The sequence below is a fragment of the Lutra lutra genome, chromosome 9, assembly GCF_902655055.1.
Source record: "Lutra lutra chromosome 9, mLutLut1.2, whole genome shotgun sequence".
NCBI classification, from domain to species: domain Eukaryota; kingdom Metazoa; phylum Chordata; class Mammalia; order Carnivora; family Mustelidae; genus Lutra; species Lutra lutra.
The window spans coordinates 117,306,259-117,374,418 of NC_062286.1; the positions used below are offsets into that span (position 1 = coordinate 117,306,259).

General features: G+C 47.0%; 3 protein-coding genes and 2 pseudogenes across 4 annotated transcripts; 4 read left to right on the forward strand and 1 right to left on the reverse strand.

Annotated features, from left to right (window-relative positions):
- Positions 1-17,501: 17,501 nt before the first annotated feature.
- LOC125109198 (small ubiquitin-related modifier 2-like) lies at positions 17,502-17,785 on the forward strand (annotated as a pseudogene).
- A 3,153-nt stretch (positions 17,786-20,938) lies between these two features.
- DEFB123 (defensin beta 123) lies at positions 20,939-28,504 on the forward strand. Its single transcript, XM_047746539.1, has 2 exons — positions 20,939-21,197; positions 28,256-28,504. Exons 1-2 carry the CDS (start codon positions 21,140-21,142, stop codon positions 28,399-28,401), a joined length of 204 nt encoding a protein of 67 aa, XP_047602495.1. The 5' UTR covers positions 20,939-21,139; the 3' UTR covers positions 28,402-28,504.
- A 3,637-nt stretch (positions 28,505-32,141) lies between these two features.
- Positions 32,142-32,240, forward strand: LOC125110159 (uncharacterized; annotated as a pseudogene).
- Positions 32,241-36,798: 4,558 nt separating this feature from the next.
- DEFB124 (defensin beta 124) lies at positions 36,799-40,917 on the reverse strand. Its single transcript, XM_047747235.1, has 2 exons — positions 40,860-40,917; positions 36,799-36,981 (listed from the first exon to the last, which is right to left on the reverse strand). The coding sequence occupies exons 1-2, from the start codon at positions 40,915-40,917 to the stop codon at positions 36,836-36,838; spliced, it is 204 nt and encodes a 67-aa protein (XP_047603191.1). The 3' UTR covers positions 36,799-36,835.
- A 1,446-nt stretch (positions 40,918-42,363) lies between these two features.
- On the forward strand, positions 42,364-51,427 carry REM1 (RRAD and GEM like GTPase 1). 2 transcript variants are annotated; one of them, XM_047746411.1, is made up of 6 exons: positions 42,369-42,466; positions 43,008-43,145; positions 43,491-43,869; positions 44,959-45,041; positions 49,336-49,537; positions 50,791-51,427. In XM_047746411.1, the coding sequence occupies exons 3-6, from the start codon at positions 43,530-43,532 to the stop codon at positions 51,060-51,062; spliced, it is 897 nt and encodes a 298-aa protein (XP_047602367.1). In that variant the 5' UTR covers positions 42,369-42,466; positions 43,008-43,145; positions 43,491-43,529; the 3' UTR covers positions 51,063-51,427. The 2 variants fall into 2 exon arrangements, with proteins under 2 accessions (XP_047602368.1, XP_047602367.1); XM_047746412.1 differs by lacking the exon at positions 43,008-43,145 and having other exon boundaries at positions 42,364-42,466.
- The last annotated feature ends 16,733 nt before the right edge of the window (positions 51,428-68,160 follow it).

Consider the following 68,160-nt stretch of genomic DNA (forward strand, 5'->3'; position numbering starts at 1 on the left):
CCCAGACCTTCTGATTCTGAATCCAGTGTTCTTCCTTTGACGTTTTCAGTAATACTTAGACCCTGAGACTGGACGTTTCAGCAGAGGGTTGTGCTGCAGATGACGGAGGTGAGCCGTAACTCTAAGACCAGTTTCAGGGCTCTCATAGGAAGGGACTGGAGAGTGAGTAGATGATGCCCAACAGAAACCTCCAATTCAGAATAATCAAGTCCTTTTTGATTAGTCAGATAAGCAGCAAGGGTGGGGAATACTCGAGGCCACAACTCAAATCGTGGGGCTGGTGATGGGAAATCCTCCTTGTTTCAGTTCAGGATCAGTCCCGGAAAAGGACTAGCCCACAATTCAATATCCCGTGACCCCAACTGGGAGGAAAGGAAACAGATGGAGCTGGAACCCACATGTGGGTAGAACCTCAGGTCTTCTCAGGGGAGGGTTGCAGCCTTTTGTGTGAAAGTAGAAAAAAAGAAGCAACCTGTGTCCCAGGACCCTAAAGCTACCACTAAAGTGTCTGGTATGATAACCACTACCCACGCGTAGCTATCGAAATGGAAGTAGAAATTAGATGTGATTAGATTCCGTTCCCCAGTTACCCTTAGCCACGTCTCTTTTCCTTTGTCTTTGTCTTTCATGTGCTCATGGAGCTTAATGCCTTGTCAGGGGAAAAGATATTAATAAAAATCATATAATGTGTATTTATGGCGTGATTTAAAAAACAAAGGGTCTGCATCTGTATTATTGTCCCCTGCTGACTTTATAGGTGTATACGCACCTTTAGAAAACATATAGTATGGGCTGATGTTTTGTTTTCCATGTCAGAGGATGTCTTTCTTTTTTCATCCCACAATATGTCTTGCAGAGTTAGGTGGGTTCACATCATCTTTTTTGAGTGAGACATCGTCGTCATTAGCACGAATACGTCATTTCCCTCTGATGGACGTTTAGAATGCTTTGGGGCTTTGCTTTTGCATTGCAAACAAGGATGCAACAGGTCTCTCTGTGTCCTTACTCACTAGCCACATTTCAAATGCTCAATAGTCACACGTGGCTCGTGGTTACCATATTGGACAACACAGAGATGAGACATTCCATCCTTGCAGAGAGTTCTATTGGCAGTGCTGGTCTAGAAAACAAGAATCAAATGGATAGAATGGACATTCCTCATTTATATCATCTGGGATGAGTTGTGGGCCAGCAGGCTAGGAGCGATGTGAAAAACAGACTGTTAACCACCTACGGGTCCACCCCGTTCTCCCCAACCTGCACACACACCTTCCTCTGTTATTGATTTGTAAGTATAATGAGGCCGAAATGCCAGGCACAAATGGTACAGCCAAGAATGATTTAATAGAACTGTGGGCTCTCATGATGTTGGACTCAGTGTTGGGCAAGAGGGGTCAGACTACAGAGGTCACCCCAGGCTTCCAGGTGTGCTTAAGAATCAAGTTTTGACAGGTACATGCTTGAGATTTACACACTTAGCTTCATCCGTGCATAATATATGGAATACTTCATTCTGTTCACACGTTGTTCTGCACCTTCCCAACTTATCCCAGCAATACATGGCTGAAATTAAAAAGGAAGGAGAGGACAAAACAAAACAAAACAAAAGGAGAGGGCAGGGTCAGTCTTGAAATAAAGCAGAGGGCTGGGGAAGGGGGAGGTCAAAGCCCAGCAGAGATGACAGTAGCGAGAGAAATAGGACATATATGGGGAATAAGCCCTTACAAGGCATCCTCCAGATTTAGGAGAGATGATGGGCCATTATCCTTTCTTCTCCCATTTGTGCCCTGAGTCACAATTCCAAAGGCCCCCAAATATGGTGGCCTGGGACCTATGAGGCAACTTCTCCTCCCTGACCAGCTCCTTTGGGGGAAACAGGCAGTCCCCCTCTCTACAAGTTTTCATCTACCCCATAGTATAGTGTAACCGGGTGCCCCATATCAGCTCCCTTTCCCCTTTGCTGTCAGTACCCTCTCTGACCATATCAACAAAATGGGATAGGAATCTGAAATATGCTCATCTGCACATCTCTCTGCACATCTTCTAGGGCACCTGTAAAATTCCCAAGAATGTCATACTCCCTTCTCCACAACATCCTGGGCCATTCTGCTGGTCTTAACCAGCCAAGACAATGAGGAACAGCTGCTCTGTGGAACCTACAAGCTAAAGTAGCCCAGATAAATTGATATTGTCTGAGAATGGAATTGGAATCCTCAATCAGAGGGACACTTGGGTGGCTCAGTCAGTTAAGTGTCTGCCTTGGGCTCAGGTCGTGATCCCAGAGTCCTGGGATTGAGTCCTACATTGGGCTCCTTGCTTAGTGGGGAGCCTGCTTCTCTCTCCCCCTGCTGCTCTCCCTGCTTGTGCTTTCTCTCTCTCTCTCTCTCTGACAAATAAATAAAATCTTTAAAAAAGAATCCTCAATCAGAAATTTAGGAACCATTTTCATGGAGGCAACAATAGATCAAAATTCAAATCCCTCCCAAGTGTTTTTGGAAAAGTACCCATTTTACTATATTCCACACCCAAATCTCTGTCTTGCACATATCCTCTGCCCCCATCATCATGTTCCACTTTTCCAGAGCAAGCCAGAGATCAGAGAGATCAAGTAATGGCACTGGCAAGATCAGTTTGTACCAGACAACTCAAATTTTTCCTTGGCTGCAGAGATCATCCAAAGCCCTCCACGGAGCCTGCTATTCTCCTAGCCCAGGCTGCAAGAGCCCCCAGAATTCCCTGAACATGACCCACTGCCCCTTGGGAGAGATCCTGTTTACCTTGGCGACCCGGACCAGGAGCAGGGTAACAGTCAAAACCAGGAGAATGAGTTTCATGAACGCTGGGAGCTCAGGGGGAGATTGGGAGGCTTGGAGGCTCCTGGGCTGGCAAGACAGGCAGAGATCTCCATTCTGGGCAGTCCAGACTGGTATTTATTGCCCTCAAGGAGCATGGCAGACCCATGATCAGTGAACCAGAAAGGGAACAGTCATTTCAGATTGGACAGATGGGCAAGTAGTCATCCACACTGGTGGACTGGGTCCTGAATACACCACCTTGTCTACTCTTTCGGAGGAAGCCAGGACGTTAACAAAAAGAGGACACAGCCTTGTCTCTAGGGAGGTTTATAATGCAACTGGGGAGCCAAGTAGGGGGAAAATGTTTTTACTATTATTTCATGTCTGGTAAAAGAAAAGAGAGAGAGCAATGAGACAGATAAGGAGTGATACTTCTGTGTTCCTTGGGTTCCCTCCAACAATGAGGACGCCCTATGATGTCCCATATGTTGACGGTTCGTTTAAAGGATAGTAAGGGAAGGGCAGAAGCAGAGGGAAACACGTACTGGCCCCATGGCCATCACCTCTGGAAACTCACTCACTGGCCTTTGGGAACGCGATGAGCAGGAAAGCCACAGACCTTACTTTTAACAGTGTGTGTTTGAGAAGAACTGATAGCATCTTCCCGGGCACCAAAGGAAGGGCCAATTTGCTCCCGTGGTCCAAAGACAATAAGAGATGCACAGAACAGAGCTACGCCGGCCAGAACAATCCCGCCGAAGTTCAGTTATCTGCTGGCATGCGAGCAATAACAAAGCCTTTCTGGAGTAAGGCCCTGAGTTTGCGAGTGGAAGGAGCTCAGATACCTAAGGCTGTAGATGGATCAGAGAAGAGCCAAATGCTTTTTAGCACAACAATAGAAAGATCTATCATTTCCAAATGAGCAGAAACAGGGGCACACCAACAGGGGGACTATCTCCTTTCTGCTCTGGAACAAGACTGTTGTCTCCAAGAAAAGTGCGTGCTCTAGGCCTGGGGTCATCAGACCTGGGTCATCACCCAACCTGTTTTGGAGTTGGCAAGCCTCTTGGTCTCTGTCGCTATACTCAGCTCTGCCTTGGTGGCACAAAAGCCACCAGCGTGTGTGAGCAAATGGCAGTCCTTTCAATCCAACTTTATTTCTAGACACTAAAATTTGAATTTCATGTAATTTTTACACATCCCTAAATATTATTCTTTTCATTTTTTTCAACCATTCAAAAATGTAAAAACCAGTCTTAGCTCACAGGCTATACAAAATCAGGCAGCAGGCCGGATGTAGCCTGCAAACATTAGAAAGCTGAATACTGGCCAAAAAATGTCCGGGAAATGAGAAGAGAGGAATCTTCACGGACTGCTGGTGGGGTAAGGATCAGAGGCAGAATGACTATGAAGCTCATGAAGGTTCAGGACCCCTCTCTTGCTTGGACTCGTGTGAGTGCCGAGAATTCTAGAACATTCTAGCTAGGAAGAGGAAACAAGGTTGCAACCAGGAAACTTTAGTAAGTAAGCGTTTCAGACTCACTATCTTAAAAGGTCCCAGTAATCTGTTAGAAGTTCTCATTCTCAATACATATCCACTTTTGGACCTAATTTTGAATTTGTAATTTTATGGGCTTCTTGAAGAGAATCCCAAAATTCTAAAAGTAGCGGGACCCACAAAACCTAGCTCCTACCCTGAGATGGAAGCAGCCATTCGAGGAAGGATCTAATGATGTGTAGTCCAATTATGTGTAAGCATTTGTTGTGATCCAGAAATTCTAAGCCTGGGGACATGTTCCAGAGAAATCCCATACTTTCCCCAAGGGAATATGCTGAGGGCTATCATAAGCTGAGAATGAGGTGCACACAAATAAATATGGTTGAGTGTTGAAAACCTGTGCTCACTATAATGGTATCACCACTTTGGCAGTCAGTTTGATGGAGATTTTATTTTGTTTTATTTTGTTTTGTTTTTTTAAGATTTATTTATTTTAAAGAAAGATGTGGGGAGAAGAGGCAGAGGGGGGGAGAGAGAGAGAGAGAGAATCTCAAGCAGGCTCCACATTTAGCGCAGAATCCAATGCAGGGCTCAATCCCAGGACCCTGAGATCATGACCTGAGCCGAAATCCAGAGTCAGCTGCTTAACCCACTGAGCCACCCAGGCGCCCTTGTTTTTCATTTTCGTTTTTGTTTGATGGTTTCTTATAAACACACTCCCCATACAATCCAGCAATTCCATTCCCAGGTATTTATCCAAGATAAAGAGTTATGTCGACACCAAAAAGTGTAGATAAATGTTCACAGCAGCTTTACTTGTCATAAGTAGAAACAACTTAAATATCCATCAAATAACAAAGAAATAAATGGCAGTTTATCCGCGTCATAGAACACCACTTGGCAATAAAGAAGCATTCACTGGTGCCATAGACAGTATGCAGGAATCTAAAAAGCACTGGACTAAGTGAAAGAAGCTAGACCTTAAGAGAATATACTGGGTAAATCTACTTGTATAAAACTCTAAAAGGGACAGATCTAATCTACAGTAACCAAAAAAACCCACATCAGTGGTTGCCGGGGGCTGGTGGGAGGAGGTGGACATTGACTGAGATGCGACACCGTAGAACTTTTAGGATGATAAAAATGTTCTATACACAGGTGTCAAAACATCAAAATTTATACACTTAAAATGGGTGCATTTTATTTTATGGCAATTATAGCTGAATAAAGTTGACTTCTTCAAAAACGAATGCTGATTTTAAAAGATAAGAACAGAATGAAATACATGACCTAAAACTGTAAGGACCTATTTAGCCAAAGTGCTTCCTTCCATCTGTTAAAAACCTTGTTGTTTAACCCTTAAACTGTCTCTGCTCCCCTTCCCCCAGGGGACTTACTTAAAAACAAGTCCTGGAAACCAGCCCCAGGTAACAAAGCCCAGATACAAGGGTGGGTCAGGCCAGGTGGAGACATCCGATCAGTGGGGGGATGCATACTGTCTCCCTAGCTACCAAGGAGTATGGGCCCCGCCTTTTGGGAGCCTTTTGGGCGCCAGTTCTAACCAAGGTGATAGGCTAGGTCAAATGTCTACTATAGAGTAAATTGTAATTCAATTGGTCACTTATGTGTGACCTAACATGACTGTGGAGTTTCCTCTGTGCGTTACAATCTCATTGGCCACCTGTGCATGGCCAGGCCCAACCACATGCCCTTTGCCCTTAAAAGCTAGTCTGTGAAACAGAGAAAGGTCACCCTCTCTTGTAAGAGGTATGGCCCCGAACGTTCGGTCTGATTCTTGATGCTTGGAGCAGAATAAAGCTTTGCTTGACCTTTGCTTTATATCAGTCTCACTCCTTTAATCATGGACCCATTATTGGGGGGCATATCAAAACCACTTATGTAAAATAAAAAATGCATACACTCTAAAAAGGTACATATTAAAACATTAGAGGAGTTGCCTATGCAGGACATGGCTGGGAGTTGATTGTGGGGATAAAAATCAATAAATCAGTAAAAATCAAACAAGAGAAGGGCTTCGCCTAAGACCAACAATGACAGATTTGCTGTAAATAACTCAATCGTTGCAACAGAAAACTCAAAGAAAAAAGTGCTCTTTGACGAGAAGCTTTCTTCTAAGGATTACTAGTGAGGACATCAGCCCAGTGGACTGGAGCACATTTCCTTTCCTTCCAGAAAGGGTGGCTGAAAAGAAACCCAAGGTGCCACTTGAGTTCACAAGGCTCAGGGCAAAACCAAAGACACAACTTCCTCCATTCTTGAGGAAGGAGACTGTTTCTAGAGTCGGGAAAGACTGGAGAGAGAGGTGAGTGACTCATGGGAGCCCCACTCCTGCAGAATCTTTAGTCCTGAAGGGACTCCCTTTGTACATCCAAAGAACACTTAAAGGCACAGAGCTTCTCCTACACTAAACTGTTTTGAGATCTCCTTCTCCTCCCATAAAGAACTTCATCATAACCTGACGCAGGAATGACCTGAATCCGTTATGTGCATTATTTAACACCATCAACACTGGATTTCAGCTGTAGAGGGGACTCGCATAAAAAGACCGCTTCCATCTACATTTTGCTTCATTGCAGTTTGGGGGGTGTTGAGGGAAAAGGAAGGTGGTAAAGAAAGAAGATGAGACTCCTGGCCCACGTGAGGCTTGGAGATATTCTGGCTTTCTATCGTTATGTCTATTACTTTCCAGCCCGCTGGCTTCTGGTGCTACGTGTGGTTAGGGATGGCAGTGGTCATGCTGGCACTTTTTCTTCAAGTATCTTGAAATGATGTGTGACCATCTATCACCAGGGCCAGTGTGTGGGAATTAAAAAAAAAAAAAAATGCTTTGAAACCAAAGAAATCTGGATTTAAATCCTCACTTTACCACTTACCAGCCATGTGACTTTTTTTTAAAGTTTTTATTTAAATTCCGTTAGTGAACATACAGTGTAATATTAGTTTCAGATGTATAGTACAGTGATTCAGCACTTCCTTACAACACCCCTCGCTCATCCTGGTGAGTGTGCTCTAACCCCCATCACCTGTTTCACCCATTCCCCCCCTCCCCGCCCTGTGACCATCTGTTTGTTCTCTAGACTTAAGTCTGTTTCTCCATTTGCCTCTCTCTTTTTTTCTGCTTTGCTGCATTATTTTGTTTCTTAAATCCCACGTAGAAGTGAAATCATATGGTTTGTGTCTTTCTCTGACTTATTTGGTTTAGCATTACACTCTCTCTTTTTTTTTTTTTAAGATTTTATTTATTTATTTGACAGAGAGAGAGAGAGATCACAAGTAGGCAGAGAGGGGGAAACAGGCTCCCTGCAGAGCAATGTGGGGCTCCATCCCAGGACCCTGAGATCATGACCTGAGCCAAAGGCAGAGGCTTAATCCACTGAGCCACCCAGGCGCCCAGCATTACACTCTCTAGCCACATCTGCAAATGGCAAGATTTCATTCTTTATGGCTGAGTAATATTCATATATATATCACATATATGATATATATGTATATATATCACTATCCACGTGACTTTGAACAAACCAGTTAATGTCTTTGAACCTCAGTTTGTCGTTCCTCATACAGAGACAAGCTGCTGAGCCCAGAGGTTTGCTGTGAAGATGAGTAAGGTAATATTTGTAAAGCCCCTAGAACAGAGTAGAAGAGTCTGGCACACAGAAGAGCCCTGCTGACTGGTCACTGTCAGTATCTACCAGGAATTCTCATCTGCCTTGACTTCTTAGAGCGTTTGACGGTTGACCTCTTTCCTCCCTGCTGCTCTCCTAGCTCCTCCCTTGTCAACACCGTCAGTGTTCCAGAAAGGGGGCAAAGATTGTCAGCGATCCTGAGACCTCTCTGCCCCCTGTGCTTTTTCAAATCAAGGTTGAAAATTTCAAAACTACCTAAACTAATTTCAAGTCTAAGATCCAGAGTGTTTACCCAGAATGCAGGCTCAAGGACAGATCTGTCTTCTGGGTCTGAAGCACATACAATGTATCTTTCCTTTGGGCCTCCAAGAAAAGAGTCATCAGAGCATGCTTCCAAGGGTATCCCTGTTTCTAGCTCTCTTGGGCCTCCCAAGATGACTTCACTGACTTCTTTACTGTGGCCCAGACATTTCTAGAAGCTGCTCTTTCTCTCAATGCAAACTTTCATTTGCCTTCTTTCCCAAGAATCGACCACTGCTGTCTCCAGGTCGGGTCATGTTTCCATCCCTCCTAGAACATCTTTCTCTAACTGCCCCCACCCCACAACTTATCCCCCCTATGCAGGCCATTTTCAGTTTCCTGTGAGCTGGTGTTCGGGACACACTGGCAGAGGAATTATCTAAGGGCGTTCCTGTCCCTAAAATGCTTACAGCTTCTACAGGAAAATGGAAAGCAATCATTTTTAGATGAACTTCCAAAAACACTTTGGAAATGTTTGCTAAATGAATCAGAGCTTGATTGAGCATCTACTATGAACAAGGTACTCTGTTGAGCATCAGAAATACAAAACCGTGTAGGATATTGTCCCCTAATAGAGAACTGCAGAGTAAAGGAGGTTACGACACAGTGGTGGGGTGAAGGAGGTCCTGGGGGGGAGACTCTTGGTGGCTTAGAAGAACAAAGGTTTATTTTCCACTCGTGCTGCGTGTCCACTGCAAGCTGGCTGGAGACCCTGCTCCTCATCTTCTTACTCAGGAACCCAAACTGATGGATAGCCCCTCAATGGTTGCTGATGACCACGGCAGAGAAAAAACAGCTCTGGTGGGTCCTGAACTGCTCCTTACATGCTTGGACCTTGGAAGTAAGAGGCAGCGTGTGTAACTCCCTGGGTTACAACCGTGACATGGCCCCATCCAACCACTAGAGGGCCAAGAAGTACGATCCCACCACAGGCCTGGAGTCCGGAAAGCAGGAAATACATCATCACAGTGGTCAGGAGGAATGGCCACAAGAATAAAAACAATACAGTTGTCTGTGCTGCATCAAAGTAAAAAACAAAGAACAAACAAAAGAAAATTCCAATAGAATAGATAATGGACAACCAACAAAGTCCAGGGTGGTCAGCAAAGCTAGGTGGAGGAACTTTCTGGAGCCTTGAAGGAAGACAGGTTTCAGAGAAATTGCAGAGGGGAGGGTGTGAGAGCGTACTGAAGGTAGGGGTGTGGTGGAAACAGAGCAGTGGCAGCTGGCATGCTTGTGAGCCGTTTGGAAACTGAAAAAACACTGCATGCCTATAGCTGGGAGTTCATTCACCATAAAATGTTGCAGAATCGCATAGCCATAAGAATTTTAAAGTCTTGAATGCAAATATAAGAAACTTAGACTTGGCTCTGGGGTCCAGATCAGAAAATCGAGGGAGGCTGAGACGGTAGGGCTCTGGTCCCTCCTCCCTTCTCCCTTCCAGCTTTAACCTGAGCATCTTTCCTTTGATCTGTTTGGTGCATGGAATTCCATGCAAGTTTTTGTTTTTAAAAAGTATTCTGCTGTCTGGGGCGCCTGGGTGGCTCAGTGGGTTAAAGCCTCTGCCTTCGGCTCAGGTCATGATCCCAGGGTCTTGGGATCAAGCCCTGCATCCGGCTCTCTGCTCAGTGGGGAGCCTGCTTCCTCTTCTCTCTCTGCCTACTTGTGATCTCTGTCAAATAAATAAATAAAATCTTAAAAAAAAAAAAAAACTTTCTGCTGTCTTGGTGTCAACAATAGGGAGCCATTTTTTTTTTCATGTTTGAGCATAGATTTTTAGAATTCAGAACTAAGAGGCTGTCTCATCTGTGCTGTATCAAAAGCAAAAATTCACTCTAAACAACCCTCACCTTCTCTCTCAAAACACTTCCAGTGATGGGAAAATTAGTACATGGCAACATAGCACATTCCATCCCTGGACTCCTGTCATGTTAGGAGGTTGTTTCCACTGAACCAGAATATACCTTCCACAACATTTCCCCATCATCCCGATTTCTGCCCTTGAACAGTTACAGAGAAGGAAAGCAGAAACAGCTTCGTGTCAAATACTGCAAGACAGCTACCATGGGTCTCTTGGGTCTTTTCTTCCCCAGCTCACCATCCCAAATTTCTTCTCTCCACACTGAAAGCAGGGCAGCATGCTCTCTTCTTCTGGTGAGATCTCTCAACATACTTCTCATCCTTGGAGAGGATTAAATCCTTGGAGGATTTAATAAAGGAGATGTTTAAAGAAGGAGAAGGCCCAGTAGCTTGCTTATACAAGTCCTCCCTCCAAATGAGAATATATTCTGGGTCTGGGAGAAAACTTATGTGGTCCTTTGATTTGAACACCCACTAGTAACCAGGAACCTAAGAAAACCAAAGCGCAGGTCGGATCAGGTAGGATCCTGTCGTGGTTAAGAGCCGAGGCACTGGGAGTAGACCTAGCTGGGCAATCTCCTAGGTCTGCCTCCCTATTAAGTGTGTGATACATACATCACTTAGCCTCCTTGAAATTTTTCTGATCAATCAAATAGGTTGTTTTAGGTCCAGTTTCCCTGGAGGCCGAATCTGAAAGAGGGATTTGGGTGCACATGATTTCTTAAGGAAAAAGGAGAGTGAGGGAACAAAACAGGACAGGAGAAGGAGCTAAGGAAGGATATGATCCCAGCTGGAGAGCATCTTCAGTCTAACCTCACAGGGAACCTGCAGTGTGAATTGTACCAGAGCTGGCCCTGCCTTGAGGCAAGGAGGCCCTCCTCATGTATTTCTGTATCAGTCAGTTTTGGTGACACACTGCCCCTGAGGGGAAGGAGCTAGAAGCATCAGGGCAAAGCAGCACCCATGCCATCTGTCCAGGGGCAGTTCCGCTGAAAAGGGGGCAGCTGGGACCCTCACAGCAACACCCAATGCAGCACCGGGAATGGGTACCCCGGGCCACGAAGGAGTCTGGTCAAAGCATCAGCAGCATCCATCACTGCTGATAATATCAGTAATAAAACAATAGCATATATTGCAAAAAATCATTGTGTCGGTTACACAAAGTGGCAAACACTCTCTCCTAGACCAAAACTCTGCTCAGCCTCCCCTGAACTGTTTCTCAATTGGGTCTCAACTTTTAGGCTTCCTCGTTTGTGAAGCTATTAAGGCCATGACAGTAGAATAGGATACTGTTTTTAAAAAGAAGAAAAAAATCAATGAGAAAAAAAAACTTGAGTGAATAAAAGTACAAAAATAAAACTCCCAGATATTAGATTAAATGAGAGAGATCAAAACAGTAGGGAAAAATAGAAGAAAATGAGAGACTTAGTCAGGGAATCCCAATTTGGAAAAAAAAAGAATTCTAGAAATTGGGATCAGGAAACACAAAGGGCAGGAAATCATCAAAGACATAAGTCAAGAAAAAAATGTCCTAGAATTGAAGGGCCTGTGTTCCCAGATTGATGGGGAGAGCTCAGCAGAACTGATTAAATAATCCTACAAAAATATTAGGCCCATCATCATGAAATTTCAATACCCTCTAGTGAAGAGAACATCAAAAAAGCTTTCAGAGAGAAAGTACAGTTTATATACAAAAGACAAGCTTCAGAAGGACCTCCGATTACTCCATGATGATCCTAGTTGTAGGAAGGCCATGGAGTGCTGCCTTCAAAATTTTGAGAGGAAATCATTTCCAATATGGAATGTGCTACCATGCTATTAGCTAAGTGTGAGATTGGTCCCTCAAGGTCAGACTGTTTCCAGAAGCCATTAGGAGGTGCTCTACCAAAAGTAAAAGACTAGATTAGGAAAGGCCTTGGATCCAGAAAGCAGGTGTTCATCTCAGGAGGAAATCAAAGAGAATCTTCCAGAGTGATGTAAATGGAGACCCAGGAGGACCCCAGGTCAGCAGGCATGGAGGCGCCCACCTCAATGTGGAGCAGGTGCAGGGGCCCGGGGGCCAGGTCTCCAGGCAGATAAAATTGATAAGATACCTAATGAGTCTGGACATACTCAGAGGAGATGACAGATAGCTAAATTCTCCTTTTTCAGAGCAGGAATTCAATGGGTAATACCTAAAACTGAAAAAAAAAAATAACCATAGCAAGTAAGCATTTTATTTATAGATATGGAAGTGACATCCAAAGAAACAACCAGAAGATATGAATGTGGTTGTCTTTGGAGAGCAAGAAATGGAGAAAGAGAGATGTGTGGCACGTATACTTTCTTATTCAAAAGCTGACTCTGAAATAAGTCTCTTATTCAAAGCTGACTCTGAAAAACGTCTGGGTGTGTGGGTTTGATGAAAATTTCAACTAAGTACAAAAATTAGGGGCGCCTGGGCTCAGTGGGTTAAAGCCTCTGCCTTCAGCTCAGGTCGTGATCTCAGGGTCCTAGGATAGAGCCCAGCATTGGGCTCTCTGCTTGGGGGGGAGGGGGCTGCTTCCCCCTCTATCTCTGCCTGCTTGTGATCTCTCTGTCAAATAAACAAATAAAAATCTTTAAAAAAAATAAAATAAGGGGTGCCTGGATTGTTCAGTTGGTTAAGCTTTGTCATCGTCTGTCAGGCTCTGCGCTCAGCAGGGATTCTGCTTACCCCTCTCCTTCTGCCCCTCCCCTGACTCTCTCTCTTTCCCTCTCTCTCGCTCTCAAATAAATAAATAAAATCCTTTTTTAAAAAAATTAAAATAATATACATGGAGAGAAACAATGGACTAAGAATTGGGCCTGGAAATAAACACAATTTTCTGCTTAACTCTTCAGCTTCTATAACAATCCCAGAACATAGGACCCCCTTGTCACATTGTCTATGCCAGCTTTTTATTGGAGAGATAAATACATACATAATAACACATAAATACAATATGTGTTTCTAGTCATATGAGTGACAGTTCAGGAGGCAAGGAGCTATTTGCAAGCCTGCGTGCAGCCCAGCAGGTAATCTTAGCATCTCCTCATGTTAATTATGTGAATGGCATTGGGTGAATCACTTTACCTGTCTGAGCCTCAGTTTCCCTATGCATGAAATACAAGTGAGAGCCATAACTACCTCTCATGTTGGTCTAAAGGAATCGATAAGGGAACAGGTGCACCCAGTACGTAGTAAGTCCATTTCCTCTCCTATACGTACTTTCTTACCCAAGTTTCTTCTACCTGAGTTTGATTAGCTGTACTAAGAGACAAATACAGAAAACAGCCAAAGGCATTTTAATAAAGCTCAAGAATCTGCTGAGGTCAGACTCAGGGCAGGGTTTTCTTCATTTTTGTGCCCTCTGGCTTCGAGAATCTTTTCGCTTCTGCGACACATCTGGCTGGAACCTGGGCTTCAGATTGCCTGGTTTCCCGCTCACACAGAGGTTCCCACTGTCAAGAATAGGACAACGGCCATTTCAATAGAGACTGTCACAATAGATTGGACTCACAGCTTAGAGCCAGGAGTCCAAAATGATATTTAGGAAAAACTAACTTCTCCAACTGAGACTGACAGAAAATGAATTCAGTATCTTGCGAGCTGACAAGCGAAGACAGAGTCAAGCATTTAGCCTGCCTCTCCTCTCTGAACCTCTAAATCCTAAGGTACCCAAATAGGAGATACAGGGGAAGTGTCTCTTCTGTTAAGAGTTCAGCTCATATATGTTTATAAAAAAATAAAAAATTAATTAAAAAAAAGAGTTCAGCTCATAAATGAATACTCTTTCCTACACATTTGGATGGCCTACCCCCTGCCTTCCTTCAAGTCTCTGTTCAGATGTTCTCTTTTCAGGGAGACATTCCAGTAATATCCCTTTTTGAATTGCAAATCCGCCTCCCTTGGCATTTGCTACCTCTTTCCTACTTAACTCTGTTCATCGCCTTCCCTACAGAACCAAGAGAACAGAGATTTTGCTTGGTTGGTTGGTTGGTTGCCAGACATAGTATTCCAGTTTGGGAGATTTTGCCTGGTTGGTTGGTTGGTTGCTTGGTGGTTGGTTCATTGGTTAGTAGGTGGATAAGTTGGTTGGTTGGCAGTTAGTTGGTTGGTTGGTGGGTTGCCTGGTTAGTTGGATGGTTCACTGTTCTGTCTGCAGCACCTATCCCAGTATTTATTGGACAAATAAATTATTTAATCAAAGAAAGGGATATTCACTACCCCCTAAATTCAGCTGCAGTCATGGGAAAGAGAAGGGGAACAGGTAAAAGGAGAGACCCTGGAAGACTAAACATTTACCCAAAGCAGAATAAATTCATCTAAGGGCTGCTTTAAACTGGAAAAGATGGATATAATTATCTTCTGAGTTTATGTACCCCCCACCCACCCAGTGCCATGTCAACCTCTAACTGTCCCATCAGTGGGAGGGAAGTTCCTGGAAAATTCAGATGAGTTCTAGAAAATAGAGAAACTACATTTGTTGCACAGCAGAATTTCAGTTTTCACCCCTCAACCTAATATAGGATTTCAAATTAGGAAGTTGGGGACACCTGGGTGGCTCAGTCAGTTAAGCATCAGACACTTGATTTCAGCTCAGGTCATGATCTCAGGGTTGTGAGACTGAGCCCTGTGTCCAGCTCCATGCTGGGCATGGAGTCTGTTTAAGATTCTCTCTCTCTCTCTCTCTCTCTCTCTCTCTCTCTCTCTCTCTCTTATCCTCTGCCCCTCCCCCACCCTGACTTTCTCCCTCTCTAAAAGAGAAAAGGAAAAAAGAAATGAGTAAATTAGAACAGAATTAATAAATGGTGAAGTAAGGTCTAACTCGGGATTTGGAGGTGCTTCCCTCTTCCCCACGTGAGTGGTGTTTCATGCATGTGTCTACCATGAGCAAACACAAGCCATCCATTCAGACCCTGACCCTGTGGAAAGATTGGAGTGATGCCGAGGGTGGCAGGAGTAGAAGCTTCTGTCAGACTAGAAAGAGGACTTGGTGCTACCACCCTGGGCTGTGCGAGTTTGACAAGGACTCTTCACTACTTAAAACCTTTCCAAGGCTATGGTACGGGGACTGGCACAGACAGGCAATGGTGGTTGAGAGATCCTGTCTTCCCTAAGGCAGCTATGAATGGTGTGAAAGCCAAGTGATTTCAGGGACTAGTGTGAGAAAGGTCGCTATTGCCTCCCTTCTTTCCTGCTTTCTCTGTCCTCCCCCACTCTCCTCACACACCAGACCTCCTCCCCTGACCCCTGCAGCTGACCAAAGAGAGGAGGTCTTGGGGGAGTGGGGGATGACAGAAAAATCTGGAAGTTACCCTTGGCGCCTAAGGCTGGGTGCCAGCTCTCCTCTTATCAGGGCTTAGAAAATAAAGAGGCTGCATTTGTTGCATCAAATTTCAGCCTGGTCCATGTTGAGCCCTCAACCTGATTTATTATTCTAAACCAAACAATGAGACATTGAAACTCAGAGGAGCCAAATCGTTTGCTGAGGATGTCACAGAGCTAGCAAATGGCAGGGCAGGGTCTCTCCCAGGATTTGGGGGCTCTTCCCTCTTTCCCAGATGAGTGGTGTTTCACGTTGCCACCCCGCCAGCCTTCCTCCCAGGCGTCAGAGTACCCTGGCTGAGATCCACTCTCTACCCTATCCCTCCCCTGAAGAGCTCTGGGTTACCCGAAATGACCTGGGACAAGAGCACCAGGACAGCCAAAGTTGGCAAAAACAGCTTCATCACTTCAGGCTCAGAGATTAGTCTCTGGTCGGATGAAGTGACAAGCCAAGGAAGAGAGGTCTAGACTCTCAGCTCCTTCTAATCAACTGGAACACACACCATTTACACCCACCTCAGTTTCCCAGATTGTACTCAGCCCTGGAACAGCCTGCGTCCCTCAGAGCTCTCAGTCATCACCCCAACCCCACACCCACAGTGGGACCAACACCCCTGAGCTGACAGAGCTGATAGACCCCTCTATCCACTTTCACCTTTTAGAGAACAGCAAGGAGAAATCCCACAACAACCAGAAAGATTGTTTTAATATATGTCAGCCCTTTTTATAACTCAACTTAAAACCTTCCAAGACTTCATTCATACACAGTCTTTATTTACTATGGCCCCAGAGTCCTGCATTATCCGGTCTAGAATTCCACCATTACCCCAGCTGGAATGTACGTGAAGTAACTCCTTTTTTCAGACATAGTTTTCCAATTTGGGAGCAAAAGAGCAGAGAAGGAAAGACATTCATTCAGACCTTGAGAAGAATATGTCTATCAAATTTTTTTCCTCTCTAAGAGGCCCCACCATCCCCTGCTCTGTGTCAGGGAGGATTTGGGCATTGAGGGGGAGAGAGAAGTGAAAATATTCAGCTCCCGGTGCTGGCTCACTGGCGTGGGACCCGGGGAGGGACACTGGTTCCCTCTCTGGGCTTTGGTCTCACCTATGAGCAGATTGGAAGAGCTGGACTGTAGGGATCAAGCCGGGCCTCATACGCCGTTGTTCTCTGGATGCTGAAAATCAGGGCGAATGGAATGCTGCTGAACGTCATGTTTTTGCCAACAGAAGTCCTGTCTTTTCACTTTTGCCTGAAATGCAATGTCTGGAACAAACAGTACTGGTCATCTACGATACCCTGAACGGGAAGAGTGGTCGTATTTTGAGGAGTCCTGGGAGGCTGGTGCTCCCATGTTTGTGTAAAGACCAGGTTGCCTGCCCATAACACTTGTGGTTTCTTCATCACCTTAAGGTGCCCCATGGGCTACCAGGCCTGTGGTCGCCGGCAGACGCTGCCTCTAACAACACCAGCACCCCCGACAAGGTGGTGTTGGAGACCCAGGCAAATGTTTTAAGGGAGGCACCCCTTAAAGCCTAGGTATCTTTCTGGAAAAGCTATAAACAGCCCCTCATTACCACTACCAACAGCCGTCCACGATCTCTTCTCGCAATCGGCTTCCTGGAATCCTGGAGCTGTCCAGACAACAGTGGCATTCAGCCTTAGAGGCTTCTAGAAAGTGCAGCCCAAAGCGTGCCCGGGTCCCACTTGGAGCATTTCCCAACATTAACCCTTAGCACCTCTTATTTCCATATTTATTCAAGACTTGAAAGATGCAGCAGAAATGTCCTCTTTTTCAACAACTTCCTTGGCTGGAATTGGAGATGGGGGCAGATGGGCTAGAACATGTGATCCTTCTTTTTTTTTTTTTTTTTTATGTGTTCAGAGGTCAATTCAGCGTCCCAAAGAAAGCAAGTGAATACACTAAAAGCTTACATGCCTCCGACGCACATGCACTCTCCACCCACTCCCCAACCCCCCAACCCCTGCTCCTGGTGCTGCTTGGGTGCTCGCTCAGGGAGGACTTGGGACACCTCTTTGGTCAAGTGACACCTGAGACTCCGGCACTCACCATGACCATCGAAAAGCCCAGAGAAGGAGTCAAGACTGAGAACAATGGTCCTACTAACTTGAATGGTGGCGAGGCAGGATGGTTCACAGTGCAGTTTAAGATTAAGAGGCTACACCACTCAGTAAACTCATGAGAGCCCATTGTCAACGACAGGGTTTGTCTATGTGGCAGATCAGGTTCCGATCTGATGGGCAGCCAATCAATGAAGCAGACCCATCTGCACAGCTGGAAACGGAGGATGAAGATACAACTGATGTATTCCAGCAGCAGACAGGTGTCTACTAAGAAGGGAACCTGTTATTTTACTTTAAGACTCAACTCTGTTCTTCCAGACCAGGAAGACATTCTCCATGAGAAAACTGCAATTTGATTCCACCACATCCTGACTACTACAGTATCATTTTCTCGATTCTTTTATTGTCCCCTTCCCCATTCCTTTATTGTACATGAGGTGACTGTGTACATGCAAAAGAATATTGCATTTTTTTTAAACTAAATGGCCAAGGGTGTGTTTTAATCGACATCAAATGGAGAAGGGATCGGGAAAATACCCCATCCTATGGAGTATTTTCTGTCTGTATTTTGCATCTGTGAAAATACCCCCTCTCTCTATTCATGGCATGTTCATTCAGCTCTTATCTTTTTATTCTGGTAAGTTATTTTTCTCTCACTGTTTAACAACAACAAAAAAAGAGCAACATAAAAATCCTTGCATACCTTGTTCAATTGGAGAATTTTAATGGTTTTCACTTATCATTATAAAACCAAGGACAATGTTATAACTTTTTTGTACATAGCTGTTACATATAAGGCAATGTCTTTAAGCATGGATGAATTACTCTAAAAGAAATGAATCCTAGATCATTTTCCCTTCAAGTCAAGCATCCTGTTATTTAAATAAACTTCTTGCTAAAAAAAAAAAAGAGAGAGAGAGAGAGAGAGAGAGAAAGTTTGCATGCCTAAATGACCTGTAGCACATTTTTTTTTCTTTAGAAAAGAAGGAACAAGGGCACAGATGTTTCCATTTGGGCAGAAACAACAATGTTCCTTGTTCATTGTCATAAACACCTAAAGATACATTAGTGTCTTAGTAATAATAAACTTGACATGATGATGTATCCGTCTCCCAGAACTGCCACAGCAAAGGACCACAACCTGGGTGACTTAAAAGAACAAAATTTGTTTTCTAAGATGTTTAATTTATATATTTGAAAGAGAGAGAGCATGAGCGGGGAAGGGGCAGAAAGAGAAGGAGAAGCAGACTCTCCACTGAGCTGGGAGCCCATTTTGGGGCTCAATCCCAGGACCCTGGGATCATGACCTGAGCCAAAGGCAGACACTTAACTGACTGAGCCATCCTCTTTTTTTTCTGAAAGGTGCCCCTCCCTTCTTCTTCTTCTTTTTTTTTTTTTTTCCTTTTAAAGAGTATTTCTCTATTTATTTAAGAGAAAGAGAGAGCAGAATTTTTTTCTCTCACACTTCTGGAGACTAGAAGTTCAAAACCAGTGTTGGCAGGATCACTTCCTCCTTGGGGGCTCCAAGGGAAAAATCTGTTCTGTGCTTCTCTCCTAGGTTCTGGCAGTTGCCTAGTGTCCCCTGGCCTGCAGCTGTGTCACCCCAGTCTCTGCTTCCATTGTCACATGGCTTCTCCCTGAGGGTCTCTGTCCAAATTTTCCTCCTTTCCCCGCCCAGTCCGATCCAGTACAACTTCACTTTAACGCAATTACATCTGCAAAGACCCTATTTCCTGATAAGTCACATTCACAGGTGCTTAGGGTTGGGATTTGAACATCTCTCTTTTGGGGGCTGGGACGAGGGGGGAAGGGCGCGTGCAATTCAATCCACAACAGACAGCTTTTTAAAAATTCCTATTCTGAGTAATACTGAACATCTTTTCACATGTTCACGAGTCTTTCAATTCTTTTTTGGGAATTGTCTATTTGTATTTTTGTCCATTGTCTTTCAGACTTCTACACCAGCTCCCTTGGGGACCATACTACCATCCTGAACAGATCTTCACTTTCCCAGCTCCTTCTGCAATTGAATAGAGTCTAATTCTGGGACGCCTGAGTGTCTCAGTGGGTTAAGCCTCTGCCTTTGGCTCAGGTCATGATCTCAGGGTCCTGGGATAGAGCCCCACATCGGGGTCTCTGCTAGGCAGGGAGCCTGCTTCTCTCTCTCTCTCTCTCTCTGCCTGCCTCTCTGCCTACTTATAATCTCTGTCCATCAAATAAATAAATAAACTCTGAATAAAGTTTAATTCTTATAATAAATTCCTTGGCCCCTAATACTGATAACGGTTCTGCTCCTTCCCAGATCAACCTCAAGGAACACACTGTTTAAAGAGATGAGCCTCCTTAACGGAAGTGAACACGATAGTGGCAGGTTTCTAGCCTTTAGGCACTGTGTCCCTTTCTCCCCACTGACTCCTCTTCATCATCAAGCTTTCAGAAGGAGTTGTTTGGAGGGTTCTGGGTGGCACAGTTGGTTGGGCCACCGACTCTTGGTTTCCGCTCAGGTGGCGACCTCTGGTCATGATCTGGGGGTTCTGGGATCATGTCCCATGTCATCCAGTCCCACACTGGACTCTGCACTCAGTCGGAGTCTGCTTGGGACTGTCTCTCTCTCTCCCTCAGCCCCTCCCCACCACACTCGCTAGCTCACTCTCTAAAATAAACAATCCTTTTAAAAAAAGTTGTTTATACTTCCTGACCTCATTATTTCTATTTTTCAGTCTTCAACCTCCTCATTCTGTTGCCCCTACGGAAATAGTTTTGGAGTCATTTTGTCTTGTAAACCCTATATATGCTTTTGTACCCTTGACGCCAGTGAGGGTAGCGTCTAGTCAGGAAATGGAAGGCAACAGGATGTTTAACTCAAGGAATTGGTCACACGTTGTTGGAAGACTGAAAGAACAATAGAACCCTGAAAACAGAAGAGTGACTACAGAAAGAAAGGGAGACAAAGGGACTTTCCGGACCTGGGAGTTCAGAGGAGGGACCCCAACAGCTGATTCCTGGATCTCTGGGGAAGGGCTCCGCCCCGGGTCCAGAAGACCTGCCTCCATGGGTAAAGGGGACACGTCGCGTTTGGCCCTCGGATGGCAGAGGGCACCGCCAGGCTGGTGCTGGGAGCTTCATCTCTCACCACCGTTCTCCCGGTTTCCCTCCGGTCACATCATGTTTCTCACTCTCAACCCCAACGTAAGCCTCAGGGCCGACTTCCTCTGCCTGGGACGCCAGGTGGGCTCACCTGCAGGTGCCATCACCCTCTGGGCGAGGTCTCCCCAGCCCCTCTGCGTTCCGCATGCGTGGCGCCCCCTGGCGGTCCTTCGGTGCAGGCGGTTTAGAGCTGGTGGAAGGACCTTGGACACGGTTGCCAGCCCCCCTTCCCGCCCTCTCCCAGTCGACCCCACCCCCGCTAACCAAATGACCGCAGAAGGCGTGCCAGCTCCGAGTGTGTGGCTGCAGACCCTGGGCTCCGGGAGCGCGGGGGCCAAAGCCGTGGGCGGCTGAGGCACGTGCGGGTGACATCGGTCCCGCTGAACAAAGGGACCTCCAGCCAGAGAGGCCGGAGCCCTGCCCCATTCGTTTTGCCATCCCCTCGGACTTGCAGCCTCACCTTGGGCCACTTCCAGCCATGAAGCTCCTGTTGCTGACTCTGGCCGCTCTGCTGCTTTTGTCCCAGCTCACGCCAGGTAACCTGGACCCCCTTGGGGAGGGGCAGGATGTGCAGACTGAGACCTGGTCGCGGAATCCCCAGGCCCGGGAGGATGGGCTGCCCAGCTTCCGTAGCTCCCCTTTTGGAAGCACGGAGAGGAGGCACCCTCGCCCACAGCAGGTGCCAGAGCTTAGGTGTCAACCACGACACCTAAAGCTTCTGGCCCAGCCGTGCCATCCATCTGTGCTCTCTCAGGAAGCAGGTGCAGGTGGTCTTGCACCTGAGAAAGAATGGAAGGGGTGCGAGGGAGAAGCAGGAAGAAGAGGGCAACCATGGACCTTTTACCAATAGTCCCCAGAATGTTCTCGGCTTTGTAAAGATCACAACCACCTCAACCAGAGAGAAAAACTCACATACACTGTTGCTGCCTCTGTACCAGACCCTGTGTCAGAGCCTAGGGCCACAGAGATAAATGACAATGGGGATTGTCTCCTGGGGGAGACAATGAAGGGCATTTATGACCCAGGGTGGCATGAGCTCTGACAGAGGGGGTCTAGGGATCTGAGGTGCACATGGGAGGGACCAGCCCAGTCTGAGGGCCAGAAGAGTCCTCCTGACGGGATACCCTGAGTCCTGAAAAGTATGCTGAGATTAGAAGGGGATGGAGAAGAGAAGGAAGCAGGAAGGGTGGCCCAGACAGAAATCAGCTTATGCAAAGAAAGATCCAGCTGTGGAAGAGAGCATGGGGCCTTCAGAAAACTGGCACACCATTGGGGTTAGGGGCATGATGAGGGGGAAACTGAGGAAACATTCAAGGTCCAGGCCTTAAGGGGCCTTGTCTATCAGATGAGGGGGCCATGGGAAGACTAACCGGGTTCAGGCCATGTTCAGACTTGTCCATCCCCCACCCTTACCCCTGGGCTCACTATCTGCCCCTCCCGCTCAGCTGGCTAAAGCTTCCCCCAAATGTGACAAAATAGTTTTTAATATCTTTTTTTTTTTTAAAGATTTTATTTATTTATTTCACAGAGAGAGATCACAAGTAGGCAGAGAGGCAGGCAGAGAGAGAGAGAGAGGAGGAAGCAGGCTCTCCGCTAAGCAGAGAGCCCGATGTGGGACCTGATCCCAGGACCCTGAGATCATGACCTGAGCTGAAGGCAGCGGCTTAACCCACTGAGCCACCCAGGCGCCCCAGTTTTTAATATCTTTGATGAATTTTTATTCATTGCAATCTTTATTGCTGCAGAAAGTCAAATTGTCCCATCTTTGACTTGTGGTAGCCTTATTACATATATCCCTGCTGGTTTGTGATAGTTTCCTTGTGAGAAAGCCCAGCTTAGAGACACCACAAGAAACACATTTGCAGTCCGATGGAGTTAGACCTATTAACTTGGCACAGCAAAGGAAAATACACAATAAAGGAACTGTGGGACAAAAGATGGAACAAATAAGGTTTCTATAGGATTAAGGAGAAGGACGGAGTTTGGATAAAATGTAAATGAAGTTATGTGTTTTGTTTTGTTTCAAGTTTTTATTTAAACTGTAGTTAACTTACGGTGTAATATTGGCTACAGGAGTAGAATTTAGTGATTCATCACTTACATAAAACACCCAGTGCTCACCACTTAAGCCACTTAAGCCCTCCTTAATGCTCATCACCCAGTTAGCCCATTCCCCCCCAAGAGCCCGTCCAGCAACCCTGTTTGTCCTCCATAGCCAAAAGTCTCTTATGGTTTGCTCCCCTCTCTCTTCTTTTTTTCTTTCCCCTATGTTCATCTGTTTTGTTTCCTAAATTCCACATATGAGTGAAATCATATGGCATTCGTCTTTCTCTGTGAAGTAGTGTTTAATAGACTTCATGTGAAAAGGGATTAACATCAGGCCGAGACTGAGAAACGGATTCAGGGTTTCATTTCCATGGAAAGTACAAAATGAAGAGAGATGTGGAATTTTGTATCCCAAAACCCCTTCTCTGACAGTCTGCCCTTGGCTCTGAAATCAAGGATACTTTTCTGTTTTGAGAGAGTGGCTCCTCAGGAAAGAATGTAATGTTCCAGTCCTGCCCATATGATTTCAAATACAAAATTTCTGAAAGATGTGACTTGAGACTTTATCCTTTTGTTAAGTGACAAAAGCAGTTTCACTGGTTTGTAGCTGGTTATCTGGGGTGACAAGACATTCTAGGCTCATCTTGTACAATTCCTGCCCCAGGTCTTGAAATCCTCATTTCTCCAAGAAGCTCTGGGGGTTTTTGTTGTTGTTGTTGTTGTTGTTTTTGTTTTTCTAAGTAGGGAAGTGGTATTTCAGAACCGTGATCTAGGTGCTAGAGATATTCAATCCTACTAAATTAGTCTTTCATTCCACGTCTTTTCAGTAGACAGAACTGGGTGGGAAAATCAACACATTGAATACATATAAAATATCTCATGAATTCATATTAATACTTTCTATTCAAAGTGATCTTGATTAGACATGATAGGGCACACTTAATGAGTAATATTCCTTTTTTTCAAAGATTTTATTTATTTATTTATTTGACAGAGAGAGAGAGATCACAAGTAGGCAGAGAGCAGGCAGAGAGAGAGGGGGAAGCAGGCTCCCCTCTGAGCAGAGAGCCCGATGCAGGGCTCGATCCCAGGACACTGGGATCATGACCTGAACTGAAGGCAGAGGCTTAATCCATTGACCTATCCAGGCGCCCCAGTGAGTGGTATTCCTATCAGGAGAAAAAGCATCACTAGCAAAAGTGTGCACCCAGGACCAGAGTCCTGTTGAGAATATCCAGGAAAAGCCACCAGAAACAAACTCATGAGTCTTAGAAGTCAGACTATATGGTTCACTCAACAAATGCTTTGGTTGCTTATGTGGATGCCTTCACACGCACAAGCACACATCAGAACGTTTTCTGGGGGGGCATGTGGGTGGCTAGTAAGCCCATCTAGATTGATTCCCCAGGGCTAGTAAGCCCATCTAGATTGATTCCAAGTTCTTCAGCTTCTTTGCGCAATTCTTTTCATCACCACGTGAGAACAGGTGTTTTGCAGAAGAATATACGCATCCCCAACCACTGAGTTCAAGAGCGAGGGTTTGATTCCTGACATGAAAAGGCAATAAATTGTTCCAACTTAATCCAACTGTACGGCGAAAGGAAAAGGAGCTGGGCAAGATATCGTGGCCTTCTACAATTTGCTGGGGGGAGAAAAACAGTAAACAATGGACCGTGAACAAATTATGAGTCACTTAGGCTCTTCAGGACCTTCTGTCAGTTTAGCAAGTTTTAATTTCAACATACGGCAAGTTCTTTCTATTTTTTCTGAGGGTTGAGAATGATAAGGACGGCATGATTTTTGGCAAAACTGCCCTTCCTTAATTAATATCCCAGGAAAAAGAGCACCTTGGTCACTAGAAAGGCAGGTAGGCTTTCCCAAACAGGAAGACAAACTACAATTGTTTTTAGTCACAGGAAACACTGTTGCTTTCTGGCAAGGAAAAGCCTCTGGTCCTCCACAGAAAAGGCAGACATAAGTGAGTACATATTCAAATCCTTGAGATTTAGGCAGCCGTGCAGAGTCCGTGAGACAGTGGTTCCTTTTCCTGTCCCACTTTTGCTGTTTTTCCGAGGGTTATTAAGCTGGAGAGAGGGACATACACTGGAGCTGCCCTCACTGATCAGTTCAAACTTCTCCACCAGTGTCGTCTTAGAACAGTTTGATAAGTTTCCGGTGCAGCAGCTGGCTCAGTCAGTGGAGCATGTGATTCTTGATCCGGTTGAGTTCAAGCCCCATGTTAGGTGTAGACATTACTTAAAAACAAAATCTTTAAAAAAAAAAAAAGAAAAGAAGAAGAACAAGAGTCTATGGGTTTTCTTTATTGTGATGGGTCAAATTTTCCACCAAGTTCCATTTCATACAATCCGGAAAGAAACACCCAATAGCCATCTTAATGTCTGCATCACATGTCAGATTTTTCTCGGCTATTTTTTCAGAACTTAGTTCTTGTGATGGTAGTCTGCTCAGGGTTCAAAAGAAGTTTTAAAAGATAATTAAAAAAAAAAAAAAACCTAGGGTTGCCTGGGTGGCACTGTCAGTTAAGCTTCTGCCTTCGGCTCAGGTCATAATCCCAGGGTCCTGGGATCAAGCCCCACGTTGGGCTCCCTGCTTCTCCCTCTCCTCCCCACTCATGTTCTTTGCCATTATTTCTGTCTCTCTTGCTCTCTCAAATAATAAAATAAGTAAAACCTGGAAAAAAAAATTCCTGGCTCATATATATGTATGTATACTTATATGTACATATGAGCTTGTGTTAAAGATTTTATATAACTCATAATGAGAGAACAAGGCAGGTTTTATAACTGGATCAAAGCATCAATAGGAACTGGTTTTCCAGGGCGTCTGGGTGGCTCAGTGGGTTAAGCCTCTGCCTTCGGCTCAGGTCATGATCCCAGGGTCCTGGGATCGAGCCCCACATGGGCTCTCTGCTCAGCGGGGAACCTGCTTCCTCCTCTCTCTCTGCCTGCCTCTCCGCCTACTTGTGATCTCTGTCTGTCAAATAAATAGATAAAATCTTTAAAAAAAAAAAAAAGAAAGAAAGAAACTGGTCCCCCGCTCCATGGTGTAGAGCAAGAGAGGGAATCCACTGAACCACTATGCAAAAGAATATACTTGAAAATAGAGAGAAATAATTTTTTTTAAAGATTTTATTTATTTATTTGACAGAGAGAGATCAGTGGGCAGAGAGGCAGGCAGAGAGAGATGGAGAAGCAGTCTCCTCGCTTGCGGAGCAGAGAGCCCGATGCGGGGCTCGATCCCAGGACCCTGAGATCATGACCTGAGCCGAAGGCAGAAGCTTAACCCACTGAGCCACCCAGGTGCCCCTAAAGTAATAATTATTTTTGCCCTACTATTGTTTATCAACAGCTCATAGAGTCGTAAAATAATTCCCACATAATCAAAATCAGATAGCCCTAAAGACTGTGGTCTACCTAGACCAAGCATGATTGACACTATTGACCATTATTGACCTTTTGGCACTTTGGGCTAGATAGTCCTTTGTTATGGCTGTCCACTGTAGAATATCTAGCAGAATCCTTGGCCTCTACTGACTTAATTGCCAATAGCACCTCTCACCAGTTGCAGCAAATAAAAATGTTTCCACATTGGGACGCCTGGGTGGCTCAGTTGGTTAAGCAGCTGCCTTCGGCTCAGGTCATGATCCCAGCATCCTGGGATCGAGTCCCGCATCGGGCTCCTTGCTCAGCAGGAGCCTGCTTCTCCCTCTGCCTCTGCCTGCCATTCTGTCTACCTGGGCTCGCTCTCTCTCCCTCTCTCTCTGACAAAAAAAAAAAAAAAAATGTTTCCACACATTTCATTCCAAACATCCCCTCAGGAGCAAAATCACCCCGGCTCCAGACGATGCATTTTTTCAATGAAGCACAGATTTCCCCCTAGACTCTCTCCCCTGTATTGATCAAAAGATCGTCTCAAAGAAAGCTTACTCCGGATCACAAAATACACCTAGTCAAAACCTATAGCAGGAAGAAGGAAATAATAAAATTTACAAATTAATGAAACTTAAAATTAACTTACAAAGGAAGGAAATAGAGAAGAGTCAGGGCTTTACTGTCCAAAGAAAGTGGTTTAACAGATACAACTGGAGGTCCCAGGCTTCGTTCAGCTGCCAGAGCCCCTGAAGACCCGAGTCAGAGCAGGCGTGGGGCTTTTCAGAACAGAGAAGGGTGTACAGGTCCTCATTTGGTTCAGGCAGAGGATTTCATCTTTAACTGCTGCAAAACCTGTGGCTGGAATAGAAAAACTGTCCCAGATTCGTGTGCCTCTAGGTTGAGGCACCCCCAAACTGTCAGAACACTTCTTCCGGGAGCTGTGTTGGCAAGTCTTGCAATCTGTTGATTGAGCAAGATCCTGGGACAGGAAAGGCCTCCCCCAAAATATGGATGGGCTGTTGCCAGGGGCTCCAGGGAAGGGGAAAATGGGGGTTCCTGTTGAATGAGTAAAAGAATTTCAGTCTTACGAGATGAAGAGTTATGCGGGTGGCTGGCGATGGTGGCTACCCACAATGTATTGAACACCGTCGAACTGTGTGCTTAAAAATGGCTACTGGCTACGATGGCAAATTTTATATTATGTGTACTTAACTGTAATGTAATTAATGAGAAAAAACCTAAGTGCAGCCACCTCTTAATGATAGACCTTGGCAAAAATATAAATAAATAAATAAATAAATAAATAAATAAATAAACTTATGAAGAAAGTGATGGAATGTTGGCCAAAAACAAAGCCAAAAAACAACCAGTATGGATAACCCATGAACACACACTGAGGGAAAGAAGCTAGATGCAAAAGGCCACACGGTACATAATTCCATTGGCATAAAATGTCCATAGTAGGCACATCAACAGAGTGGAGGGTAAACTGGTGATTGCCCAGTGCTGGGGAAAGGCGTGCAGGGTTTCTCTTTGGGATGATTAGAAAGTTCTGGAATTGGATGGTGGTGATGGTTGCATAACACTGTTAGTATACTTAATTCCCCTGAACCATGCACTTTGAAAAGCTTGATGGGTACCTGGCTGGCTCAGTTGGAGGAGCATGCTCTCTTGATCTCGGGGTCATGGGTTTGAGCCTCACATTGGGTGTGGAGATTACATAAATAAACAAACAAATAAACAAACTTTAAAAAAAACAAAAACAATGCTTGCACTAGTAAGTTTTATGTTCTTTGTATTTTTAAACATTTCTTTTTTTTTTTTTTAAGATTTTATTTATTTGTCAGAGAGAGAGAGGAGAGCGAGTGAGCACAGGCAGACAGAATGGCAGGCAGAGGCAGAGGGAGAAGCAGGCTCCCCGCCAAGCAAGGAGCCCGATGTGGGACTCGATCCCAGGACGCTGGGATCATGACCTGAGCCGAAGGCAGCTGCTTAACCAACTGAGCCACCCAGGCGTCCCGTTATGTTCTTTGTATTTTACCACAATGTTTAAAAAGGGAAGGAAAGAAAAAGGAGGCCAATGGTCAAAGACCTGCTTTAATACCTCTTCTCAGGGCTGACACTGTCTCTCCATTCTTCTTTCTTTTTTGTGTCAGGCGGCACCCAAAAATGCTGGAATCTTCATGGCAGATGCCGCCAGAAATGCTCCAAGAGAGAAAGGGTCTATGTTTACTGTACCAATAATAAACTGTGCTGTGTGAAGCCCAAGTTCCAGCCAAGAGAACAGCTATGGCCATTTTAAGTTCTTTGAAGCCTGAAGCCATGAAAACACAGATGGAGCTGCCCTGAGTCTGACCGCAGTGGATTCCTAAATTCTGTCAATAAACACGTGTAGCTGATCTCTGTGTTCGTCTCTTTGTCTACCCTAGCAGTACTCAGGAAATCCCCTTTCAGGTGAAGTCAAAATATTTTCATAACAATAATAATAAGAGAGTATTTGTCTTTTTCAGTCTTGCTGTCTCACAAGTGTGCAGTGGAATCTTCTGGAATCTATATGACATATGATGATATCATTGTTCCATGAGTTGATGAAAAGTGTGTTTATGTATCCTGATGTTCCTAGAATTTTTTAAGGTAGCAGGGTGTTCATTTTCAGAGATTAACTCAGATTGTTCTCCATAATTCTATTGTGCTCTTACTAGCCATCTTTAGTCATTATTAATCTCTGTAACCTCATGATCATCTAATAATAAATCATTACTTTGAAGGGCCTCCTGGGTGGCTCAGTCCACTAACCCTCTGCCCTTGGCTCAGGTTGTGATCCTGGAGTCCTGGGATCGAGCCATATGGTCAGCTCCCTGCTCAGCGAGGATCCTGCTTCTCCCTCTCCCTCTGCTCCTCCCTCTGCTTATGCTATATCTCTCAAATAAATAAATAAAAATCTTTTTAAAAATCATTACTTTGAAATCCCAAAATGTTCCTTTGTACCTGTATGCAAACCCGAGGAGAACCGAGAATGCATCTCTCTCTTGGTTTACAGAAGCTATACTCTCCCCGAGTGAAAACAACACTTACTCTACACTCCGCAGTTCCTTTAAATACAATTTCTAGCACACGATTGAAAGGTATTAAAAAACCTTGACAAAGGAAGGAAAATAAGATGCATGACATAACCAACTGGCTAAAAATAGCCAATAGCAGCAAATCCAAACATGGAACAGGTGTTGGACTTCACAGACAACTTTAAAATAACTATTATAAACATGTTAAACTAATTAGAGGGAAAGGTTAAAAGGATGAATAATTTAAACTAATACACAGAGAAATATTATATCATTTTTTATTGTTACATGACAAATCACTCTAAAACCTAGTGGGTTTGGGGCGCCTGGATGGCTCAGTGGGTTAAGCCACTGCCTTTGGCTCAGGTCATGATCTCAGAGTCCTGGGATCGAGCCCCGCATCGGGCTCTCTGCTCGGCAGGGAGCCTGCTTCCTCCTCTCTCTCTCTGCCTGCCTGTTGAATGAGTAAAAGAATTTCAGTCTTACGAGATGAAAAAAAAAAACACCAGCAAATTTCAAAAATAACCCCTAGAGGGCAGTGTCTGCCCGTTGAGAATCTTCCATCTGCCCTGAACAGAGTCCTTTCTCTCTGGTGGGTCTGTTTGTAAAATAAATGTAGCTGCATCATAAGCTTGAATAACGTACCCAAATTTAACTAAATGTGCTCCGAAGAAAAGATAAAGGGAGAAATGAGACTTTGGGTGGGGCTTTTTTTCCAAAATTTTTCTTATCTTTATTTTATTTGGTTTTTTGGGGGGGAGGGGGTATTTATTTGAGAGAGAGACCGTGTGGGCATATAGGGGAAGGGGCAGAGGGAGATAATCTTCAAGAGGACTCCCCGCTGAGCTCAGAGCTTGACAGGGGCTCATTTCAAGACCCTGAGATCATGACCTGAGCCAAAGCCAAGAGCAACTCAGCCCCCAGGCACCACCCCCCTCCCCTTACTTTTTAAATCAATCTAGTTTTGCCTTTCTGAATGTGGTACAAATAGAATCATTCAGTATGTACATCTTTGTATATGGCTTCTTTTGCTTAACATAATGCTTTTGAGATTAACTCACGTCGTGTGTATCAGAGTATATTGTTAATGTTGTTTATTGTTTATTATTGTTAGTGTTGTACTGTATAGATGTAATTCAATTTATCCAGTCACTTCCTGGACATTTGGGTTGTTTCCAGTTATGGGATATTAGAAATAAAGCTGCTATAGGGGTGCCTGGGTGTCTCAGTTGTTAAGCGTCCGCCTTCAGCTCAGGTCATGATCCCAGAGTCCTGGGATCGAGCCCCAGTTGGGCTCCCTGCTCAGCAGGAAGCCTGCTTCTCCCTCTCCCACTCCCCCTGCTTGTGTTCCCTCTCTCATTATCTCTCTCTGTCATAAATAAATAAAATCTTTAAAAAAGAGAGAAGAGGGGCGCCTGGGTGGCTCAGTGGGTTAGGCCTCTGCCTTCAGCTCAGGTCATGATCTCAGGGTCCTGGGATCAAGTCCCGCATCAGGCTCTCTGATCAGCAGGGAGCCTACTTTCGCATCTCTCCCTCTCTGCCTGCATCTCCGCCTTTTTGTGATCTCTCTCTGTCAAATAAATAAATAAAATCTTTTTAAAAAAATAAAAATAAAGATTTAAAAAGAAAAGAAATTAAAAAGCTATAAACATTAATAGAGAAGTCTTTGTATACACATATTTCTATTTACTTATAAGTAACTCTTATAAAAGTTACATTCAACTGTTTTTCCAAAGGGGCTGTCCATGTTACATTCCCATCAGCAAGGTATTAGCATTCCAGTTGCTCCATATCTTCACCGACACTCACTTTGGTCCATTTTTTTTCTTTTATTTTAATCATTCTGGTGGGTTTGTGATGGTATCCCATGATGGTTTTAATTTGCATTTCCCTGATGCCTCATGATTTTGAACATCTTTTCATGGGCTTAGTGTCATTTGTATACCTACTTTTGTAAAATGTCTAAAATATTTGCCTACTATATTATTAGACTGTCTTTTTCTTGCTGGTTTGTAGGAGCTCTTTGCATATTTTGGAAATGAGTCCTTTGTCAAATATATGGATTGCAAATATGAACTTAGTAGTCCAAAGAAACCAGAAGAATGCCTCCTGGAGTCAGTGGCTGTGTGTATGAGAGATGGGAATTGCCTCAATTCCCATGCAGGAAAAGCACACAGCAATGAAGGCATTACACTGCGTTGTGTGATTCAACTATGGAGAGGTACTTCTTTTTCACAGAAATGACCATTGATGAAAGGTACTGTATAAGGTATATAGTCCGTGGTATCGTGGTGACAGGTGGTGGTTACTATTGTGGTTAGCACAATAGAGGGGTCAAATCACTACGTTGTACACCTGAAACTAATGTAACTGTGTATTGACTGGACTTCAATGAAAATATAAATAACAAGGGGCACCTGGTTGGTTCAGTCGGGGAAGCAGTGTGCGGCTCCTGATCTTGGAGTTGTGGGTTTGAGTCCCACCTAGGGGTAGAGATTACTTAAAAAGATGAAATCTTTTATAAATAATTAAAATACATTTTTTAAAAGTCTATTTTTCTATTTTTCTTTTTAAAAAAGAAAAGAAATATCCCCTATACATAACCAATAACTTCCTTTGGTGTATCGCCAGAGAAACTTGACCTGTTCCATTGGGGAAACAGACTGTATGGCAGTCTCCAGAAAGGTGCCTTCCTGAGCCATTGTCAAGGAATCTGGGGCCACACCTGATTGTTGCCTGGCTCTCAGACTTCGAGGTAGCCCTGGCACAATAAGCATATTCCACTCAACACTTTGCCATGGAAAACACGGGTGGGGAAGGGAGTAGGGGGGCCACCAAACCTTACCCCAAAGCCCCTACAGTACCTGTCATCTTCACCCTCTTGTTCTTTTCGCTTCTGTAAGCCCAAAGGGATCCACCTGCCAGTGGAACAAGAACTCCTCTAATCTCTAATAGAAGAGTCTCTACGAAAATTCGGATAGTACTCATTTGGGCACCACATATACTAAAATTGAACAGATACAGAGATACATCCCTGTGCAAGGATGACACGCAAATTCATGAAGTGATCCATATTTTTTGCCCTTCAGGCTCCCTGCTCCCCAAGCCTGTTTCTCTGTCTCCCTCTGCCCCCTCAGCTCATGCACACATGTGCATTCTCTATCTCAAATGGATAAGCAAGGAGCACCTGGGTGGCTCAGTGGGTTAAGCCTCTGCCTTCAGCTCAGGTCATGATCTCAGGGTCCTGGGATTGAGCCCCACATTGGGCTCTCTGCTCAGCAGGAAGCCTGCTTCTCCCCACCCCCGCCTGCCTCTCTGCCTACTTGTGATCTCTGTCAAATAAATAAATAAAATATAAAAAAAAAAAACTAACAGAGATTATAAGAGAGGTAAATATTTTGAAACTCATCTATGTTTTATTTTCCTGCAATGTGTTCTAACCATTCTACTCAAGTAATAAAAATTGGAAAATTTTAAGGAAGCTTTGGGAGATATTTTAATGTTAAAAATCTTGTTTTGGGGGCACCTGGGTGACTCAGTGGGTTAAGCCTCTGTCTTCCGCTCAGGTCATGATCCCAGGGTCCTGGGATCGGGCCCCGCATCGGGCTCTCTGCTTGGCGGGGAGCCTGCTTCCCCTCTCTCTGCCTGCCTCTCTGCCTACTTGTGATCTCTGTCTGTCAAATAAATAAAACGTTTTTTAAAAATCTTGTTTTGGAAGACTATCTAAGCACATGTGGAAATGGTTGTGAGACATTTTTAAGTAAAAAACAAAACAAAACAAAGACAAAAAACCAGGACACCAAAAAGTATGTGCAGTTTTATTCCTTTTTATTTGCAAATCCCATTTTACATATATTTTATTTGTGGGTATTTATGTGTAGTGAAAATACTGATGATGTTTGCTTTCTTATTTGTGCTTCTGTTTCCCAAGTTCTCTCCAATGAACATATATTACTTGTAAATTTTAAAAAACACAAGTAAGGGTGAATCTGGAAGATAAAATCAAGTGCCAGAGGGCCAGTGTGGAGTCCCAGCAACACCATTTACTGGTGTATGACCTGGACAACGCTTCACTAAAAGCTTCAGCTGCCTTCCAGAAAAGGAGGGGATAATAGTACCATGACTATGAAAATTAAATGAGATGAGGTGTGTAAAGCCGCTGGTCCTTCCTAATAATGGCCCAGTGATAGTATTGTTATCACTAGAACAGCCGTTCGATGACTCCCTGGGGAATGTTTGTGCTCTGAAATAGTGCTGCTGAATACCAATACACAGCACAAATCCCTTCTGTAGCATTGTCCGCCCCCCTAGCTCACCTTGCATACCTCCAGGGCCAAGGAGCGCTCTTGCTCCCAAACCTTCCCCTTCACAATGGCCTGTCCTACCCATGTGTGGCTACTGTTTTTCTGGGAAGAAACCTTGACCTGAAGTTCAAAGATTTAAGTCCATATCCCAGCTCTGTGCCTCAGGAGCTGTGTGGCTTTGGACAAGTCACTCCCCGTCTCTGAGCTTGGGAGCCTCATCTGTGAAGTATCTTGAGGAACCTTCCACCCTAGAATTGCCTCATCTCCTTGGCCTGTTAGGTACATCCGTATGACCTAGGCAGTGGGATATAGGCTTAGACGATGGTATGTTAGGGTGCTGGGTAGGAAACTGTCCTGCACGTGTGAGGTGTGAGCTTCCAAAAAAACCTATCTAGACTGTTGGGTCTCAGTTCAGTCCCTAGAAGGGTGATGGCTGCCTTCAACATGATGCTCTGAGGGAAACACAGCATTGCTTCTGGAATATTCCTGCCAAAAATGCATAAGCTGAATTCAGTCATGAGGACACATCAGACAAACTCAAACTGAGGGACGTTCCACAAAATAACTGGCCTGACCTCCTCCAAGACATCAGTGTCACAAAACACTGAAGAACAGCTCCAGGTTAAAGGAGGTCAAAGAAATTGACAGCTGCTTGCACTATGTGATCTAGAGGTTTTGTTGAGCTATACAGGACTTTTTCGGAAGAGCTGGTAAAAGCTGAACAAGATCTGAAGATTAGACCATAGAATTTTGTCAATGTGAATGTCCCGAGTTTTGTCATTATACTGTGGTTATATTAAAAAAATGCCTTTGTTTTTAGGAAAAACCCCCTTAAGTATTTAGGCCTAAAGGGGCTCATGTCTTACATACAGATAAATACACACACATATATTTATATCTTTTATATACAGACATATAGAGAGAGAAGAAATGATAAGGTAAAAGTGATAAAATGTTAATATTTGGGAAAACTGGGTGAAGGATCTACGGGAATTCTTTGCATTGTTCTTGCAGATTTTCTGAAGTCTGAAATGTGTGGAGAAGAAGGCCAGCGGCGTGCTTCTGGCTCTGGAGAAAAGACAGTTTTACGGAGCCCTGACAGAGTACGGGAGAATCTCATCTGACCCCACAGCCACCCCATTCAAAGCTAAGATGCCCATTTTGCAGGGGAGGATTCTGACATCAGATGCAGGAAGGGACTTGCCCTGTGCTCACAGCCCAAGGCCTGGACGTGGTAGAGCTGGCATATGAACTTGAATCTGACTCCTCACGCCTCAAACTCATCACCATCTTCACTGCAACAAGGTCACAGACTCCCTGCACCATGTCTGGGACTGAGCAAAGAAAACATAGCTTCTCCACTCTTTGTAGAATAACACAGAGGGGAGGGGTTAGAAGGCAGAACTAAACTTAGTTCACCCCAGGATAAAACTTGGTCTAATTCAACAACTTCAATGTTCTCTTGAGTTTTCTTGAATTCGGAGAGACTCAGTCTATTTGGTATAATTGCTCAGGCTTCCTGATTCCTCCTTTCCTCCCCTGCTTTTCCCAAATAGGACAGCTGTGCTGGGGATGAGGAGTTTCAGTGACTGGCATCTGCTGGAATCTTTCTAGCGGCAGCTGGTTGCTGGTGAACTGGTCAGGCCTCCCGCTGACTCATCAAGGCCTACTGGTGATACTGGCTAAGGTCACCTCACATTGGCGCTCTGTAGTTCTGTGGCCGGCTCTGGGGTTCTTATCTGGCTCTCTTTCTAGGCTCCCAACACAAAGCCCACTCCACCCCACCACACTGGGTCCTAAAACAGGCCCAGAGGCCATCAGTTCAATGTCTAGGTCATCCAGAAACTGAGGGGGATACAGAGGCAAGGCTGATACTCAGGAAGCATGCTTTGTTATTAAAATAATTCAGTACTTTCCTCCTGGTTGGTAAAAAGTGGCTGCCCAAGATCCTTCTGTATCCCCTCCCCGCTCCTCCAGTCCAGCTGCCTCTGGCACCTTCCCAGGTCCCTTTCATACCAGCAACTAAAGGGTTAACATAGCAGCTAGCCTCCAAGACTAGGCTCCAGGCCTGAGACTCACTCCCTCCTTATGGTAAGTATTTTGAATAGCACCACTCTTCTTAGCCAGACCAAGCAAGGGCCTTTCTCTTACTCCAAGACTACCCTGAACTCCTCTGAAAAGTCTCAAAGGACAGTAGGTGAGAGCCCTTCTGTCCTTGGCGTTCCCTTCACCTTATTGAACAGGCCTGCCCCTTTCTGGGCTCCACCCCAGGAGAAGGTGGGTCAACACGGGAGGTCTTCCCCAGCTCTCTTCCCCCACCCCCAGGTCCTGTCTACTATCCTGGCAAATACATTCTTCCCAGCCTGCCTGACACCGGAAGCTGCCGGCCCATAGCCATGTGACACAGCTCTGGCCCCTGAGAAGGAGGCAGAAGTCTGCTGGGGACAGTTCCAGGGACAGCGTTTGCTTTCCTGGTAAAAGTGAGAAACTTGCTCAGTTCAACCCTCCCCCTGCTTCCTGCCTCAAACAATGACGTTGAGCTGAAGTTTTGGAGGCCATAGGGGACCCAACAGGATGCTTGCCCGATGTGGTTTCTGCCTAAATCCAGATAAGCCCCTGCAAGTTGAGATACCTATTTTTCAACCAGATGTCATCCTAATGCAGGGTAACTGGCATGTGACTCTGTCAGCCTACCTCCCAGACTGCTCACATTTTCTCCCTGCCTTCTGGCCTTCCCGTGCCCACGGTTGCCCTGCGTCTGGCTGAGGCCCACTTCTCCCCTCTCTGCTTATCCTGCATAAGTGAAAACTGTTTTCCTAAAAGCCTGTGGTCTTTTTCACCTGGCCAGGCCCCTGCAATACTAAAATAGGAGATAAAGGAACCTAGAGAAATCCTTTCACTCTTGAGGGCCTGCCTTTTAAAATGCCAAAGGATATTAACTCTACCATTATTCATCCTTTCTGTAATTAACTCATTATTATTATTAGCTCACATTGTTACTATTAACTCTAACCTCCTTTTTGCATTCCTTCTATAAGGTCCAATTCTCCTGATATTATCATTTATCCCCACTGCATGGATGAGAAGACTCAGGATGCTTGTGGAGATTGGGTAATTTTTCCAGAGTTGGAGAGAGCAGAAGGGATCTTATAGGCAGACGTGAAACCATTTACCGAGGTCATTAATACCCACTGGCCCCGGGCGCCTCGCTTCCCTTCACCAACCATCCCTCCATCCCAGCCATACCAGGACCTCATGCACCCCCATACCCCCAGCACGGGGTGGCCTGGTGGTGAGCAAGCAGCAAAGGAGAGCCAGTAGCAGGTGTTTATTGGAGAGCAAGGGTGCCAGCCCCAGAACCAGCTCCACATTAAGGCTTAGAGAGCAGAGGCCTGATTCCATAGGGGATGCAGCACAGGGAGGCATCAGGGCACATGTGCATGTAGGTTTCTTGCCTTGTACAGTAAGTCCGGCAGGCCCCCTGGCCCTTCCAGCACCGCTTAAATTCACTTCTCCCTAGGCAGAGGAAGACCACAGGTCACAGGGCAGCCCAGGCATTGCAGGTTAGATTGCTGTGCACAGCTTTGACCATACATCAGGGGTTAAGCCACAGGTCACAGATAAAACCCCTGACCACAAGCTAGACCACGGGACCCACATTAGATCATAAGTCTGGTCTTTTGTTAGCTCTCCAGTCATTGTGTTGGGTGACTGATTACATAACAGCCCACAGGTCATAACTTGGGCCACAGGACACAAACTCTGACCACAGGTCAAGGAGTTAGATTAGATGGAACAGATTAGACTCCTAGTCACAGATGAGACAACTAGTTACAAATGAGCCTTCAGATTTCGGTCCAGGTTAGCCCATAGGTCACAAGTTAGACCACTAGTTATAAGTTAAAAACTGATTTCCTTTTTTTTTTTTAGATTTTTTTTTTTTTTAATTTACTTAGAGAGCAAGTGAGGGGAGGGGCAGAGGGAGATGAAGAGAGACTCTCAAGCAGACTCTGCATTGAGTTTGCAGCCTGACATGGGGCTCGACCTCACAACCCAGGGATCATGACCTGAGCTGGAATCAAGAGTCAGATGCTTGGGGCGCCTGGGTGGCTCAGTGGGTTAAAGCCTCTGCCTTCGGCCCAGGTCATGATCCCGGAGTCCTGGGATAGAGCCCCACATCGGGCTCTCTGCTCAGCGGGTAGCCTGCTTCCCTCTCTCTCTCTGCCTGCCTCTCTGCCTACTTGTGATCTCTGTCTGTCAAATAAATAAATAAAATCTTTAAAAAAAAAAAAAAAAGAGAGTCAGATGCTTAACCAACTGAGACACCCAGGTGCCCCTGGAAACTAATTTCTTGTCCACCCACCCCCTGCTCAGGTACACTCTAAGCACTTTTCATCACAACACTATACAATTACAGTTGATCTTATTATGATCCCTGTAATACAAGGTAAGGAAACTGAGGCACGGGAAAGTTAACAACCTTGCCCAGGATTACAGAGACATGAGGAGCAGAACCACGATTCAAACCCAGATAATCAGGCTCTAAAGTCCACACTCATAATCATGACATAAACTCCCTCGCACACATGGGGACCTGTTAAATGTTAGTGGAGGAATTTCTAGCCACGGGCCATGGAAAAGGTAGGGTTTTGGAGGAACAGGTCCTCCTGTACCCCCTCTAAGGGTCTTTGGTCACAGCCTGAGGCATCGCCTTCATTTATTCATTCAACAAACCTGAGACATTGGGAACACCACAATGAACAAGATGGGCCAAGGTCCATGCCCTCAAGGAGCTTCTAGAAGGAAAGGCAATTAATACCCTAGCGAATAAATACAATCACTAGAACTGTGGAAAGCATCCCGAAGGAAACCATCAGGATGTGGTGATAGCCAGTTAGGACAGGTGTGCAAATGTGAGGAGAGAAGCAGGCTCAGGCAGACCTTTCTGTTCCAGCAGTATTTCTAGGCATGTGACCCAGGTGGGCAGAGAGCAGCTCTGAAGAACTGGGCTGAGCAGGAGCTGGAGGGGAAAGGCTTCCCTCTCTCTTCCTCAATTAAAAGAGATCCCATTGGGGCGCCTGGGGAGCTCAGTCAGTTGGGTGTCTTGATTTTGACTCTGGTCATGATCCCTGCGTTGGGCTCTGGACTCAGTGGGGAGTCTGCTTGGGGTTCTTTCTCTGCCTCTCTCTCTCTCTACCTTTCCCCACCATGTTATCTCTCTCTCTCTCTCTCTCTCAAATAAATAATTTCTTAAAAAGAGAGAGAGAGATCCCACAGAACCCTCCCAATGGACCAACCCACGGGTGTTATTCTGCCCCGTCGACCAGCCATCCTTCCATTCTGCCAAGGTAGAGAATCTTAGAATGAGACGGACCTAGCCTCAAAATCTCTACAAGGCAGAGGATCCACCCTCTGAAGAAGCGAACCGCTACAGTATAGCAGTTAGCGGACGGCGTGAATCCAGCTCAGATCCAAATCCCAGCTCTGCCAGTTCCCCGATGAGTGACCTTGGCCTCAGATTCCTCCTCTGTGGAACTTCCCCCCTTTCAGGGAGCAGCTATATGGACTTTCATCATTCTAGCACAGTGCCTGGCCAATAGTAAACACCCCACACATGGCAAGCGAGATTATCGGAAAGACAGTGCAGAGGGCAGAGCAACTGCAGCCCATTTGCCACCAAGCCTCTCCTTTCATAGGTCAGGACAGGAAGCGAGTTACCCAGCATTTCCCAGCCAGTCAGTGGGGGGTTCTGGAACCAGAACCCAAGACTCTGACTCCCAGGTGAGGGCAGTTCCTATCACTACTCTTAACACATCATCACATTTCGACCTTCTGATGACCCGGAGACCCAGAGTTGCTATTTTCTCCTACATGATCTGTACCTCCTGCCCTGCTCGTCTCTTTGACTTCATCTTCTCTCCTGGTGCACTCCCACTCCAGCCATATGGGTCTCCTCAAGGCTCCTCAGACACATCAGGCACCCTCCTGCCTCCTGGTGCCTGAGAAGATCTTAATATTCTCACCGCAGTCAGATCTCAGCTCAAAAACGACCTTACAGGGGTGCCTGGGTGGCTCAGTGGGTTACCTGAGCCTTCAGCTCAGGTCATGATCCCAGGGTCCTGGGATCGAGCCCCACGTAGGGCTCTCCGCTCAGTGGGTAGCCTGCTTCCCTCTCCCTCTCTGCCTGCCTCTCTGCCTACTTGTGATCTCTGTCAAATAAATAAATAAAATCTTAAAAAAAGGGCGCCTGGGTGGCTCAGTGGGTTAAGCCGCTGCCTTCGGCTCAGGTCATGATCTCAGGGTCCTGGGATCGAGTCCGCATCGGGCTCTCTGCTCAGCAGGGAGCCTGCTTCCCTCTCTCTCTCTCTCTGCCTGCCTCTCCATCTACTTGTGATCTCTCTCTGTCAAATAAATAAATAAAATCTTTAAAAAAAAAAAATCTTAAAAAAAAAAAAAAACCTTACATGAAATGGTGAAGATACCTGAGACTGACTTTATGATAGTTCACTAAAACCAAGCTGGTTCACGGTGACGATTGTTGAGATTGGGTGAAGCTACACCGGGATTTGTTATACTATTTTTAAATTTATGTTTGGAATTTTCTAAAATGAAAAGGTTTCTTTTAAAAATAGCCTTACAGAGGTGCCTGGGTGGCTCAGTGGGTTAAAGCCTCTGCCTTCGGCTCGGGTCATGATCCCAGAGGCCTGGAATCAAGCCCCACATCGGACTCTCTGCTCAGCGGGGAGCCTGCTTCCCTCTCTCTCTCTGTCTGCCTACTTGTGATCTCTATCTGACAAATAAATAAAATCTTTAAAAAATAAATAAATAAATAATACCATTACATTATTCTCTACGTTTGCATTAAAAAAAAGACTCACCTTGTTCTTTATATTAATCTCTCTACATTCATGTAAATTTCAAGTTGTTCAGAATAAAAAATACCCAGGGCCTCCCTTGACCATCCCCATCAGCTCTCCCATCCATACCTCCCCCCACCACAAGCACACACCACGCTGACCCCTGGCTCTGCTTCTATTCTTCTGAACACTTATCACCACCTGATATATCATGTGTTTATTTGGTTCTTTTCTGTCTAAAATACCAGCACCATGAAAGCAAGGACCTTGTTTTCTTTCCCTGACAGATCCCCAACAGCTGTCATGGTGTCAACCCAAAGTAAATATTCTTCAAAAAATAATTGTTGCGCAAACCCCACTTTAAGGATTAAGAAACTGAGGTGCAGACTGATTTAGGAAGTTGCCCTAAGGGGCCCAGCAGGTTAGAGGTGGGACCAGAAAACAAACACTGGTCTAGGCCTCCTCTATCCCCCAGAACCTTGGACGCTATTACACAGACACACACACACACAGACACACACACACACACACACTTACCTGGAGGCAGATGACCCAGGGCCAGGAGAGCCACAATGAGCAGCGGCAGCTGTGTCATGACCACAGAGAACACCAGAGGAGCCAGGCATACTGAGCACTGCTGCCTGCGGCCCAGCCTTTATCAGGCTGCAGATCAAGGCTGGAGTGTGGGCAACCAGAGGCCTGAGTGGGAGGCTGAGGCTCTGTGAGCCCAAGGATGTAGCTGGATCTCAGCCAGCTCTGCGGCAAACTGCTCAGCCATACAGTGAATGAGCGGCCAAGCGGCCGAGCTGGAACTAGAAGCTAAGTTGCCCGACAAGATACCAGTCACAGTCCATCTTGTAGGAAAGGGATGCTCAGAAGGCCAAACCACAGAAGGAGGCCAGGCGTGAGGGGGTACAGTGTCTGCCCGGAGTCCTGTGAGGGCTGAGCTAATCTACAGGCCTGCTCTGGGAGTTGCTCTGAGCTGGACACCTGGATCCCCTCAGCCATGACAATGAACCCCACGCACAGGTACAGCCTGGTCTGCAAGGGCCCACATACAAACCCACCCCCATCCTTCGAGACCTCAAAGGAAGTACCCTGCTCAAAGAGCCTGGATCCTGGTCCCTCAGATGGCTGGAATCACCAATTCCCTACAGCCAACTGCCCTACTCTATCACAATGTGTCTCTCCTTCTCCAAGTGCCTAAGAAGAATTATTTTTAAAGCCAAGGGCGGTGATGGAAAGGGACAGTTGGCTGAGAGGCAGAATCCTGAACGCTGGGCCCAGATAAGCTTCAGTGTAATCATCCTTCTAGTGTTGTGCTGGAATTAAATGAGCTAATAATGGAGGCAAAGTTCTCAAATCATACCAGCCACAGCCCAAATGTCCAGTAAATATTCATCAGGGAGGGGACAGGCTTTCTTCCAGGCCCAGGACCGCCTCTTGCATAAAAAGTGCTTAACCTAGAACTTGGTGAATGAACGAATGGAATGCCAAAATCAGATATCCAGAAGTCTTCAGTGCAGACTTCCTAGGCTCCCTCCTCCCCTGAAGCCACCTCCCCAGATTAATTCTCCATCCAGAGCTGAATTTCTCAAAGTGGGGTCCATGAACTCTGCAAGATCACTGAGCATTTGTTTAATATGCAGATTCCTGAATATGCAACTGTTTAATATGCAGATTCCCCCAGAACGGGCTGAATCCGCCTCTCCTGAAGGGTGAGACCTCAGAAGCAACATTCAACCAGCTCCCCAGGTGGATTCTGCGAGGGCTAAAGTTGGCGCGCCACGTCGCTGGCGTGGATACAGAGGGGGTCCACACACAGGAATTTAGAAATCCCTTCTTTTCTCTCTCTCGCCCCCCACCCCAACACTGCCACCACCACCCCAGGAGAAAGCCTTGCAGCAGTGGGTCAAGGGAGCTCTGCGGAAAGTCGAGAAGTCGTTGGGCGGCGGAGGCCTCGGGGCGGGGACCCCGGGGCTGCCCTGACGGGGCGGGGCTGGACGGGGCGGGGTCGCGGCTCCTCCCTCGGCCCCGGCGGCTGGGCGGGACCGGCCCGAGGGGCTGCGCGCAGAGGCGGTGGTGCAGCCTGCAGCACCCGCCAGCTGCGGCGGCCGGGGACCCTGGACCCCTCCCCACGCGAGGTAAAGGCCCGCGCAGCCCGCCGCCAACTTAGTCAAGTTGGAGCGGAGTTCTCCAGGCGCCTGACTGGGGGGGCGGAGGGCGGGGGGAGGCTCTGCGGCGCAGGCAGGGGCGAGGGAGGCCTCGAACCCACGTCCCGGGGTAAGGGTCCTCCAGCCTGGGGCCTAGTGGGTTGGAGAGCCTCGGACAAGGAGCCCTCCCGGGATCAGGGGACTCACACCCAGGACCCGGGGCGGGGGAAGCTCGGTCTCAGACTCCAGGAATGGCACATGAGCCCCCAGGCCTTGTAGGTCCCTTCCCCGCCTCCCTCCAGGACCCTGTCCTATCACCAAAACTGGGTCTCCGCAGCCTCGAAACCCCCACCCCCCAACAGCCGCTGGAGGCCGTCGCGCCAGCCTCTCCTGAATTTTTCACGTAGGGGGCGGGCCGAACACGCCGTTCCCATGGCACCAGGGTGCTCGGGTTACAGGCGAGGGAACCCCCAGACCCCCCTCGCCCTTTGCCCTTCGGAATACCAACCCACTCCATCCTGCCTCTTCTCAGCTCAACCCACTTAGGAGATGGGGCCGCGGAAGGGAACCCCCCAGGAGCCCTCAACCCTCCAACCCTGATCTGAGCCTTGGAGAAGAGAACTGTGGGGAAGGGGAGGACCGGGCAATTAAGGCGACTTTCGGAACATAGGTCCCATGTTCCAAATGCGAGGGGCGCGTCTGTGTACACGGGTGTGTGCGTGCGTGTATGGGCATGCCACCTCGCTGCCGCCCCTCTGTCTGTCTCCGTGTGTCCTGGGGCTTGGGGTCATCCTCAAGGCATAGGAAGTGACCTGTGGGTGTGCAAGCGCACACTCACATGTCCCAGCCTGACCCAGGTTTACTCTGGCCCCAAAGCCAGGAAGCCCCCACCCCAAGGAGCTGAGGCGCCTCCTCCTGTCATTTGAACAAGAGAAGGTCTGGAGGAAGTCCTCTTGGGAGTTCATCTGCACCCTGCAATGCCTGGTTCACTACCATTCTTGCTTCTTGCTTACAGAAGGAGAGAAGGAAGGAACAAAGCCCCTCCCACCCAAGGATGACACTAAACACCCAGCAAGACACAAAAACCCCCCTGCGTCGGCGAGCCAGCACGCCACTGACCCTGTCTCCCCGGGGCCACCAGCCTAGCCTCCTGTGTGCAGCACCTTCCACAAAATCCCAGCATCCCCGGCTGGGCCAGTCAGCCTCCCTCAATCCTCCCACCCGGCAACCTTCGCCTGCCCCCAATGGTTGGTCCTCTGAATCCAGTGACTCCGAAGGCTCCTGGGAGGCTCTCTACCGCGTGGTACTGCTTGGAGACCCTGGCGTAGGGAAGACCAGCCTGGCCAGCCTCTTTGCCGGGAAGCAAGAGCGGGACCTCCATGAACAGCTGGGAGGTAGGGACCCTGTGGGCTGGGTTGGGATGTGGCCAAAGGAGTGAAAGGCCTGTCATCAGGGGCACAAGGCTGCCAAGAAGAGTTGTGCAACTCACGCACAGCTCAACTTGAAAGGGCATCATTCACACAGACTATGAAGTGAATGGTCCCCACACACACCCCCACAAGACAGTGCAGTGCACAGTCCGCACAATGGTCTATAGGAGGGAAATGCCTTGAATAGTGAGAAGGTTGCCCATTTCTCATGGATGAGGTATATGATTAATTTCCATGTCATAAGGGAAGCAATTCTGAGTTCCATGAATCTCAGATGGAAAGAAATGGCAGGCTTGCACCCCACTCCCAGCCCTAACTTCCCAGCCCTAACTTCCACTGATTCGCAGATCTTCCTAGCCCCACAGACAACCATCCATGGCTACCATGACCTACAGCAAAACTAAGATCCTGCCCCAAATGGAGACTCTCCAGGTTCCTTCTTTATTCCCGAGAGATGCAGTGAGCCGAGAGGGTCAGGGACCCCAGGATGAGGGGAGACAGAGACAGGACAGAAGAAATGAAGAAGGGTTCCTACAGGACCAGCTGAGAGGACACAGACTGAGTGCAGAGGGAGGTTGGTTAAAAGCAAAGAGAAAGTGGGGACACTCTGGCCAGGCCCCTTCTCTAGCCTTGACCCCTCTGAGTGTGAGAGCCCCAGATGAGAGGTGTACATATTTACTTGTAGGTGTGACAAATGGGGAAACTGAGGCCCGAAGAGGGTAATGTGACCTGCCCAAAGCATACCCTAAGTTAGGGACAGAGAGGGACTGGGAGAATTCCCAGCCCAGCTTTAACCCCACCATCCCATGCTCATCAATCAACCAAAATGACAAAAGCTTTCTCAGCCCCTACTACATGCCAGATATGATGCTGGGAGCTGGGGAGACATGGGCTCCTCATGGAGCTTCTTGACCTATCAGGAGAGACACATCAAACAAGTGTGGAGCACAAGTGGGGTGGAGGGGCACTGTAACCAGAAAGGGAACTAGAGGGGCCACACCCTCCCCATGCCTGCCCCTCCTCCCTGAGATCTGGCTCTTTCCTCGGTTGCAGAAGATGTGTACGAGAGGACCCTCACGGTGGATGGAGAGGATACCACGCTCGTGGTCATGGACACCTGGGAGGCTGAGAAACGGGTATGGCACAGTAAGCAGGACTTGGGGGGAGGGATGCTGAACCTGGTACCAGACTCCTGTCCCCTCCTAGGATACAAAACAGCAGGGAGAGGGCGAGGCCATCCTCAGCAGCCCCCAAAACCCACAGCTTCCAAGCGGCCTTTGCAGCAAAGGCAGAAGAACCTCATGACCCCAAGTCCTTTTCTCACTCCACTGATCCCCTCTGCAGCCATCCCAGGAGGTGCAAACCTCCACCTCGTCTTCAGCACCCTCATCCCACTGCCCCCCCACACGCACTGTGCAGAGGAACACTGCGTTTAGCACCAAAATGCCTGAGGGTAACCCCCCACACCTTTCTCTTCCTTACAGTCGTGTGACAGTCGTGTGACTTTGTGCAAGTGACTCACCACCCTCAGTTTTCCCACCTGATAAATGGGTTAATCATTCCTGCCTTCCTTACCAGCTGTTTTTTTTTTTTAAGATTTTATTTATTTATTTGACAGAGAGAGATCACAAGTAGACAGAGAGGCAGGCAGAGAGAGAGAGGAGGAAGCAGGCTCCCTGCTGAGCAGAGAGCCCGATGCGGGACTCGATCCCAGGACCCTGAGATCATGACCTGAGCCGAAGGCAGCGGCTTAACCCACTGAGCCACCCAGGCGCCCTCCAGCTGGTTTTTTTTTTAAGTTCTTAACCAATTTCACAGCGGTGAGCACAGTTTGGAGCATGCAGCAATGCTAAACATAGGTGAAGAAATGTAAATTATGATCATTCTTATTCCTCATAACTTGGTAGCTAGTAAAGAAGGAAACCAAAGGATGTCCTCCCCTACCGGGTTCCAGAGTAGGAAGAAAAGAACAGGTAGGGATATGCCCCTTGTTATTCTTTTCTTACTTTGTTTGAGTTTTCCTTTGTCTTGCTATGCAGATAATACATGCTTATTCTAGAACTTTGAAGAAATACAACCAAGTAGAGAGAAAGATGTAAAAATCACCTGGGAGCCTATCTCCGTAAAGGGTAGGCCCCGCCCCTAACATGCAGGGAGGCCACGCCTATAGGGTGGGGCTTAGGAGGGCACTGTCCGGTGATTGACAAGAATGGCTAAGAGCTCCAGGGATAGGCGGGAAGGATAGGGAAGATGCTAAGTGGCTGATTCCTTTCCACGAGGATAAAAGGACACCCAGCTCCAAATGAGCATGATAACGATGATGATGGTCCTCCTAGCAGCAGCTGACATTTATGGAATACCCTCCAAGTGTCAGCCCCTGTGCTAAGCGCTGGATATATGTATTAAGACGTTCAGTCAAAACAAATACAATAGGTGAGTATTCTGATTCCATCCTGCTGATGAGGAAATCAAAGCTCAGAGACCAAGTGAGATTCGAACCCAGATCTATATGCCCCCGACCCTGTACTCTTATGCACCAGGAATGTCCCTCTCCCTCCCCTCTGGGTACATCACCTTCTGAGCCTTCAGCTAGGGTTTCACTCATTCACTCATTCATTCACCAGGAAACACTGGCTGAGTATGAATCATGGGCCTTGACACTGAAGACCCAGCAGTGAGTAGGACAGACATGTCCCTTGGTTTCATGGAGGTCACAGACTGGTGAGGGGCGAGGGGGTCACTTTTTGAATGCAGTTGAAAATCCAGTGGGCAGAGTCCAGTGAATTCAGGAAAGTGATCAGCCTGGGAGTCCGATTTGGGAGACCAGGGAGGAAGAGTACTGGAACTGGAATTCATGTGCCCAGCTGGCTTTATGGACTTGGGAATGTTTTCTCTTCTTCTTTGGCGCTTGGACTTCCTACAAGCAAAATGGGGAAACTGAACCAATTTCCCTGACTGGTGATGGTGGAGGCAATTTCTGTAGCGGGTCCATGCAGTAGCAGTGCCACCAGAATAAGCATCCATCCTTTCGACAGATGGGCCCCTTTGGTGTGAGAGAGGCAGGATCTTGGGGTGCCTGGTGGCTCAGTCATTAAGCGTCTGCCTTTGGCTCAGATCATGATCCCAGGGTCCTGGAATTGAGCCCCACATCGGGCTCCCTGCTCAGTGGGAAGCCTGATTCTCTCCCTCTCCCACTCCCCCTGCTTGTGTTCCCTTTCTCACTCTCTCTCTCTCTGTCAAATAAATAAATAAAATCTTAAAAAAAAAGAGAGAGAGAGAGAGAGAGAGGCAGGATCTGCCAGAATTGGGTGGACCTTTGGCTTATGAAGTAGTGCCCTAGCTGGCCTGACCATTAGGGTCACCTAGAGAATATAAAAAAAATCAAATATCTGGGGCACCTGGGTGACTCAGTCGGTTAAGCACCAGACTCTTGATTTTGGCTCAGGTCACGATCTCATGGGATGTGAGATGGAGCCCCGCATAGGGCTTCAGGCTCAGCGGGGAGTCTGCCTGAGATTCTTTCTCTCCCTCTCCCTGTGCTCCTCCTCCCCCCAACTCACATGCTCTCTCACTTTCTCTCTCTCTCAAATAAATAAGTAAACTTTTTTTAAAAATTAAATTCTCAGGTCTCACCCCAGACCTAATGAATAAGAACCTACAAAAATGGGGTCCTGTAACCTATATTTCTAATCACACCCCCAGGAGTCCTACCCATAGATCCATGTTCCAATGGGCTTCTGTGATCCTAACACCATAGCAAATCCTTCATAAACATCTGTGCAATGAATCAGTTGAATGCTCAAGCCACACACTTTCTTTCTACAGATAGGGAAACTGAGACCCAGAGGGAGGAAGGAACCTGTCCATAGTAAGATAAAGAACTCACATCCATCTGACTCAGCCCATGGTTATTTGGCCTGGGGAAGGGTCAGTCAGGCTGTGGAGAACTTAATCTCTTCGACAGTGTGTTGACCATTGATCTGATGCTTTCCTACTCAACCATCTTACTGGGTTATCAGAAAATTCTTCTGGCTTCTTGCTCCCTCAAAAACAGTGCCTCTGCCACACTCGGTATTTCCTACCCCTGGTCTACTGTCCTCTCCTGTTCATTCCCTCAAACCCTACTTCCTGGTCCGCTCTTACACCCTCCCCACACTGTACCAGGTTGAGTTCTTCTGACCTCCTCCCTTCATCCCCCATGGCTCCTCCAGCCACATGCTCCTGCCTCTTAATGCTACTTATCACAGGGCATCAAAATTCTTGACTTCTAGGGCCTCCCTTCCAGCCCATGAGCTTTTGGAAGATAGGAACAGTGTCTTACTAAACACTTGTAAAGTTGTCACCCAGCTGGTCCAGTCTCAGCATGCTGTCCTTGACAAAAGATTGCCACCCAAAACAGCATATCAAAATTGCTCCAGTTCTCCCCTTCCTTGTCAAAGAATTTGCAAGGACTCTGCTTCTTAAATACTCCACCTTGGGGCACCTGGGTGGCTCAGTCATTAAGTGCCTGCCTTTGGCTCAGGTCATGATCCCAGCGTCCTGGGATTGAGTCCCGTGTTGGGCTCCCTGCTCATTGGGAAACCTGCTTCTCCGTCTTCCCCTCCCCCTGCTTATGTTCCTGCTTTCACTGCCTCTCTCTGTGTCAAATAAATAAATAAAATCTTAAAAAAAAAAAAAATACCCGCCTCTCCCACCCCTTCCCTTACATTCCACAGTTGCTCCTCCACTTCTCTCTTCAACACTGGCCTGGAAAATGCCTCCCCTTGAAATCAGCCTCCCTTCTCACTTCTCTCCCTTCCTTTTGCCTCTCTTTTTAAAAGATTTTGTTTGGTTATTTATTTATTTATTCATTTAGAGACGTAGTGAGTGGGAGAGGGGCAGAGGGAAAGGGAGAGAGAACCTCAAGCAGACTCCGCACTGAGCGTGAAGCCTAATGTGTGGCTTGGCCCCATAACCCCGAGACCATGACCTGAGCCAAAATCAAGAGTCAGATGCTTAACCCACCGAGCCACCCAGGCGCCCCCACTTTGTCTGTTAATTGGACTGCAGAAGGCCACAAGAAGTGTCTAGCAAGGCTGAAGCCTTCTCAGAAACCAGACAGAAGAGCTGAACCCTCCTTAGCGGGAAGGGGAACCAAGAAATCTTTTGACTCCAGTGCCTGGCCTCCAGAAGCAATCAATGAATGAGAAAATGTAGTGAGGTGTGATTAGCCCAGCTTTCCACACAGAGAAACTAAGGCTCAGAGACAACTAGTGATTTACCCAAGGTGACACAGAATAATGGCAGAATTTGTCCCCCAAACCTGTCCAGAGTAAAACCTCAGCCCCAGCGCCCCCATCAGACCATTCCAGCCCCACCTTTCTCAGCCAGGGCCCTCTGGCTGAGAAGTAGGTACCTTTGGAGAATGGGCCTGGGGCCGCTCTGTTGCAGGATGAAAGCTGGAGCCAGGATTCGTGCCTGGAGGTGGGCAGCGCCTATGTCATTGTGTACTCCATCGCGGACAGAGGCAGCTTCGAGAGTGCCTCTGAGCTCCGCATTCAGCTGCGGCGCACACATCAGGCGGACCACGTGCCCATCATCCTGGTAGGCAACAAGGCTGACCTGGCCCGCTGCCGGGAAGTCTCCGTGGAAGGTGAGCCCTCCACTCCACCCTCCTTCCCCAGCTTCCTCTCAATCTGCTGTCACTGCTCCTCCTCCTGTGCCCTCCATCTCAGGGATTGTCACCCCACCCTCGCCCCCATCACGCATCTACATGCCTAAGCCTGAAAGCTAGGAACTATTCTTGCTTCCTCTCCCACTCCCCCAAACCAGCTGCCAAATCCTGTCAGGTCCACCGCCCTTAACCCCTCGTTCCCTTCCCCCTGTGCTCACAATCTCTGCCCCATCCTGGCATCTCCACCTTAGCCTGGGCCAGCCCCTGTACTTTTCTCTCCCCATTCAATCCTTTCTCCTTGCCAGCTGTCAAGAGTTTTCTAAAACCATATCTGACATTGTCACTCCTTTGCTTTAGTCACTAATTTGCTTAAAAATTCCCCTATGGTTCTCCCATGCCCTCAGACAGAGATACTATCCACCAGGCATGATAGGCCCGGTGCCTATAAGCTCTCCAAAGGCTTACATCTGGGGTCTGAAACGATTATTAGCTCCAAAACACCGTGAGAAAGTTGCAAATTAAAATTTCACAAAACTTTAATCATCTACAATATACAATATTGTGGCAGCTGACAACTACAAACCAAAACGTTTAGTTACAGATAATTTGTACTCAAAGTGGGGTAGGGAATATTTCAGTGCGTTTGATAATATCGTATGGGAGCCCAGAAAGATCTCAAAATGGCCGTTCTTGCAGGGCAAAATCTAAAAACGAAGGAAACTGAGAGCCAGAGCGTATAAGCCAGTTCCACGGGGTCACCAGCATCTAAGCACTAGAACCCAGACCCCTGTCTCCCAGCCTAATGGCTTTCTGAAGATGGAAGACCATATGCATTGTGAGCAGACAGCCCCAAACTCCCCAGCATAATCCCCAGATTTTGTTAATACTCTGGTTCACCGACCTCATCCCAAACTTACTGAATCAGATCTTTGCTGGTGGGCTCAGGAATCTGCATTTTAACAAGCTCCCCCAGATAACGCTGATGCACATCTCAGACCCCTTACCTGGCCTTCAAGCCCCTTCCCAGCCTGTCTTCCCAGCCTCATTCTGCTTCCAGTATCAGTCACTAGCCTGTGAACTAACTCCTCAGAGCCAGGTCTCATTTATCTCCGACTCCCCTGGTACCCAGCACAAGGTAGGACCAAAAGAAAAAACGCTTAGCTTGAGACTAAACACAACTCTTCCCACCTTTATGTCCCCCTCTACCTGGCCCTCCTGACCCCGCCCCTCAGAGGGCCGCGCCTGCGCAGTGGTGTTCGACTGCAAATTCATCGAGACATCGGCCACGCTGCAGCACAACGTGGCCGAGCTCTTCGAGGGCGTGGTGCGCCAATTGCGCTTGCGCCGCCGGGACAGCGCGGCCCCCGAGACATCAGCCCTCCGAAGGCGGGCGAGCCTGGGCCAGCGGGCTCGGCGCTTCCTGGCCCGCCTGACGGCCCGCAGCGCCAGCCGTCGGGCGCTCAAGGCCCGCTCCAAGTCTTGCCACAACCTGGCGGTGCTCTGAAGCCGCGTGCCCCTCGCCCCCAGGGCTAGCGGAACATTGGGCGCAATCTGAGCTCCACCGATGCCATCGAGGGGCCACGACGTAGTTGCCTGGAGTCTGCACAGTGGGCGGTGCCTGCCTGCTGCCCCGAGGACTGGAGCATCTCCCCTAGCCGCAGCTTCAGGCACCCCTCCACCCTGGGAAGCAGTGGACAGACTATGGGACCGAAGCCTCAAAGTGGACACAGAGTAGGTTTTGGTTTTTGTTTTTATGCGCCGCAAGCCTTTTTGTAAAAATCTTTGTCCCTGGGCTCTGGCCAACTCCACACAATAAACCAGACCAGAAGGGTATCCAGTCTGAATGCCCAGACCTCTTCTTTTGGGCTCTTCCAGGCATCTCCACGTCCCCACTGTCCCATCTACACTGGCTGCAGACTGGGTTAGCCTGCTGACCTGGATTCAAGGTCAGTCAATCAAATCACTGGACGGGTTGCATGTTCAGGCCCTTCTCCCAACCACTGGGCATGGCCCCTGGTGCCGGTCTTTGTGGGAGACCCAGTGGTGCACAGACAACCATAATTCAGTGTGATGACCTCCTATTCTTTTCATCAACCCATTTCTTAGATTATAGGTTCATAAAATCTTATTTGGAAGGAATCTGAGCATTCATCCTCACAATATAGTAGCTCTTTTTTGTTAGGAGCTGTGGTTTAAGCTGTCACAACTAGTAACTAATCTTCACAAACCCTATGTACTAAGTAGAAAATTAGAGGCACAGGATGGTGAAGGTTCATACTCAAGATCATAGAGCTGCTATAAAGGAAGTTGTCAAGATTCCAGCCCCGGCTTGTCAGGCTAGAGTCTGCCCTATCCACAATCCTCTCAGAGAATGTGACAAAAAGCTATAGAATTCCAGGGAAATGAACTTTCAAACACAGGTTTGCTTGTAATTTAAAACGGAGGGGAATGCTAGCCCCATGAAACTCAGTCCACTAATCTCCAAGACAGCCACCCCCTTTCATCCATCTCACTCATTTTTCTTATGTGGAAACTGAAGCCCATGGAAGGGAAGTGAGCATCCCACGGTCATCCAGCCAGTGAGGGTGAGGACTGGACCCCAGGGCCCAGCCTCCTCCTCTGTCTGCACAGGAAGGATGAGGTAGTGAGACATCTGGACTGGCTGGGGCTGTGAGGCTAGGGCTGGGCCTTAGGGGTCAGGTCAGGAGTTTCCAGCTGAAGGGGAAAAGGGGTGTCACTGCTTTGAGAGAACAAGATGCAAATGGTTTGGACCATCATGTCCCTGAGGCCTGACACCCCTGCCCCCAACCAGCTGTCCGCCCACATGCCTCAGCCACCAGAACCACAGTGCCAAAGAGGACGGCAGCCTGGGCAGATGAGCCATACCCTCTGTCCTCAAGCCCCCAGTCTTGCCACCTGGGCACTGCTGGCATTATTTACCCATCCTAACTGCAGTTTGGGGAAGGGAGGAGGAGGGGAGGTCTTCCCCCACCCCAAGCTGTCCCTGGCCTGCAGTCGTGGGGGAGGGGCTATAGTTGTGGAAAGTTGGCAGAGGCAGCCGGCAGCAGCCCGGGAGTGGAAAAAATGATATCAAACCCGGAAAAATGCAGGCCGGATGAGGGCCTGAGTCGGCCCTGGGAGGTGAGAGGGAGGGAGGCAGGGAGGGAGGGGGGCCCCACACGCTGAGAAAGGAAGAGGGGCCAGGGAGAGAGCACAGAAGCTGGTTTGGAGAAAACTGCAAGTAATTGCTGTCATCCTTTCCTTTCTTCATCCACAAATATTTATTGAGGGCCTACTAAGTGCAGGGCACAGTGCCAGGCTCTAGGGAGACAGATGGGAATGGAAGCAGTAGGATGCTCTCCCTGGAGCCACCCACCCCCCAATCTGGTGGGGAAAGCAGACTGGGAAACAAATGAATAAATGATTACAAACTGATAAAGGGCTGAAAATCAGGGTAGTCATGGAAAGGCCAGAGGATAATCCAGTGCAATCCTCAACATCTACAAATGGGGAAACTGAGAGCCGGGGTTGGGGGGCACTTACCCCAGGCCACTCAGAGTGTGGAAGAAGTCCTTGAGACCAGGACTGGGGGTAGAAGGGGAGGAAAGAGGGCAGACCAGGGTCAAGGGGAAGGAAGAGCAATGCAGCCAGGACGGCAGGACAGCTCAGGGGTTGAGGCAGGTCATGGGCCCTGAACCAGAGGGTCTGTGCTCAGTGCTCCATCTCTCTGTTTCTTAGCTCTCCCATCTATAAGACAGGATTCACGGCAATTCCCTCCCTCAGGGTCAGTGTGAGGATTAAATGACTTAAGATGTTGGGCACCTCCATGGCTCAGTCAGTTTAGGTGTCCGCCCCTTTGGCTCAGGTCATAATCTCAGGGTCCTTGGATCTAGCCCCAGGTTGGAGTCCCTGCTTAGTGGGGAATCTGCTTCTCCCTTTCCCTCTCACCCTCCCTGCCCCTCTCCCTGTGCTAGCTTGTTCTCTAATAAATAAATAAAAACTTTAAAAAATAAAAATAAGGGGCACCTGGGTGGTTCAGTTGTTTGGGCATCTGCCTTCTGCTCAGGTCATGATCCCAGGGACCTGGGATCAAGCCCCGTGTCTGGTTCCCTGCTCAGTGGGGAGTCTACTTCTCCCTCTCCCTCTGCCCCTCCCCTGCTTATGTGCATGCTCTTTCTCTCTCTTCGATAAATAAAATCTTTTAAAAATAAAAAAATAAATAAATGACTTAAGATGTGTAAAGCACTTAAAACAGTTCCTGTGTCTAGAAAGATTCAGTACATATTGATTCCCACTAGCGTATCTTAAAGACCTTGGGGAAACCAGGCCTTGTTAAGGGTAGGATATTCTGGGACTGAGAACACTTGCTTAGAAGTCTTTGCCCTGCGGAGGACTTAGGAAAATCTCTTCCCCTCTTGGGCCTCAGTTTTTCCATCTGTAAAATAAAGGGATTGAATGTAAACTTGTATCCTATGTTCATGAACTCACCCATTTACTGCCTGTCTCCCCCATAGGAATAAAAGCCCCATGAAGGTAGGGCCCTCAGTGCTGCTCTCTCCCCAGCACCAACAACAGTGCCTGGCTCATAGTAGGTAATCAGTAAATATCTGTTGAATGGATTGGTGAACTGATCTGTAAAATGGCCCTTCCAATCCTGACCTCTCTGATTCCAGGAGTCTGTGACTAAGGCATAGCTAGAAAAACATGTGACAAAACCACAATAGTCCTCCCAGGGACATGGCCCATTAGAGTTTAGAAAGCTCTTTCTCATCCATTAAAAAAAAAAATGCTGTTTTAGCTCTTTCTATGTGCTAGGCCCCTTGCTAACATGCTTGGTACACATTTTCTCATCTAATTATCACTACACCCATCTACTTAATAAGTGTCATTTAACCGATGATCCGATCAACAGATTGAAGCTAAGAAAACCCAAGAAATTTGTCCGAGAAAGGTTTGTCAGGACTTGTACTCAGGTCAGGTTGCAATTGCTTTCTTCATTGTACAGTTGGGGAAACTGAGGCCCAGAGAAAGGAGATGAATTGTCCAAGGCATGTAATAACAGCAAAGCAATTACATCACTCTTCCGGTGTATTGGGTGCTGTTCTAAGTGCTCTTCAGATATTAAATCCTCAAGACTGGTCATTGCCAGTTTTTGGATAGAGAACCGTAACACAGAAATGTGCAGGACCCCACCAAGGCTGCATAGTTAGCAAATAGCAGAGTCAGGGTTTGAACCAGGGACATCTAGAGGTCTGTGGTTTGTTAAAGGCTTGCCTACATTCCACCAGCTGTCAAGACAGCAAGTCCGGAGCAGGCTGGGATAAAAGAGGAGGTGGCTTTGCCCAGCACCCCACTGCCTGGACTGGGGACAGGGCGGAAAATAAAAGCACATTGACAGTATGCTCAGCTGCCAGCTGGGACTTTCCACCTTGAAGGGAGAGTACTGTTATGGAAAAAATGATAAAGCTCTAGAAAGATGAATGTCTCCTGAGGGGCCCCCAGTCTCTTCAGAGTCCCTCCTCTCCTTGCAGGGGGAGAGGGCCACAAAGTGTGTCGGTCGGATCCAGATGAGATGAGGGCCACCTGGAACCCGACACACCCCAGCCAGGCTGCTTGAATACTGAGGATCACTGGCCTTGATGGAAAGTTCCAGTTTCCCAGCCAAAGGGCACGAAGCTTCCACTTGGGGACCCTCCTCCCCCATCCGTGTCTCTTCCCTCCCGCCCCGGCCAAGTAATCAAGTTCAGGCTGACACTGCTTGTCCTTGGATGGTGGGAAATTCCCATCTCCCAGGGGCAGTTCAAGCCTCCCTTAATTCGGCAAACTTTGAAAAGGGTGTGCGCTCTGAAGGAGGGTAAGAGGGTAAAGAGTGTCAGAACCGGCTGCTTTATAAAGACTAAAAATCTCTCAATTCTGCCATGACCATGTGGCTTTAAGCAAATCAAAATATACAGAGTTGAAGGCATTAGGGTGGAATTCTCTACGTGACTCTCTCTGTCTCAAGAATATTTGAATATTCTATCTAGTTCAACAGCTTGAAAAAATATACTTGTTCAGTTTCAATTTCAGCAGTGTTCCCTTCTGTTCGGACCAGGGTTCAGTTAAAAATAATACTAATGATGGGATGGGAGTTCTGGGCTCAGCAATGTGTGCAATTTTCCCCAGTTCCATGTGGTTCAAGTTCAAGGTTAGGATAGGTCGCCGTTCCAGTTACTAGGCTGCCTAACGAACCAGCCCAAAGCTTAGTGGCATAAAAACAATCATTTTATTATGCTTCTAGGTTTTGTGAGTCAGGAATTCGGGCAGGACAGAGCGGGTTCAGCCCCTCTCTGGGGCCGCAGCTGGGAAACTTGAAGACTGGAGTGACTGGAATCACCTCGCAAGTCTGGAGGTTGAGCTGGGATCTCACCTCCAAGTGGCCCGGTATCTTTACTTCCTGCTGTTACTGTAAGGAATCACAGCAAACGCAGTGTCCTAACACAGCACAAATCTATCTTCTTACAGTTCTTTATGGTAGAAGTCCAACGTGGGTCTCACTGGGCTAGAATCAAGGTGTCAGTCAGGCTGCATTCTTCTCTGGAGGCTCTAGAGGAGAATCTGTTTCCTTGCCTCCCCAGCTTCTAGAGGCTGACCACTTTCCTCCATCATCTTCCATCATCAAAGCCAACAACTTTCAGGCCAAGTCCAACTCTTAGTTCCATCCCTCTGATTCTCCCTCGTCTGCCTCCCTCCCCACCCTTGTGATCACATTCAGCTCACCTGGATAATCCAGGATAATTTCCCTGGATTAAAGTCAGCAGATTAGCAAACAATTCTATCTGCGAATTTACCAGGATAACTTCCTATTTTAAAGTCAGCATGGGGAACACCTGGATGGCTCAGTTGGTTAAGCGTCTGCCTTTGGCTCAGATCATGATCCCAGGGTCCAGGCATCGAGCCCCACATTCCCGCTCCCCCTCCCCCTGCTTGTGTTCTCTCTCTTGCTGTTGACTCTCTCTCTGTGTCAAATAAATAAATAAAATCTTTTTAAAATTAAAAAATAATAAAGTCAGCATATTAGCAAATAATTCCATCTGTGACCTTAATTCCCTTTTGCTATGTAACATATTCACAGGTTCCAGGGAATAGGATATGGACGTTTTGGGGAACTGGTTTTCTGCCTATAGCAGCAGGATAAAATGGAGGGTGTGGCAAGGTAGTGGTTGGGTCTGCGCTCTCCCCCAACACACACATATTACACACACTCAGTCTTGGTCCAGTGAATAAATAGAGAAAACTGTAACCTGAAGGGCTTCCCTCCTAGGGGGGTGTTGGGGGCAGTAGAATACCATTCCTAGAATCTGCCCTCGCCTCCCTTCCTTGGGCTCATGCTTCTCTCCAGGAATACCAGCTTCTTCAGACCTCCACTGGGCAAATCTCCATCCACCTTTCAGAAAACCTTACACTTTAGCCACAGACGGCGGTCTTGCCTCAGAATTACCCCTCTTCCCCAGCACTGCATCTTCAGAAGTCTGGGTTAAGACCCCAAGTGACACAGCAGGGCAATTAAGGGTGCCCTTAGCTCTTCTAGTTTTACAGAACAGCCTTCTCCAAATCCAGCCTTCTTCAGGATGTGCCCACCTATGTGAATGAGGATACACACCTTATACATGGCCAGTTGCCTAGGAAGCAATTGTTGAATCTTACATACTACATATTGTGCCTTAATTCTAAACCCCAAATCCAGGGGTCACTAACACAAATGCTCACAGAGTAAGATAGGTAATATACATCAGTGAAATAGACTGGAGAAGCAGACATTAGGGAGCACCAAGGTCTGCGGTCTGCGGGGAGCACCTGCCTTGTGTAAAGGGAGCAACAGATTGAAGCTGGCAATTACTGTGGCTTGAAAATGAACCCAGCATTGCCTGAAACTTCAGTTTTTCCAAGAAAGCCAGCAAGCCAGATAGGTATGTGAAGTATCCTAATTCTTAAATACTAATTGCTAATTTTATTTTATTTTTAAAAATTTTTTAAAAGATTTTATGTATTTATTTGATAGAGTGAGAGAGGGAACACAAGCAGGGGGAGTGGGAAAGGAAGAATCAGGCTTCCCTCTGAGCAGGGAGCCTGATGAGGGGCTCCATCCCAGAACCCTGGGATCATGACCTGAGCTGAAAGCAGGCACTTAACGACTGAGCCACCCAGGCGCCTCTAATTGCTAATTTTAATTTTTAAAAATCCTGGGCAGTATAAGCAAAACATGTCCACCAACCAGATTCTGACCAGAGGCCCACAGTTTGTAACCTCTGGTCTAAACCCAAATAGTAGATAGAGAAATGTATTCTCAGCCTTTCCCCCCATCTGCAAGGTCAACTCTCAGACCATGAAGCTCGTACTTAATTATAAGGAACAGCTTGTTCCCTTTGTTTAACTCCTCCCGCCCCTCCTTTACAAGAGTGACTCTTCAAGCCTATTGGGATACCAAAGGTGCCCAATGCCAAGTAGTATATTTTTTAAAGTGAACTTTGAGTTACAAAAATAATGCCTCTTAATGATAAGAATAAATCAAAACAACAGAAAATATATGGTAAAAAGTAAAGATGCATTTATCTGCTAAGCTGCCCTCTGCTACCCAGGACAGAACTCCTTATAAGGATATTTTCTAACAAGATGTCCGGAGGCCTTAAAAATGCCAGGACATGGGACGCCTGGGTGGCTCAGTTGGTTAAGCAACTGCCTTCGGCTCAGGTCATGGTCCCAGCGTCCTGGGATCGAGTCCCGCATCGGGCTCCTTGCTCAGCGGGGAGCCTGCTTCTCCCTCTGCCTCTGCCTGCCACTCTGTCTGCCTGTGCTCGCTCTCTCTCCCTCGCTCTCTCTGACAAATAAATAAATAAAATCTTTAAAAAAAAAAAATGCCAGGACACTAGGTCTGCATCGCCATAATTATCTCATCATTTCTTTCATGGTTACAATATGGCTGCAACAACTCCAAACATTACATCTTCACACCTGTATCCCAAGCAAGAATGGAAGGGGAAAGGTCAGAAAGAGGGTTTCTTTTTACCAAAGGGGAATTCATTCTCCCAGCAGTTTCCCTTCATATCTCACTGGCCAAACTGTGTCTCATGACCACCGCTAGCTGTAGGGGAGCTGAGAGAGAGACTCTGTGGAAAGAGGTTGCCACAGTGGGTTTGCGCCAGTCATGAGTCAGCCCTTTGCTGTCCTGACAAGATGGCTTTTGTGAGGAAAGGAGAAGAGGGGAAGGTCGCTGGAGAGGCAATGTTAGGATTTGCCACTGAATTCCTTTCTCCCCCAGTCCCACTTCTCTCCCCCAGGGGTTCCCACCATGAAAAGTTGGGGGCTCCTTATGGATTTTTCAGCCCATATACATATATAGCAGACATTTGGCCATTTTTCTTTTCTTTCACACGGTTTTGCTTGGTTATTCTCATTTTGAAGGGATCAAAAATAAATTTCAATTGCTGTAAACCAGATACTGGTTTAAAGATGGACTTACAACCCAGCTATGGCCAATAAGATGTGAAGGAAGTTTTGCAGGAAGGTTCTAGAAAAAAAGTTTATTTTCTCTTAAAAAAGAGTTGGAAAATAAACAGAGCTACATCAGGAAGAAACCGTCCTTTTCCTTCTCTTTGTCATTGTAATGTATCAATATGATGCCTGGAACTGTAGCCCCATTTCCCAGTTGCAACAGGATCTAATCAAGAGGACGGCAAGCTAGAAAGATCCTTCATGATGAAGTCAAGTCACTGAATTACCCATCACTGAATCAAGCCCCTCCACCTCTGGACTTATTGTTATGTAAGATAATATGTCTTCAGTCCGGAAGCAAATTATCTTGGGGGTTTCTGTACCAAAGTCAAAATCATCTATTTGATCTACATATATAGGTTTGTTTGCTATTTTTCACATAAATGGAATCATAGTTATACGTGTGGGCACTAAGTTCATTGGCAAGGAATGAAACCTAAAATAGCAGTGATGGAAATAAGATAGAAGTATATTTCTCCATCGTTGTAAAGGAAGTTCAGAAGCAGGCAGCCCAAAGCTGGTGTGGCAGGGAAGACGACGACTCCTTCTATCTTGTGGTTACACTGTCTTAAGTCAGTAAGGCTGCTCAAGCTTTAACAGTCACACCCACAATCCCGCCAGCAGGAAGTGGGAGGGAGCAAGAAGGGAGAGAGGGGCACAGCCTCTCAGAAGGTACGCATGCACCATGCACGTGACTTCTGATTACATCTCATTGGCCAGTGCTTAGTCACATCGCCACAGTTGATTGCAAAGGGGTCTAGGAAATGTATTTTATCTTGAATAGTCACGTGTCAGCTCAAAATCAGGGATTCATTGTTTAAAGAATGGGAGAATGGACATTGAGAGGCAACAGGCAATTTCTGCCATGATATCTATACATTACATATAATTTGCTTTTTTCATTCAATGTGCCCTGGCTTTCTACTGAAGCCGGTACATATAAATTTACCTTGTCGGGCAGCTGGGTGACTCAGTCGGTTGAGTATCTGCCTTCAGCTCAGGTCATGATCCCAGGATCCTGGGATGGAGCCCCACATAGGGCTCCTTGCTCAGCGGGGAGCCTGCTTCTCTGCTGACTGCTGTTCCTCCTGCTTATGCTTTCTCTCTCTTCCTCTCTCTCTCTCTCTGTGTCAAATAAATAACTAAAATCTTTAAAAAGATAAAATAAAATAAATAAATAATTCACCTTGCAATTTTGAGGTTTATTTTTTTCTTTTTCTAGCTTCCTTTTTATAAAGATTTTATTTATTTGACAGACAGAGAGAGAGAGCACAAGCAGGAGGAGTGGGAAAGGGAAAAGTAGGCTGTCAGGGGTACCTGATCAGGTTAAGCATCAAGAAAGATGCTTAACCAACTGAGCCACCCAAGCACCCCTTTTTACTAGCTTCTTAAGATAGGAAATTACATCATTTATTTGATAACTTTCTCTTTTAATATGAGCCCTTAAAGCTATTTTAGAAAAAAAGCTATATAATTTATATAAGGCTGTAAATTTCCCTCTATGCACTGCTGTAGGTGCAGCCCAGAAATTTTGGAGTGTTGTGTTTTCACAATCGTTCAGTTCAAAATATTTTCTAATAGCCTCTGTGATTTCTTCTTCCCATAGGTTATTCAAAAGTATGTTGTTTAATGTCCAAATATTGGGGGGGAGGCTCTACATATCTTCATGGTCATTATTTCTAATTCAATTTGATTGCAAATTTGAGACTTGTTTTATAGTTCACCATCTGGCCTACCACAATCCATGTTCCATAGTGTACTTGAAAAGAATATTCATTCTGGGGGCACCTGGGTGGCTCAGTGGGTTAAGCCTCTGCCTTTGGCTCAGGTCATGATCTCAGGGTTCTGGGATCGAGCCCTCCATCGGGCTCTCTGCTCAGCGGGGAACCTGCTTCCTCCTCTCTCTCTGCCTGCCTCTCTGCCTACTTGTGATCTCTGTCTGTCAAATAAATAAATAAAATCTTTAAAAAAAAAAAAAAGAGTATTCATTCTGCCATTACTGGATGTAGTGTTATAAACTGTCAATTAGGTCAAGGTAATTACCAATGATGTTCAAATATTCCATGTGCTTAATGATTTTATCCCTACTGTTTCACCAATTGCTGAGAAAGGCACGTTGAAATCTCTGATTATAATCGTATTGTATCTATTCTGCTTTCTGTCTGTTTGTCTTGGTTTTTTTTTTACTTTGTTCTTTTTCGTGGGTATAAAATATTCCACATTATGGATGTACACAGTGTACCCTTTGAAGGACATTATGTTACCGTAAATGTTTTGCCCTTGCAAACAGTGTGGCAGTGACTATTTTTGGACGAAGAGGGAAAATTACCAAATGCAAATCTACTAGGTCAAAGAACAAACACATTTTATATTTCATCAGACACTGCCAAATTGCCCTCCAAAAGGACTGCTTTTTTGTATATTCAGACCAACAGTGCCCAATTCCTCACACCATGACCACTTTACATATAACTAGTTTTTTCTCATTTGACATTTTCTTGGGCACAGGCAGAGGGAAGCTTGGAAACGAAGATGCCTCGTTGCTTACTTTGTAACAAAGTTTAGCAATATTCCTCTCAATGGCTATGCCCCTTAGATGCCCAAAACCCCAGCTGAAACTTTGAAATTACAGCTTGAAGGGCTGGATTAAAATCTCAGCCAAACCCATTCTCCTCTTCATTATCTGCCTGAAGCAAATAGGTGTCCTTTCTTCCAGTTATCAGAGCCTTGGTTAGAGAAGGAAATCTGGAATCAGTCAGATCTGAGTTTGAATCCCTCTGCTCAGCCATTTGATATCTGGGACACCTTACTTAGCTTCTCTGAACCTTTGGACCCTCAGCTTTACAAAGGGCATGACAAACACTTTGCACAGGTGTTGTATGGATTAGGAATCGGGTACGTAAAGCCCCTGACATCTGGCACCAAGAAGGCTCCGATAACAATTAATTTTAAAAAACAGGTCTTTGGGGCGCCTGGGTGGCTCAGTGGGTTAAGCCTCTGCCTTCAGCTCAGGTCATGATCTCAGGATCCTAGGATCGAGCCCCACATCGGGCTCTCTGCTCAGCAGGGAGCCTGCTTCCCCTCCTCCCTCTCTGCCTGCCTCTCTGCCTACTTGTGATCCCTCTCTCTGTCAAATAAATAAAATCTTAAAAAAAAAAAAAAGAATAAAAAAAATTTTTTTAAATGACTGACTCCCAAGCCTGCTTCTCAGGGTAGCTACCCCTTTTCATAGATTAAGAAACTGAGGCCCAAGAAGATAAAATGACATACAGAATTAAGGGGTCAGGGAGCAGCATCCAGCGGACCAAGTATCTCCCCTCCTTCTGGGTCCCGGTGACCAGCTGGAGGAGAGGCTGGAGAGAGAGGAGGCAGGGACAGCTACCCAGCAGAGGAGTCAAGAGTATGGAAAATGTCTCTTTCAGCCAATTTTCCTGAGGAACCCTGGCCGAGGCTCAGGGCTGGGAATAGAAAGTGTGCAGGGAGGAGGCAGCAGCCGCGTCCATGCGTCCATCCAGAGACGCTGTTTGCAAAGTCCTGCTGAGAGAGACAAGCAGGCTAGGAGTGCGTGGAAAGAAACAGATCCCGGAGGCCAAAGGTTTGGCATCTGCCCAGGGCCTGGTCTCCTGGGAGAGGAGGAGCAGGCGTCCCCCGAGCTCTCTGCTTCCTCCTTAGATTCCTCTGCTCTGTCAGTTCCTGCTGTGCCCTCCCCACTGGTCTGGGCACCAGCCATCCTGGAATCGAGACGCTGGCAACTCTGACCCTCCAGGGAGCATGCACAACCCAGTCAGAAGGTTCGGAGACCAGGAAGAAGGATTTTGATTCTGCTCTCAGATGAGGGCAGGGTTTGAGAGCCACAGACTTCCTCCATGGCCTGATCACGTGGACATCAGTGTGGTCCCTCCACTCAGAACATCTCCCTTCGCTACTCACCGTGCCTGTAATTCCACCATTACAGATACAGCAGAGGCTTGTGTTCAGCCAGTATGGGAAGTCGTCAAAATGTTTTGGTTATTTTTCTCCTCATTGTTCATACCCCCCTGCCCTGGGTGCCCTCCACGTACCCCTCAAGCATGCCAGCCCCTCTGGACTGTCCTCTGGGACTAGCCTGCCCTCCCCACCTCTGGCCACTAAACGGGTAACCCCTGCCTAGAGGGGCAGCCCCGGCCTGGGTGGGCAGGTCAGGGAGTGACGGTCAGAACAGTTGTTAGAACTTTTCAGATCATTCCTGGAAACAACGCTTTGGCTTGAAACTTTTTCTCCCACATAAAGGCAAATTGATAGGAATCTAGAGTGAGAGGGGCCTTGGGCAACCTCTTCATTTTCCAGATGTGGAAAAAGGCCCAGAGAGAAGCAAAGCCTTAGTTGAGGTTACACGGCTCGTCAGTAGAAAACAAAGCACTGAGATGCAGGTCCCTGAATCCTGACGCCTCTCTAGCCCCACAAATGCTGCATTTTAGGGGAGATGGAAGGAGTGACAGGGAGTAAGCTGTCTCAAGGCAGAATTGATAACCAGTCAGTTGGCTCTTGGACCTCGTGACCATAGTCATGGCGACAGTGTCCTTGGTCACTGTCTCCACAGAGATAGTTGTCACAGCAACCACCACCTGGGGCCCCAACTCCCTGACACCATGAGCTTTAAAATAAACCAGAAGCAACTCTTTTCCAGCTCACTGACCCAGATCAGAGCTCCAAGGAGGAAAGAGACTTGCCCAACATCACACAGCACGTTGAGGGTGAAGCCAAGCTTCCTGAGTCCCCAGGCCAAGGCTCTCACAGCTGCCCCGCCCTTTGGCTGACAACCCCACCCCCCCACCCCTGACCCATTTTTCTCCCTGCCTTGGTGCTTCCCACATTCCTCCAGGCCTCAGTCAGGATCTCCTTCCCACGGCATCTCACCCTTGGCTGCCTGTCAGCCAGATCTTCCTCCTGGGAACAGGCCAATATGAGCTTAGTGTAGGACTCCTCACAGGGCTTTTCATTAGTTGGGGCCCCCTAGAAACCAAAAAGTCTTCAACACCCCTTGCCCCGCAAAGGAAGTGATCTCCAATGACAGAATTTCAGGCACTATTAGAATTGAGGAGCTTTCTTTTGGGGAGGGGGGGTGTCAGGCCCTGTTCTCTGCGTAACACCGAACGGAGTTGCCGCCCCATGGTGGAAAGGGCTCTGGACTGGGAGGCCAGGAGCCCAGATTCTAGCACACTTCTGAATCTGATGCCCTGCTTTGCTTTTACCAAGTCCCTTCTTCTCTCTGGGACTCTGCATCCCCACCAGAGAGATGGGCACGAGGACACTACTGTTCTTCCGGCCTCCTTCTGCATCACCACCATCATAAGGCTGCTGGAGACCAGACGCAATCCAGTGTTTTAGTATTTCCCGGGAATGACGTGGCTTACAGACCTGGTCTCCCTTCCCAGTTCCTCCTTGTAGAAGAATGGAATCTCAGGATTGGGAAGATGGTGCCAGCTCGGGGAAGAGTTTGAGCCAAAGCAGGGAAGCGGAAAGAATCTAGAAGCCTAGCGTCATTGCTATGTTGAAGTGTAGGATGATTCTGGGGACGAAGAGAGAAGAGGCTGGAAGGAGAGGCCAGATGTGACGAAAAATGATCAATCACCATTCTAAGGCGAGGACATGGCCTCAGGGAGACTCTGACACAGTCCCCTGCCTGGGTCTGACCCATGTACTTCCAACCTTGTGGGACACAGCTATGTAGGATGAGGGGAAGCCTGAAGGCCATCGAGAATATTCCAGGAATCCGACCCTCAGGAGTTCGCTCATGAATATTTATTAGGCAAGAACCAGGCTGTGGGAACTTGGGCAAATAAATGACTTAGCTTTTCTGTACCTCAGATTCCTCAATGTAAATGAGGACCATGAAGATGCCCGCCCACGGGGAGATGTGAGGATCAAAGGGGCTAGTTATTTCCACAAATCTCAGGCCCCGTACATGGGAAATAAGTGCCCCCCACCATGTGTGCTATAATTACCGGGATGATGATTGAGCTTCTGCTCTATGGCCTGTGCTGTCTAGACAGTAGAGGTGCGGAGCGAACGCTGGTGAGCTCAGTACATCATTCTGCCACCAAGGGGCTCCCAGTCTAATGCAAAACACACACCAAAAAAGAAAACTTCATAAAAGCAGAAATTTTTTTTTTAAATTACAGATTGTTGCATCATATCTAAATTTCAACCCCCAAACTCAGGTGTGCAAGAAATACTCATTTCTTTATTTTCTCAAAAACTGAATTAATTTCAGGGTGCCTGGCTGGCTCAGTCAGAAGACTATGCGACTCCTGATCTCAGGGTCTTGAGTTTTTTAGCCCCTTTGGGGGTATAGATTACTTGAGGAGGAGGGGGGGGGGAGAAGGAGAAGAAGAGGAGGAGGAGGAAGCGGGGGAAGAAGAAGGAGGAGGGGAATCTGCGTGGCTCAGTTGGTTAAGCGTCGGCAGTGGACTCAGGTCATGATCCCGGGGTCGTAGGATCAAGCCCCATGTCGGGCTCACTGCTCAGCTCCCTCTCCCATAGCTACTCCCCCTGCTTGTGCTCTCCCACTCTCTCTCTCTCTCTCTCTCTCTCTCTCGCGCGCGCGCGCGCAATATAAATAAATAAAATAAGTAAATAAATACATCTTCCTCAAATAAATAAATAAAATCTTTAAACAAACAAACAAATTAAATTACCTTCCTTTCCTCCTAGAGCTCCTAGAGTTCCTTTGTGTCTCCCGCTGTCCTTGCCCTCAGAAGAAATGAGCTACACTCTCTACAACAAGAATTTACAAACTCAACAACAACAAAAAAAGTGTGAAGCTTGGTAACTAGAAAACACATGCCCTACCTAGAGCGAGGAGCTCAGCTCAGCCCACGAAAGTGCTATCAGGCAGCATGGTCTAATGGTTAGAAGCCCACATTCTCGAGTTTTGCTCTCTGGGTTCACTTCTGGTGTGGCTGTTAACTGCCTGTGAGTTCTTAGGCAAGCCACTTAACCACACTGTGCCTGCTTCTGTAACCACAAAAAAAGAATAATACTTGTCCCCGGTTGAATGACAACCTCATGGGAGAAAACGCTTTGAACAGGGCCTGGCATCAGTAGGTAGTCAATAAATATTAATGTCCAACCCATGGAAATGCAAGCCTGAGATGGCCAAGATCCTCTAAATGTCCAGGAGAAGCCAAATATCCAAATTTTTGTTTTGAAATTGCTCTGTTTTAACTTTGGCCACAGAGCGAAAACAGTTGTTGAACCTGTGAAGGTAAAGTTCACACAAAACACATCTGTGAGCAGGACTGGACCTAGGAAGCCCACAGTTTCCCTATCTGTTCCCCCTTGTTTAAATGTATAGAGAATGGAAGCCAGAAAAGAAAGAGTCTTGGAGGCAACTTCTGCTTTGAACACAAAGCTTCCCTAGGCAAGAAATACAGAAAGGGAAGGAGAAAATAGAGACAAAAAACACAAGTTGATTTTCAAAGTATCCTTGTACCTAGCATATTGCCCACTGCAGTTTTCTGTGCTATGAGGATTTTTTTAAGATGCTGAAATAAAGACTTTAAGGTAATATTTAAGCTAAGACTCATGAGAAGGAGCTAAAAAATCCAGGAGAGAGGGGTGCCTGGGTGGCTCAGTCTGGTAAGCATTCAACTCTTGATCTCAGTTCAGAACTTGATCTGAGGGTCCTGAGTTCAAGCCCTGTGTTGGGCTCTGTGCTGGGCGGGGAGCCTATTTTAAAAAATGTCGGGAGCAGAGGGGAGAAAAAATTGGAGAGAGAGAAGACCAGGAAGGGAGGAACAGCCTATGCAAAGGACCTGAGGCAGAAAAGAGCTAGATGCAAGAGGGGAACAATAATGGATGAGCTAAACATCTTGGCGGGGGTCGTGCATACAGGGCCTCGAAGGCCATGGTAAGGAGCATGAGATTACCATGAGGGCAGAGGGAGCATTGAAAGGTTTCAAGCAAAGAGACGAGATGCAGAAGGGTCTCCAAGAGATGAATTAGAAAGCCATTGAAATAGCCCAGAAGAGATGATGTGACCTGGAGTGTCCAGGAGCCTTGGACAGGGACAGCCCTCGGATTTCTGTGTCTGGACTGGCCTCAAAGTCAAAGGCTGGATTTAAGCCTCAGAGCAGACCTAATGTTTTTCCATAAGCCAGGCAATCTCCTTCCTGTAGCCAGTGTCCCTAAGACCATCTGGGTTATCCTGGTACCACCCACTCTGTGTCCGTTCATTGACCTAGGTTGCCCTCTGCTGGCAGGAGAGGACATTAGCGCAAGGGAAGCCGCCGTCTCCCAAGGAAACAATACCAGATTGAAAGAGAAGGATGGAAAACACCTGGCGCCCCCCCACCCCCATCTTCCCTTTCTCCATTAATGGAGTCTTCGTCATCCAGTAGCTCAGTTTATAAATTGAGGATTCAGTTTCCCCTCCTCGCTTACACCCCATCAGGGAGTCTTTCTGATTATATTTTCTAAAGAAAATTCTAATTAAGAAATCTCCTGGGGCGCCTGGGTGGCTCAGTGTGTTAAAGCCTCTGCCTTCAGCTCAGGTCATGGTCCCAGGGTCCTGGGATGGAACCCCACCTTGAGCCCAGCATAGGGCTCTCTGCTCCGTGGGGAGCCTGCTTCCTCCTCTCTCTCTCTGCCTGCATCTCTGCCTACTTGTGATCTTTGTCTGTTAAATAAATAAGTAAAATCTTTAAAAGGAAGGAAGGAAGGAAGGGAGGGAGGGAGGGAGGGAGGGAGGGAGGAAGGAAGGAAGGAAGAAATTTCCTGAGTGTATCTTAATCACACCCACTTGTCTCCATCCCCACCAGCCCAGCCTAGCCAAAGCCACTACCATCTCTTCTTTGGTCTATTTCTCTTGTTCTGGCCAATCCATTTCCCACTCAGCAGCCAGAGCTCTCCTGTTATCCTCTGATTCCAAAATTCTTTCTCCCCAGTTGGTAGCCTGTCACTCCATTCAGTGTGGAGCCCATCGTGCCTGCTCTGGGTATTTTCCCCTCTCTCCACGTAGTGTCTCAGACTCAGGCCATTTCACTGGCTCCTCTCCTTCCTCCACTTGCTCCTTCATTTCTGCTTATCTC

What these genes read in the sequence shown, in the direction of transcription:
- DEFB123 (XM_047746539.1), top strand. Translation starts at nt 21,140, where the DNA reads ATGAAGCTCCTGTTGCTGACTCTGGCCGCTCTGCTGCTTTTGTCCCAG. An exon ending in TTTGTCCCAGCTCACGCCAG is followed by an intron (nt 21,198 to 28,255) that starts GTAACCTGGACC and finishes TTTTTGTGTCAG; the next exon opens with GCGGCACCCAAAAATGCTGG.
- DEFB124 (XM_047747235.1), bottom strand. Translation starts at nt 40,917, where the DNA reads ATGACACAGCTGCCGCTGCTCATTGTGGCTCTCCTGGCCCTGGGTCAT. An exon ending in CCTGGGTCATCTGCCTCCAG is followed by an intron (nt 36,982 to 40,859) that starts GTAAGTGTGTGT and finishes TCCTCTGCCTAG; the next exon opens with GGAGAAGTGAATTTAAGCGG.
- REM1 (XM_047746412.1), top strand. Translation starts at nt 43,530, where the DNA reads ATGACACTAAACACCCAGCAAGACACAAAAACCCCCCTGCGTCGGCGA. An exon ending in CCTCCATGAACAGCTGGGAG is followed by an intron (nt 43,870 to 44,958) that starts GTAGGGACCCTG and finishes CCTCGGTTGCAG; the next exon opens with AAGATGTGTACGAGAGGACC. An exon ending in CCGGGAAGTCTCCGTGGAAG is followed by an intron (nt 49,538 to 50,790) that starts GTGAGCCCTCCA and finishes CCCGCCCCTCAG; the next exon opens with AGGGCCGCGCCTGCGCAGTG.